This window comes from Cynocephalus volans, chromosome 7, assembly GCF_027409185.1.
Source record: "Cynocephalus volans isolate mCynVol1 chromosome 7, mCynVol1.pri, whole genome shotgun sequence".
NCBI lineage: Eukaryota > Metazoa > Chordata > Mammalia > Dermoptera > Cynocephalidae > Cynocephalus > Cynocephalus volans.
In genome coordinates this window covers 158,949,789-159,021,877 of record NC_084466.1, presented here as the reverse complement: position 1 = coordinate 159,021,877, position 72,089 = coordinate 158,949,789, and the positions used below count along the sequence as shown (strand labels likewise).

Below are 72,089 nucleotides of genomic sequence, written 5' to 3'. Positions count from 1 at the left end.
TGGCTTGGCCTGTTACAGAATACTCTAGATTTGACTTTCCTTTATGCCCATGTTAGTGCTCAAAAGCTCAAAAACACAGGAAAGCAAGACATTGGGGCTGATTTGAGCCCATGTTCCGTGGGTTCCTCCTGGGCACTGACATTCTGCCAAACTCATATATAAGTATAATTTAGCTATGTCCTATTTACTGGGGAGATGGGGGGTCTCACTAGCTTCCCCAACGGTGCTTCAGGAAACACTGGGACCAGGACCTGAAGTCCTGTCCGGGAGGGCCAATGGGGAGTTTTGGGGGTCTGGGGGGCTTCCTGGACTTTCTTGGAAGCAAAAGATCTCCACCCCATGCTGTGAACTGATTGTGTTTTAGAGTGTGTGTGTGTGTGTGTGTGTGTGTGTGTGTGTGTGTGTGTGTGTGTGTGTGTGTGTGTGTGTGTGTGTGTGGTGTAGTTATTTTGCTGGGTAACAACAGCTAACATTTACTGCTCCTAAACAAGTATTTTAGCCATGAACTTTTGAAGATATATTGTTCATTCCTGTGGCTGAGTGTCATTCACCAGGCACAGTGCCCAGTACCACGGAACACAAAGACCCTACAATGGAGAGGAATACCTCAGCAGAGGTGAAGACTGAAAAAATCTCCACCAGATGGGGTCTTTGTAAACCCCAGCAAGAGAAGCTGAGAAACACCAAGGGGCACTGGGAGGGAAAGAATTGAAAAGGCATTTTTAGTAGGTAAAGCATGGCATTAAAAAGTGGTGTTATTCAAGTAAAATCGCCAACATTTCCTTTCTTTTAAGAGGGACTCTTAAATTCCAATTATTCCACCCCCAAAGACCAGTTGAGAATTACTCCAACTGGAGGGAATTAATATCCTTAGGAATTTCGCTGTTGCAAGATTAATGGAGCCCCCCTGCTGAGAAACAGTAAAACTGTAAGTACAGTAGATTTGCACCTGAAGGATACATATTTTAATTTCTGTTCTCAAGCTGCGATAACATCTTCTCCAGCTACTGTGAAAGCATAAATGAGCACCCACATGTCTGCTGAGAATTTGCTAACAGAGCTCCCCAGGAGGAGCCCTGTGTCCAACACAGCCCAGTGGGGCACTGGCCCCCGCATGCTGCCAGCTTGGGCTTGGGTCACACAGTGAGCAAGGGCAGTGACCACGGCGTGGGTACAGGGCATGGAAGGGCCAGAAGAAAAGTGCCACCTCTCAAACCCCTAATTGGCTGGAACCAGGTTGACCTAGCCCACAGCAGAATCCCTAGATGTATTCTCCTGCCAATCCCCATCCCACTTCCCAGCCCTGGCACCCACCTTGGCACTACCCTCTCCGAGGGACAACTGGTGGGCACTGAGAATGGGGGAAGCCAGGAGCTTCTTGGTCCCCCCCCCATCCCTTCAGAGCTCTACAAGGAATCTCATCCCTCTGTCCATCAGCTTTTCTGGCCCAAAGAATGGGCCTCAGGAAGGGTGTCTTACAAAACCATGTTGAGATAAACTGGACACTGGGTCCAATCAAACAACCAGCCTCTTCCTTCTTCTTAGCCCAGGGGCCACCCTGGCAATTGAGACCCTCCTCCTGTCACCTGATAACCAAGGACCAGTCTGGAATATGAAAGTGGGAATGGGTTTTGAGGTTTCCTCTCTCAACCCCAAGGAGTCCAGAACTTGATCTGGGAATGTGTCAGTCAGTTTTCTGTGTTGCCTTCCTTACCAGGGACTGCTTTTATTGGAAGAACTCTATGTATATACTTGCCATAAAGGTTGTTTATGCTGTCATAGCTAGATTTTTATTGGTTGTATTTTTGCTGCACTTGGTTGAAAAATAATTATCTTCAAAGAAAAGAAGAATTACATATCCAGTAAACTAAACAAGACTCGCTGTTTATTAGGGACCTCCGACAGCTCCTCAAACGGGAAAAAAGATTTCCATGCAGTGAATGGACAATTTATGTGCAAGTTTATTTGTAAAACAGATTTCAAAACATACTTCATCTTGGCTCTGCCAACAAATATGCATTCTGCTTCTTTTCAGGAGTATATGTTATCCGATGGTTTCACTTTAATCCGGTTTCTCCTAAGAAGATAAGACTATCTGGATAAATATGTACCCACTAACCGAATCTAGTCTTGGGCTGAATGTTGTGGGGCTGCTATACAGAAAAAAAAAAAAAAAAAAAAAAAAAAAAAGGTGATCACATCCCATAGGTATTCTCTAGAAGAAATGCATTTGTACGAAATGTAGTTCATGAATCTTAACCCAATAGCCGCAGTCTCCAAAAATTACTTAAAGTAATTTTAAAACACGTATTTAATTGTTTACAATTTATCAGAAAAAAAAAACACTAATCTTGGGAGTGAAGTGCCTGTTTTCCATCCCCTGTACAAATTCCAATCTCCCCTCTTCCACCGAGGACCAGACGGCGAGTTGGGCACGCGGTGCAGAGCCAATTTCCAGGCTGTAGGTGGCATCAGCTGCCTCTTCAGGCTAGAGGCCTTTGTTGAGTGGCTTCTTTATTCAACCTAGAGAGGCCACAATTGGGAATTAACCCCAACTGATACTGTATTCTGTAGAGGCTCTGCAATGTACCAGAAACATGTGCTTTTCCCTGACCTGCAAACTTTTAACTCACTCTCCTGCCCTTTTCATTTCATTTGGCTGTGTATTTGAGATCTATAAAATTTACCAAGTCTGTACTGTTCATATGAAAACATGCTAGTATTGGGGGGTATGGGGGAAGAACTCTCTGCACATTTTCACATGCATTCTTATTTACCCAAAGGTCCCGTTCCTGCTATGATCACCCCAGACACATATTCAATGACACTTTGTTGGTTATTGAGTATATGGTGTAATCACCATATGTGTTCGATGCAGCTGCATAGTCTCTCCTTTGTGAGTCAAAATGTTTCACATGTAAACACTGCTGCGTGTGTGTGCATGTGCGTATTTATTCTCCAAGTCCATTTGGAGTTAATTTTCTGCTTTTATTTGTAATTCTTGTTTCATATCTAAGAAACTAAGGACACAGATGAGCTTCCTATCACAGACAAGACTGCTTGTAAAATCAGAAATAATTCCTGAGAGACCTGAGAAGTCCTAACCAGTTAGCTCCTCCAGGCTGTGTGGCTGCACAAACTCACATCTCAGCCAGGATCCTCCGTGCACTGGGCCCTCTCCATGCTGCCTCCTCTGAGCGTATGGACCCCTGTTCTGCTGACCTGGTTGTTCTCTTACTGGCTGCTTGTGCACGAGGTGTCACCTCACAGAGTGACCTCTGGAGTGGCCCGCAGGCAACAGGCACAGTTGGCCCCTCCTACCTGTGGAAGGAATTCAAGGTAGAGGACTGAAAAACATGGAGAACACACACATGCAACTCAAAGGCACGGCTGGGTGATGCACAGCTGCTAGTTCTGAGATAGGAGATGCTCGTTTTCCCCGGGTTCATGTTACAGGACACACCTCTGGGTTTCAAGCCATTCCCCAAGGTCTCAGGCCCCTCCTCTAGGCTCTCCCTAGAGGAGAGTTACTGTGCCTGGTTGGACCTATTGTCAGCACCAACTTGGGGAGATTGAGACTCGGGTCTGGCTTATAGAAATCCGGTGTCTGGGCATGCTCAGTAGAATAGAAAGGGGTTGTATTACCATGATAGCAGAGCATGCTCAGTAAAGTGGAGTTTATATTCATTCTAGCATGAACATGTACGTATTAGATAGCAAAACCATAAAAGATGTATCCCAGCAGGATGTTTCTGAAAGTGTTGCTTACTTTCCTGAAGCCAGCCTGCACTTCGCCTGAGGTGTGTATTTATTTCTTTTGTATCAAACTTACTTTCAGCAAACAGCTAGCTGCTAACTCACTCTCTTGAGCCAGCCTGCCCTCTGTACGGAACTTTAAATGTGTATTTCTTACCTTTGTGTTAAACTCTGTGCAGGCCCTGCTCAGTCTTGGAGCTAGGCAGTACTGTTTCTGTGAAATCTGTATCTCTTATTCATTACATTAAACCTGTTCTCACTTTCTTCTTTGCCTCTGCTCTTGAATTCCTTCCTGAGGCAGAGTCAGGAACCTGGTAAGAGGATGAGGTGGGTTGAGACTGGCTATCAAGCCTCCCAGACCCTCTCCTCCAGGACCAGTTCTGTGGCCAAAGAACAGAGTCCATAGCAGGTTCTCTACCACGTGACAGAGGCCATCCCGATCTGAAAGCTAATCAGTTGAAGTTTAGTTAAATCAATGACTGCCATAGTCTCACACCTGCCATGATTCCTCAAATGCCTGGCACACCTACACTGGCTTCCTCCTCATTCTGTCTACCCTCTAAAATAGAACAGTGACGTTTTCCCCCAGGTGCAGGAAAAAGGAAAACCGACTATTTTTTTTCATCATCTAAATGTGTATTTTTGCATCCTTTCCAGAGTTGTCCAGCCCGGGGCTGTGTGAATGTCGGCCCACCATAAACAAAGCCCCTGCATGAGTCTGGCAGGCAGGACGGGGCAGGAGGGCATGGTTCCTGCAGCACCCCTCCTCAGTTAACTCTGGGAGCCTCCATGCCAGCGTGTCGGCAGCTGCTCTAAACGAATGAAGCTCAGCAGCAATTTCAGAAGGGTGGTGAAATAATAAAATAACCCTGGATGATGTGAGCAGATTTGGATTTGCTTCAAACTCTGAAAGGACTCACAGCTCAGATGGTCTCCAGACTGGATCAGCCACCTCGGGTTTAAATGGCTGGGAAGATTTTTCTGTAAAACGAGTACTGACTTTAAATTGCTTCTTCTAGAGCAAAACAAAGAGGAAAAAAAAAAAAAAAAGGAAAAAAGCAAACCACCCATTTTTAAAGGATGCATAGGCCCCTATCGCCTGATAGTTTGTATAAATAAATAAATGGATCCGTACGTAATGTCCTCATGATAAGGTAGCTAACTGCATGACAGTAAAGCAAAAAACTTGGTGGTGACCTCAGTGCTAGCCTACTTTTGAGTTAGTATCAATTACTAGTTTACTCATTTGAAATAGGCCTTATTTTAATCTCATTTAGACATTTTGATGCCAACATTACCAACTTTCCAACAATAACACACATTCTTTTTTCAGATCACATTTCTTGAATAACAGGAGATACAGGAAGAAAGTCACCTTTCTATGATAAAGGACAGATGGGTAGCCTTTTCCTCCACAGGTCTGCAGGAGAGAGCTACCTAAGCTGCATCTGGCAGACTTGCAGAGACCCCACGGTGATGGCTCTGTCTGCCACTGAGCCCACAGAAGTCAGGGTTCGAGCAAGCAGCTGCTCTGAGGGCTGGGTGGTGAAGGCAAAGATTCCCCCCACCTCCCGCCTTGGGGGTCTTCAGTAGCCTGCTACCCTCCTCCTCACCCTCCACGTGGGAAGCCCTAGTGGCCCCATCTTCTAAACTGCTGTCTTTTTTTCCCGTTGTTCCACCTTCTTCCCAGGCTGGTGAGGACCAAAACAGACCATGTCTGGTTGAAATCTTTATTTTCTGGTTTCCACACATTCTGCATCACTGCATCACAGCGACAAGTGACTGGCCCCCCCTCGTGAGGAAGCGCTCCACAAACATATTCCTGGCCACCCAGTTTTCTCTCCTCTTGAGTCATGCCATCATATTATTCCTTACCCAGGACTGAGTTATTATTGGCCATAACTGTGTTTACCCCACAGAACTATGTCCTCTTATGATGGGATATAAATATCAAATAACAGTGTTCTGGAATACCTGGTCACTAACACAGCTGGGTGACGTGAAATTGCAAACAAATCCCAAGCCCTAATCCTATCCATAAATGAAAGGTTCTGTTTTAAGGCACGGCTATAAAAACCAACACCATTTAGCAAACCTTTCTTTGGAAGGGGTTTGCCTCTTATTTAGCAGAGGCTGTAGTATGTGAGTTTGCATGCCTTTGATTTTGTTTTATAATTTCAAATAGTCAGAAAATATGGCATTCACTGGCAACCAATTTATTTTGATTGATAAAAAGGGGTTAATAAAAACTTCCTTAGAAATAAAAAGAAGGTGAATAATAATATATCTTTCATGGTGCCTTCTTTCGGCTCTGCATAGAGAGAGCAAGCTTTTTTACTTTTCCCCAATAAGTCTTCTCCCCTTATTTTCTACATTGAGTGAGTCATTTATAATCCTTATTATTTCTAACCCACACACTAATGCAGCATCAGTCATATTTCCACATGCTGGGGTTTTTTCTTCTTACTATGTTGTAAGAGCTGAGAGGCTCATATAATTTACATGAAAGTACGTGTCAAAAATGGATTATCAAACATAACCAATGTGACTTCATACACTTGAAAATAAAAAAATTTAGGATGAAATGTAAAACAACATGCTAAAATTTCAATTTATTGTTGAAACAAAGCATAACTACACTGGTATATGCCATTTAACAAACATTACTGAGCTATTAGAAGGGTAGGTTAGAATGAGAGACAATTAATACTTTCCATTCAAACACAAAGCTATTGATTTCGGAAGGCACATTTCTGGTTTATTAGTATTTTTATTTATCTACAGCGCCTACAAAGAAAATGCAAAATGACAGTCTATAAATCCTTGCCTTCTGTATGCAGCAACTGTTGACAGTTGTAGTATGGGTTGGATTTGGCACATACATTATACAAAATCACATAAATCTCTAATTTGTATTGGTCATAAATTCTTTCAATGTTAAATAATTATCTAGTTTTGGTCATCCCTAAAGAGCACATTTACAATATAGGAAAATAACTTGGGAAACTGACTTAGACCACAAAGGTCTGCAAGTAGAGATATTATTTTGAAAGTGGAAACACAGTGGGTTATTTTATTTTTTGCCTCAATGAAGTATTCTTGGATTATTACAAGGATTCCATTTAGAAAAATCTTATGCTGAGTCTTGCCATAAAATAAAATATAGACTAAGCTTGAATGACATTGGAACAAAACCATGATGCTCACCAAAACAAGCATGTGGCCAACCTTCTGGGGAGAAAGGCATCCTTCAGTCTAATCTTCTGGGTTGAGGACAACCTGCCCTGTCCACAGCAAGAGGAGAGAGCTAAAGACAGAGCATAAAGACGAGGACCAGAGGCGGCAAAGCTTGGGTATCCTGTGCACAATCCTGACCGGCTACTCTTTAGTACCACTTTGACATGAGCGTATACATGTCAGATGTGATCATGAAGCCATGAAGTGGCCCATCGGTGGCTTGTGCATTCTCATGGTTGTGTCGTCACAACCCCAGTTAACATCCCCAGTGTGTTGGCTCTATCACAGCCTTGTTAGCCAACAGCAGTCACACAGAGAACAGGAGGGAAGGGTCACTCACTCTTGGAGGCCCCTGCAAGTCTTGGCTCGAGCAGAAACTGCACAGCTAACTGCGGAACTCACCTGCCAGCCTGGTGCTGAGCGCCCACTCTGGGCCTGCTGTGCTGCGTGCTGGGACACAGGGACACATGCACCCAGAAGTCTAGATGGGAAAACATGGACAACACACCAGAAGGGGATAGATTCTCTGGAGGGTCAGGAGCCAGGAGCCATCAGAGGAGCAAACTTGAGCTGTGCAGGGAAGTCCTCTGGGAGAGCCGGACATGGGCTGGACCTCGAGCGATGGGGAGAATGGGGAAGGCAGAAGAGCAAGTGGTAGAGATGCCATGGGAGGAAGAAGCCTGGAGTGCAGAGGGTCTGAGGGGCAAGTGGGGGCCAGTGAGGGAGGGCTGGGCAGGCAGCAGCCTGCCTGATTCCTAGGGAGGCCAAGGCTCTTCACTGCACATGGCCATGCACCAGCCAGTTCAAATGCCAAGGGAGGTTCAGGATAAAGAACACGTGTGTGAGTCTCACTTCCAGAAAGCCACTTGCCAGCCCCCACTTCCCAGCCTGGAAACTTCTGCTGTGAAATTAAGGCCCTCAGGGTAACAGACGGAGCTGTTGCTGTCTTCCTTTGTTTTTTTAATCTAACTCACCTTGTTTTGGGAAGACCTGCAGCTTCATAAGGAGGCTTTACACAGGAAGCTAAAGGCGCAGAGCAGCAAAGGGCAGGAAATCCAGACACTGTTGTCTAAATTCAGGTCTGCAGCTCTGGGCACACTGGGTAACACCTCTGAGCCTCAGTTTCTTTATCTGACCATGAAGATAGCCCTGCAGCGTTACTTTGAAGATTGAATGAAATCAAGGATGCCAAATTGACTAGTGAAGCCTCTAGTTGGGACAACTGAGTGCCTACTGCCTGCCTGGCTCTGGACAGTCAAGAACAGCATGTGGGTGCGTGTGCGCACGCGTGTGTGTGTGCATGTGTGTGTCTGTGTACAGAACATCAAACCACCGCACAGTGATGAATGTCATGGAGAACTGAAACTGGGGTGGCTGCTTCAGATTGGACAGTCGGACACGGTTCCTCTGGGGAGAGGACATTTCAGTCAAAATCTGAAAAACAGGAAGCAAACTGAGTGCAGTTTAGGAGAAGCATTTCCAGGCAAAGATGATGACTACTACTGTTAATCACAATAGCTAAAGAAACTGTGAATTTTAAAGATTAAAAATAACCATATACTAGTGCCCAAGGATGTGCTGGGAATTTTTTAATATGGAGGGAAGGGAAGGAGCATTTATTAAACACCTACTATCTCCCAGGCTCTGTGCTAGTCTTTACCTGTAACCTTTTATCCCAACGAGACAAGCAGAGGTAGCGATTTTTGAAATAGGTCATTAAAGCTTGAGAGGGGGAAGGTAAGTGGAAAATAGAAGTAACAGCTTTGCAGCAGTTGAGTCAAAACCGCTACTCATACCCCACAGATGTGTACAATCAATTATATTTCAATAAATTAAAAAATCAGTAATTTATTTAACTGTTTTTAAAAAAAATAAAGACTGTTACTCAGCCCCTTTCCCATAACACAGGCACACAGACTTCTGTGGGCAAGGCTGAGCTGAGTTAGTAAAGGAAATCAGCAGCAGCCTTTTGAAGCCCTGACTTCTCTGGAAGGCAGGTGGCAGGAGCAGGCTGTGTTATTCCCATTTTACAGATGAGGGAACTGTGGCTAAAAAATGAACACGCGCCCCAGCACGCAACACCAGTTAAATACTGGAGCCATAAGCAAATCGAACCTCTCGCAAACTTCCTGGACTTTTTTGTGCTCCAGTGCGCCGTTGGAGACAGTGCTCACCACCCCACAGACAGCATCTCACTTAAAACTCAAAGCATCCCATTGAAGTAAGTACCATTATTATCACCTCAATTTTATTCGCCAAGGAGGGGGAGGCGACTTAGAGGTTAAAGCAGCTTGCCCAGGTGCTGGCAATCAGCAGAGTGGGATTGGAACTCAAGTCTCCTTCCTCCTGAGGGCCACTTCCCATGCAGGTAAGTGTGCAAGATGACAGTGGTACAAGGAGGAATAACTTCTATTTGAACAGTTAATGTATTTTTTGTTGTGGTGGTGGTAAGATATTCAGAACACAACATTTGCATCTTATCTACTTTTAGGTGTACAATTCAGTAGTGTTAAGTACATTCACAACGTTGGGCAACTATCACCGCATCCATCACCAGAACCTTTTCATCTTCCCAGACTGAAACTCTGTCTCCATTAAACACTGACTCCCCTCTCTCCTCGTCCCAGCCCTTGGCAACTGCCATTCTACTCTCTGCTTCTGTGAATTTGACTACTTTAGGTACCTCACACAGGTGGAATCATAGGGTATTTGACTTGTTGTGAATGGCTCCTTTCACTCAGCATTTATGACTTCAAGGTCCATCCATTTGTGGCACGTGTCAGCATTTCCTTCCTTTTTAAGGGTGAGTAATAGTCCATCGTGTGCATGGACCACATTGTGTGTATCTGTTGATCCACTGACGGACACTTGAGCTGCTTCTACCTTTGAGCTGTTGTAAATAATCCTACTAAGAACACAGATGTGCAAACATCTGCTCAAATCCCTGCTTTCAATTATTTTTTGTATATACCCAGAAGTGGAATTGCTGAATGGTATAGGAATTTTATTTTTAATCTTCTGAGGAAAAACCACACTGTTTTCAATAGCGCTACAGCATTTCACATTTCCACCAGAGTGCACAAAGGGTTCAGTCTCTCCACATCCTAGCCAACACTTGCTATTTTTCTTTTCTTTTGATAATAGCCATTTTTATGTGTGTCAAGTGACATCTCAATGTGGTTTTGATTGCATTTCCCTAGTGAATAATGATGTTGACCATCTTATGTTACTTACTGGTCATTTGTATATCTTCTTTGGAAAAATGCCTATTCCAGTTCTCTATTTTTTAATCGTTATTTTTTTGTTGAGTTTGTCGACCTACATAACAGACAGCAGCTCAAAGAGGGCATTGCAATAGGAATATGTGTGCCATAGTAAATTATGTGTGTATTCAGGGAGGTAAAAAAAAGTCAAAGGTTTTTAAAGGAAAAATGATGGAGAGTTACATAATTGCGTTGAGATAATTATCCTTTGCTACAAGGCTCAAAAACAAGGGGCGCCAGCACGAGGTTGAACAGGCACGTAGTTGCTGGGCAGAGGTTCTCGCAGAGGCATTTTTTGTGTAAGGTTGCAATGGCCTTTGTGCAAGGGCATTTGTGCATGAGACCCCTCTCTTCGTGGCCTTCCCCTGCTCCATTTATCAGGGTTTTCTGTTTGTTTGTTTGAACACAAGTGGCTCCATTTTGGTTCTGACAACTTTCACAAGTTGTAGGCATTCTTTATGCATTCTGGATATTAACTCATTATCAGATACATGATTTGCAAATATTTCTTCCATCTCATGGGTTGCCTTTTCACTGTGTATTAAGTGTCCTTTGATGTATGAAATTTTAAATTTTGATGTAGTCCAATTTATTTTTTTCCTTTGTTGACTGTGCTTTTGGTGTATGAAAGAATCCAATGTCATAAAGCTTTTCCCACATCTTCTTCTAATAGTTAATGTATTTACTAACATATTAAATTTATGAGCACTTTAAGCCATCATTTTACAGATGTTATATATTATTTTTAAAGTTTTTTTAAAATTTTAAGATACTGAGAATTTAGATAAATAGATGCATGTCTTGCTGTTAGGACCCAGGTGACTGATGTTTGGTAAGCAGTGTGCTGAGCTAAACTGCATACTTCTATATATACCTATTGCTGTTTCTAGTTCCTGGGCTAAGCTTCTTTCCCCAATACTGAACGGTTAGCTCGAGCATCTGTTAAAGAAAAGGCAGCAGGCCCAAAATGGAGTCACTCATGCTAAGTTTCCATGCCACCAAACTGAAGCCCAAGTTGTTTACTTGTATGATCTGACCTTCTGAGAAATCAGGAAAGAGATGATAGCCTACTTCCATTAAGCTAAAAATATTTTGTTTACACCCCTATATGGAAAGTAATCACAAAACGACCAATCTGCCATTTGTTTTTGTCCCGGCTCTCCTGTTTTTTCTTCTATAATTCTCTCACTCTGTCTAGCCCATCAGCGTTCCTTCCTATTTTGTAGACTAAATGGTGCCAGGTTCATGAATTGCTAATAAAAGCCAATCAGATCTTTGAAACTAAGTTTGTTAAAATTTTGTTCTTTGACATATCTGAAAAGCAGCTATAAATATACAAAGACCAGTGATACTGTAACTGGATAACAAAGCAAGTTATCTGATCGATATTACAAGACAAAGTGTTTTTAAAGTAGAGGTAGTGATACAGGTCTACAATTATACTTTATTTTCAATTCTAAAATGCAAAAAGTTCTAACAATCATTAGTTTTTCCTCAAGTTTGTAGCAAACTCATTTGAACTGATATGAGACTGATTATAACCTTTCTACTAACACGTCCCACTTGGGGTGAATATTTGTGAATATTCACACATTTCTGCTGCAGAAATTCTGTTTCATTATAGGGTGCTGTCTCAGATCCCGCTGGAGGTGTTTCATAAGTATAGTATATATAACGCCCTCTAAAATTTAAAAAATTCTTAACTCCCCAAACACACCTGGCCCCAGGGATTTTTGATCCGGGACTGTGAACCCAGATATGACAGCATTAGTTCTAGGAATACTAGCAGCAGCAATATACCGCTTATTGAGGACTTGTTTGGTGTCGGCCATTGATCTAAGTACTTTATATGTAAATACCCCATTTAATATCCACAATACCTTACGCATCATCATTTTTATCTTTTATAAATGAGAAAACTGAGGTAGATTAGCTTCTTTATTTGCTGCAGATCATATAGCAAGTTACCCAACTAGAGCTTCATGCATTTGACCATAAAGGTCAAGAAAAGGGCTTTAGAACAAAGGATGTCCTCAACTGCTGCAGAACGGTAAACTCACAGTGACCCTAACAGAGACACGACAATAAGTCTGCAGCGGGTTGGTTCAGAAGCTCGTGCAGTTCCTCCCTTCAGCTAGGAGTCCCGCAACCTGCCCTCATGGTGACAAGGAGGCTGCAGCAGCTCCTGGAAGCTCACGCGGGGTAACAGCAGCCCAGAAGAGAAGAGAAGGCAGCCCCCACCCGTCCGTCTCCCTTCTCAGCACGAGGTAAAGTCTTTCCCGGAATTCTGCCCCACAGACCTCCTTTACCTTTCACTGGCAAAAACCAGGTCCCATGCCCATCGTCAGCCAACACCGGCAGAGGACTGGCCTCGTTTTAATTCATTTAAAAAGGGCCCCGGGTCTGGGCTCTCCGGTGCAGGGGGCTCGCTGGTGGCGCAGGAGCCGGTTAGGCAGCTGCAGCAATCCCGGGCCTCGTTTCCCCGAGGAGACCAGGGTGCGGCGGTGGTCGGCACGGCGACGGCCGGGAGACTGCACCTCCAGCCCGGCCGCCCAAGCCCCGGCTTCCCCTTCTGCATAGCCGGGGGGGCCGGAAGCTCGGCGCCTGCAACCTCGATGGGCCCTCCGGGCTGCAGAAAAGTGGTGCTTCTAGGGCCTCCCAACAAGAACCCACCGATAGCAGCAATCGCGTACCGCGCAGGACCGGGCTTCAGAATCCCGGGCCTAGCAGCTCGCCGCAGCCTCCGGACCGGTGCCGCTCCCACCCGGAAGCGACGGGGGCACCCCGGGACTACAACTCCCAGAGGCCCCCTACGGCCTCGCCGAAGCTTATTGGCCCACTGTCCTATCTATCAGACAGGAAAACGGGGTCCGCGACCAATCACCAGAGAGAAGAGGCGGGCGCTCCTCCAACTGGTCCGAGTGTCCTCTTCCAAGGTCGGTGGGATCCGTAAAGAATCGGTTCTCTGAAGCCCCAAGGCTGCTTCTGGGGACGGAGAACCAGCAAATCGAACCCTCCTTGCGAAACAATGATATGGGGCAGACGGACAAGTCCAAGCCGCCCCTCTACCCACAAAAGACTCTGGCCTCTGCTACTCCTGCCTGCGGCACTCGCCTTAGCGGATTCACGCGCTTCTTGCGGCGCCCCGCCCCTCCCGCCTCCTCATTGGCTCCCCGGGGCCACGTGCGAAGAGGGCGTGGCGCGTAGGCGGGGCAATGGGACCCGGCCTGCGGGTGGGCATGAGAGGCCAGGCGGATTGTGGTCTGAAGCCGCATGGACAGCCTGGCACTGGGCCGGTGGCGACGGCAGAGGCCGGAGGAGCTGCAGGCTCCGCCGGACGCGGTGAGCTCCCGGGGCCTGCGCGTTAGAAGCAGGAAGGTGGACGCCCTTGGGCGGGCCTCCACCGAGTCTCGTGTCTTCCGGCGCGCTCCTGCCCCTGAAGAGGCGCCAGTGGAGCCGCCCGCGCGCTTGTGCGGAGCGGGGCCTGCGCGGCGGGGCGGGGCCTGCGCGCCGCGACACCGCCCCTCCCCCGCCCTCCGTTTGCGCGCCTGCGCAGTGGTGGGGAGCACGGGCACCTCCCAATCCCGACTCTCAAGGGGACCCGGGTACCTGAAATGTACGCGCGGACTCCCTGCCGGATCCGGGATACTCCGTGTGTAGATCATGGGGTCTGCTGTCTGTGCTTTGCTGTTCTCGAGTGCCCGGTTCACTGAGCGCCCCCCACGTGCCAGGCACTGGGCGGGTGTCGGGGGACCGGCCCCTGGCTGCAGACACGCTCAGCAAATGAGCCGGCTGGTGAGCGAGTTAGTGCTGCTTGGGTTGAGTGCGTTAGCTGAAGAGAGCAGGGAGAGGTGAGGTGATAACGGGGGCACCTACTCTGGATGCGGCGTGGCTTGCAGGATGACTGCGGGAGGCAGACAGGAGAGGAGGAAAGAGCCGAGCATCTTAGGGGAGCTAGAAGAGGTCTTGTAGGGTTGCAGCAGGGAGACAGCCTCTTAGCAGAACAGAGTCGTCTTCCACCCCTGCCTGCAAGTTGGCTAGTTCTTACTCGGCTTCGTGCATCTTGTGGATCCTTGCTAAGAGCAGCAACGAGCAGCCAACATGCTCAACATTTGCTTTTTAAAATTCTCTAGGTGCTCACGTCCCAGACTAGGAAATTAAACAGCAGAGTGACATGATCTTGTTGACGTTTTAAGAGTTTACTTTGGCTTTGCTCTGTGGAGAATGAAAGAGGTGGTGGTCAGAGTGAAGGCAGGAAGGCAAGGCTGGAGGCCGCAGTAGTATGTCATCAGACGAGAGGTGACAGAGGCTCCACAGAGAGGGCGGTGGGATGGTGACAGTAGAGACTGTATATTTTGTTTTGTATTGATTAATTGATTTGGTGGCTGGCCAGTACAGGGATCAAACCCTGGACCTTGGTGTTACCAGCGCTATGCTCTAACCAACTGCGCTAGCCAGCTAGCCCTTGCTATACATTTTTAGAGGGAGAACTGACAGGCCTTGCTGATGGAGTGTGTGAGGCTGGGCAATGTGGAGGAAGAAGTCCAGGATGACCCCCGGGTTGTGACTTGAGCACCTGGGAGAGCAGTGCTGCTGCTGATTGAGAGCAGATGGTTGGTGTGGAAATGTGGGAGAAAATGAAGGGGTCCTGTTAGGCCACATGGAGTTTTCTGTGTCTTTGAGACATTTAGTGGACATGTGATTGACCTGTGGATTTCATGACAACCTTTTATTATCCCCCATTACATACTACTTCGCCATATGAGGAAGCTGAGGTCAGAGAGGTTCATCAGCAGGCCTAAGGATAAACAGCTAGTGTGTAGGGTAACTAGGTCATGAGCCCCTGCCATCTGGCTATGCAGTCTGTGCTCTTAACTGCTGAACTCTACAGTTTCCCATGTGGGACTTGTGGAACTAAACACGAGTCTTCACAATGAAGTCCTAAGTTGGCCATCATAAAATGGTGAAAAGTGTGATGCCCTGGGCTGTCAGGGACTGGGAGCCAGAGGTCATTATTAATCAGAGAGAACAGGGAAGGCTTGATGGGGGAAAACTTGAATGGTCTATCGATTGGAATTGCTGAAATTAAGTGCCAAGCTTGAGGTTGCAATAATACTTCGTGACTGTTACCAAAGAATAATGAGTTGGGTATCTTATTGCTATGGTGTGTATTGCCTCTTAATTTGATAAAGTTCTTATTTATATTGTATTGTGTCCTAGTCTTTGATCTAATAATCCAGATTAAGTTTAATAAAGTATCCAAGTTCTTCTTTCAAGTTTTCTGTCCTCTCTCTCTGCTTCTCTCTGTCTGTCTGTCTCTCTCTCACACACACATCTCCAGAACGTGGTTACTGAGGAACATAACTAGTTTTCTGCTTGTGTTCAAAGCTGAGGGGCTCTATAGTCCATGAGCATAACCACCAGCAGGGTTTTAGAAAACACAGCAGCAGAGCCAGAGTCAAGCACCTCTCTTGCCATGCTGGGCATCCTGGTCACTGTAAGTTTCCTTGTGGTAAGAGCTACTGTGGTAATACATGTAGCAGTTACGTATCACTACTGTTTGTTGCTTCCATTGGGTAGACGTTTTCTGGGCACCTCTTGTGTCCCAAGCACTGTTGTAGGCACTGGAGATGTGATGAAGACAGGATGAGTGAAGGCCTTAGTAGGTTCACCTGCCACTCGTGATTAGGTTCTCTCCACACCTCCTATGCTTGACTCTTTCCACAGTGCCCCCTTGGCCACCATGCTCTCCACACGAACGTGTTTAAAAATTTAAGTGCCTTCTCAGAACACCTAAAGTCATATCCCTTCAGCCTTTCATCTGTGCTTAGACTCTCCTCCCAAAAGAGCTCAGTGAAAAGCAATACCTGAGATGCCTAGGCTGGAAAATTGAATTGATATCTTTTCTGGTTTCATATGGGTTCATCCAAGATTGCTTTTTCTAGCTTTTGAATAAAAAGCTAGGGATAAGTGACTATTTCCTCTCTTGTAATTCCTTTCCATTCTTTGACACTGTCCTTTATAAATAGAATATAAGGGTGCATTGATTCATTGGCCATTACAGGTTTTTTGCTTATCATTTTTGTTTCTTTTTGCTTACATTTTAATACCATTACTGGGGTATAATTGGCATATAACAAACTGCACATATTTAAAGTGTACAATTTGGACTTTTGGGTATTATAAATCATGCTGCTATGAACATTCATGAACAAAGTTTTGTATGGACATATAAGTTTTCATTTCTCTTGGGGATATGCCCAGATTTGGAATTTCTGGGTATCATATGGTAACTCTGTGTTTCATCATTTGATGGACTGCCGACTTGGGGCACGAAGCGGCCGCACAATTTTACATTCCCACGAGCTGTGTGTGAAGATCCCAGCTTCTCCACATCCTCACCAGCACTTATGTGTCTTTTTAATTATAGCCATTCTAAATGGGTTGGAAGTGTTACCTCACTGTGGTTTTGATTTACATTTCCTGGATAACTAATGATGTTGAACATCTTTCTGTGCGTTTCTTGGCCATTTATATGTCTTCTTTGGAGAAGTGTCTATCATATCCTTTGCCCATTTTTAAATTGAGTTATTTATCTTTTTATTGTTCAATTTAATAGTCCTTTATATATTCTAGATACAAGTCTCTTATTGAATATATGATTTGCAAAAGTTTTTTCCCATTCTGTACCCCAGTGTTTTAAGAGTCTTATAGTCTTAGCTCTTACATTTAGATCTGCATTCCATTTTAGTTAATTTTTGAATGTGTTGTGGGGTAGAGTTCTGACCACATTCTTTTGCATGTGGATATTCACTTTTCCCAGCATCATTTGTTAAAAAAAACTATTCTTTCTCCTCATTAATTGCCTTGGCAACCTTGTTGAAAATCAATCCACTGTAAATGTGAGATTTTTTTTCCCCAGACTCAATTCTATTCCATTGACCCATATGTCTGTCTTTATGTTAGCGCCACACTCTCTTGAGTGCTGTAGCTTTGTGGTAAGTGTTGAGATCTGGAAATGTGAGTCCTCCAACTTTGTTCTTTTTCTAGATTGTTTTAGCTGTCTGGGTCTCTTGAATTTCCATATGAATTTTAGACAGCTTGTTAATTCTGCACAGAAGTCAGCTGGAATTTTGAGAAGGATCGTGTTGAATCTGTAGATTAACGTGGTGAGCAGTACCACCTTAACAATGTTAAGTCTTCTGATCTGTGAACATGGAATATCTTTCCAAGGTTCATTGATTTTTTTTTTCTCTATTGCTTTTCTACTTAGTATCTTATTAATTTTTACTCAGCTGTTTATTATTATTTTTCTTCTATTTACTTCGGGTTCAATTCTTTTTTTTTTTTCCTATTTTTTCTACTATTAGAAGATAAAAGCTGAGGTAATTGGTTTGAGATCTTTCATCTTTTCTAATGTAGGCATTTAGCATTATAAATTTCCTTCTAAGTACTGCTTTACTACAGATTTTAATGTTTAGTTTTCATTTTTTTCAGTTCAAAATACTTTATAATTTTTCGTTTGATTTTTTTTTCTTTGATGCATTGATTATTTAGAAGTGTATTTAGTTTCCAAATATTTGGAGATTTTCTAGAAATCTTTCTGTTACTCCTTTCTAATTTAATTCCACTGTGATCAGAGAACATGCATTGTATGACTTGAATCCTTTTAAGTTTATCAAGACTTCTTTTATGGCTGCAGATATGGTCAATCTTGGGAAATGTATATTCTGCTGTTGAGAGGGGAGTTCTATAAATGTCAATTAAATCAGGTTGGGTGATGGTTTGGTTTAAATATTCTGTATTCTTAGTGATTTTCTTCATGTTCTATCAATTTTTCTGAGAAGGTATTGAAACCTACAAACATAATTGTGGGTTTGTCTATTTCTTCTTGCATTTCTATCAGTTTTTATCATGTATTTCAAAGCTCTGTTATTAGGTACATAAACATTGATGAATTTTATGTCCTCTTGATAAATTGACTTTTTTATCATGATGAAATCACCTTTTATATCCCTAGTAATATTCTTTACTCTCAACTCTACTTGGTCTAGTATTAATATAGCAACTCCAGCTTTCTTTTGATTAATATTAGTATTGCATATTTTTTTGTATCCTTCTATTTTTAATCTGTGTGTGTGAAGGTACTTCAAAAAGTTCATGGTACAATTCATATTATCATTTAATTCTATTTTCCGTGAACTTTTTGAAGTACCTTTCTATCTTTATATTTAAAGTAAGTTTCTTATAGACAGATTATAATTGAGTCTTGATTTTTTTTTAAAAAATTTTATTCAATCTGACAATCTCTACCTTTGCATTGGGGTGTTTATCCTCTTTAATGTGGCTATTGATATAGTTAAGTTAAAAGCTCTCATCTTGCTTTTGTTTTCTACTTGTCCTGTTTGTTCTGTGCTTACTTTTCCTGCTTTTACTCCCTTATTTTGGTTTAATGGGATATTTTGGATTCCATGTTATTTTCTTTGTTGGCTTATTAGCTGTAGCTTTGTTTGCTTTATTATTCAGAATGTATGTCTTTAACTTATGCAGTCCATCTTTAGCTAATATTACACCACTTCACATATAATGAACCTTCCATTTCTTCCCTCTCAACTTGTGTGCTATTGTAATCCTACATTTTACTTTGACATATGATGTAGACCCCATACTATATTATTATTTCTGTTTAAAAAGTCAATCATCTTTTAAAGAGGTTTCAGTAACAACAAAAAAAAAAAACATACTGCAATTTATTCTCTTGTGTGGGTCCATATTTCCATTTGCTATCAATTTTTTTTTTCTGTCTGAAGGAATTTCTTTAACATTTCTTATAGGACAGGTCTGGTGGTGATACATTTTTTCAACTTTTGTATGTCTGAAAAAGTCTTTATTTCACACTCATTTTTGAAAGATATTTCCACTGAGTATGTGATTCTAAAGTGATACTTTTTTTCCTTTCACTAGTACAAAGATGTTCCTCTACTGTCTTGCTAGGATTGTTTCCGATGAGAAATCTGCAGTCACTTTATCCTTGTTCCTCAGTGTATGATGTGTCTTTTGTCTCTGGTTATTTTTAAAGTTTTCTCTTTATCAGTGGTTTTGAGCTTTTGATCTCATCATGTGCTTTGGTATAGTTTTCTTCATGATTTTGTGCTTGTGGTAATTGAGATTCTTGGATTTGTGAGTGTATAATTTTCATCAGATTTTTAGCCATTACTGTTTTTTCCATCAGGCCATTTTTTGCCGTTATATTTTCAAGTATTTTTTCTGTCCCCCTTTCTTCCTCTCCTTCCAGAACTCCAATTACACATCTATTAAGCTTCTTGAAATCATCCTACAGTTCTTTGATACTAAGTCCATTTTTAAAAATCTCTTTTCTTTTTGATTTCTGATCGTTTCCATTGCTGTACATGCAAGTTCACTAATCTTTTCTTCCGCAGTGTCTAATCTGCCATTAATTACATCCAGTGAATTTTTTTATCTCAGACGTTATAGCATTTGATTTGGATTTTTTTTTTTTTTTTTTTTTTTTTTTTTAAAGATGACCAGTAAGGGGATCTTAACCCTTGACTTGGTGTTGTGAGCACCACGCTCAGCCAGTGAGCGCACCGGCCATCCGTATATGGGATCCGAACCCGGGGCCTTGGTGTTCTCAGCACCACACTCTCCCGAGTGAGCCACGGGCCGGCCCTTGATTTGGATTTTTTAAAAGAAGTATCTACCATGTCTCCATTTAACTTTTGAACATATGCAGTTATAATAATGCTTTTGATGTCCTTCTCTGCTAATTCTAACATTTTTGTCAGTTCTGGACCAGTTTTGATGGACTGTTCTCTTCATTGTGGATCATGTCTCCTGCTTGTTTGCAGGCCTAGTGATTTTTGACTGGATGTCAGACATTGTAAGTTTTACCTTATTGGGTGCTGGACATTTTTGGATTCCTATAAATATGCTTGAGCTTTGTTCGGGGACACATATAAGTTCCTTGGAAATAGTTTGAGTCCTGTGTCTTGCTTTTAAGACTTATTAGGTGGGACTGGAGTATAGCTCAGTTTAGAGCTAATTACTCCTCACTCCTAGGGTAGGAGCCTTCTGTATACCTTATGCTCCATGAATTGTGAGGTTTTCCAGTTTCATGGTAGGGTCAGGCAGTATTCCTAGCCATGTGTAGGCATCAAGCACTTTCATTTCTAGTCCATTCAGGTGGTTCTTTCCCTGACCTTGGGTAATTTCCTCATGTACATGTGCTGATTTTCAGCTGAATATGTGCAGATCTTCATATTTCTCTATGTAGCTGTCTTCTCTCCAGCACTCTGTCCTGTGAACTCTTGCCACTGTGGCTTCCCCAGGCTCTCAGAGTGTGTTCTCAACTCTGGAGTCCACCAGGCTCCACCTGGGTTCCATCTCCTGGGCCACAGCCTCGAAACTCTCAAGGCAAGAGATAGGGCAGTGGTGGGGCTCACCTCATTTGTGTGACTGTCTTAGGGATGACCACTCTTTGTTACTTGCCACTCAGTGTCTTGAAATCCATTATTTTATTTATTTTGTTCATTTTGGTTGTTTCATGTGGGAGGGAAAATCCTGTTGCTCCAGTTTGGCCTATAGAGGAGACTGACAATACAGTTTGCCTCCAAGTTTAAAGGAAGATGAAACACACAGACATGCATATATACCCAATAAAGTTAAGTTTGAGAGACTCCTTAAAAAGTTCAAGAATATAAATTTTTAACGCTTCCTACTGTTTCAATTTGCAATATTTTTAAGACTGTCTTAGAACAAAGTTCTCGTAGGCTGTGCCCTGCAGTAGCAACTTTACTGGCAATAATGTGAATATTCCTGTGCAAAGTTTAGCTTGTCCGCTGGCAGTGTGACTCGGTTTAGCTATGCTGTCATCTCCCCTCTGTGGATCCTTCTGCAGGCCTGGCAGCAGTCTTGTGCACTGTCCACTGGAGACATGTTTTTTCTTTAGTTTATACCCACACCCAGGCCAGACCTTCTTCAGTCCAGAGATGAACAAGCTTGAGCCTTTATACGGGCAGGTTATTCTGAGTTTCAATCTGGAATGTTTTTGACACAACTATGGAAACTTAGAGGTGAGTAAACCGTGAAGTTCCAATCTGTCATTTTCACTAGTTCTTGATATTATGAATGGCTGCCCCCAAAATAGGGGGCTGAGGATATTTTATACCCACTCTGCTCTGTGGTTGTTTTAGACCTACCTTTGCTAACACCTGGAAAATTGTCCCGTAAAGCTAGTACTGCTTGTCAGCAAAACCACTTTTAGATATTGATGGCTTTAACTCCATTCACGTAACCCCGAGAGGCCTAACTTAAAAGTAAGAAGATTCAGAGTTAAATTTGCTTGTTTCACCCTGTTGGATGCAGGTTTTATAGCTCATCTGCGGAGTGTGATCCCTGCTGTGAGAACCTAATGAATACTAGCCGAGGCTGGTCAGCCACAAAGCCCCTTATTTTGCCTTTCTGTGGCCACTCTCCATTCTAAATGATTGTAACCCACTCCTCAGGAAACAGTTATTTAATTCTCACCTATTTTTTTTAAATTTTAGAAATAATCTGTTGAGCTACTTTATTCTGTTTTTTCCACCTAGTTTAATTACATTCAGCCATTCTCCCATCTAGAAATCTGATTAATAATAATTCATCTTTGGTTACAACCTGAATACAGGTGTTCACCGTGACAGCTGCACATGCCCTCCATCGTTTCTAGTTTTTGGCAGCTTTCTTTACCTGTGACACAGAAGAGTCAAAATGAGGGGAGAGTCAGCAAGGAGGTGGTGTCTGTGGCAGGGGTCCCTCTTTCAGTGTCTCTTGTGTTCAGCAGCAGCCCTGGGAGGGCTGTGATGTGGCTCTTCCTTCTTCAGTTACCAAGTGCGCAGAATCCAGCCGGGCACGTGGTAGCCACCCAGAAGATACTTACCGGTTGACTGACACGTGAGAGTATGTGCATGTTTAACTGAAGAGAAATGCAGGGAGGGTTACACAGATGTATAAAATTGTTGGCATCTTGAAAGCATCTCTTATTTAGGTCAAATTGTAATTCAGTTGGGGAACCTGTCAGTGTGTCACGATTACCCTTCATTATCATGACTTAGTGCACATCTGCTTAGATTTCTCTCGCCGTTATCTTCAAGACCACATTGTTTAGGTTTAGTAAATGTATAGCCGTGCAGCCATCACTGCCCAGTTTTAGGACATTCCCATGTCTTTAGGAAGATCTCCTGTGGCATCTGCGTCACTCCGTCCCCACCTGGCTCCAGGTGATCTCCAGTCCACTTTTTTTCTCTATGAGTTGAAAGAGTTTTTATATATTCTGGATATAAGTTTATTATCATAATATGATATATAAACATCTTCTCCAAGAATGTAGCTTGTCTTTTCCCTTTCTTTTCTTTTTTGTTTGTTGTCTTTTTTTGGCAGCTGGCCGGTACGGGGATCTGCACCCATGACCTTGGTGTTGTAAGGCTGTTCTCCAACTGAGCTAACCAGCCAGCCTGTTTTCACTTTTTTAATGGTGTCATTTGAAGCCCCCAAATTTTGAATATTGATGAAATCCAGCTTTTCAATTTGTTTCTTTCATGGATCATGCTCTTGGTGTTGTATCTGAAAAATCTTTGCTTATCCCAAGATCACAAAGATTTTTTTTCCTATGTTCTCCTCTAAAAATTGTAGACTTATAGTTTTTATCTTTAGGTCTCTGATCCATTTTGAGTTAATTTTGTGTGTGTAATGTGTGGTAAGGGGCTGAATTTATCTTTTTACGTATGGACATCACTTCTTATAAAGACTGTTCTTCTCCATTGATTTTCTTGACACCCTTGTCAAACATCAGTTGACCATAATATAAGAGTTTATTTCTGCACTGTCAGTTCTGTCCCACTGATCTATATATTTATCCTGATGCCAGTACCACAGTCTTCGCTATTGTAGCTGTATATTGTTTATATTAAGTTTTGAAATCTTTTCCATGCATCATCTTGTTTCTAGTGCTTCCTCAGTTGTATTTTTCAGATTTGTCTCTAACTAGACTGAAAGCACACTGAAGACACAGCTCTGTCATTTAAAATAACCAGTCTTCATTTTGGCTAAGTTTTTTGGACTTCATTTTCCTCATTTACAAAACAGAAATAAAACTCCCTACCCTTTCATGGTCACAGGATTATTGTGAGGCTCAAGTGAAATGACGAAGGTGGAAACACCGTAAACTGTAGTTCTTTATAAATGCAAGGAACGTTATCAGGCTACCTGCTGTGCGTAAGCATCTGTAACTGCTGTCCTTAATTTCCTTAATTTTAACCAGGAGTATAACTTAGGTTTATAGTGTACTTGGTAAATCTTGCAAGCCTAAAGTTAGTCCTCAGCAAGTCCAATGTGTGCATTTATGTCTTCATTTATTAGAAGCGAAAGAGTGGGGGGGGCGGTTCTTTAATCTTTCCCATTATCTCCTTGAGATAACTAGCTCTCCTAGGATGACGCTGGCTCTCTTACTTACCCTTGGCTTGCTCGTCTCATAGCTTGCCTTCTCTTTGCCAAGCTGGACTCGGTCGAGAGTGTGTATTGAAAGCTCATACACAGTAAGTTGAGGATTCTTTTAAAAAAAGGTCACAGTTGAATAAGGCATGCAGCAGGATGTTAAGTTCTGTTTGGTGAAAGCCCCGGTATGCCCTGGTAGTACAGGAGTTGAGTGTGAGAATCCTAACTTCTGGCCCTCTCTTCAGTTGATGTACTGCTAGATGTCAGTGTGTTGTAGAAAGCAAACTTCCCAAGTGTGCAAGGTCATTTTCCAAATGGGAATGTCATCAGGAAGGATCTTTGCTTGATGGAAACCATGCTTTCTTTCTAAATGGCAGTCTGTGGGGCCTTCTTAATCCTGCTGTATCCATCATTACCTGTTCTGGATTCAGACTGATGGGCATTCATATCAGCTACTCCAGCAAAAGCAAACTTTCTTTCTTACAGTAGAATTAAAACTAAACTAAACTAAACTAGAAAAACCTCACTCAGCAAACTGTTTTTGGTAACTAGGACTCAATTAACCAGTATTATGTATTTACACAAATGATCTTCAGAATAAAGGCCATTAGTCACTAAAAATTCTCAAAACACCTTCAAAATGAAAAATTAGATTATTTTATTTTATATTTATTTTTGTATGAAATATATTTTCTTGTGGGCTTACCATTAATTGCATTACTGAGTTCTAATGATTTACATTGGTATTGTAATTTATAGCACATATACTTAACTCATGCCAACACATGTGATAACATGTGTAGTATATAAGTTTAATCCAGGGTGTTTGGTTTTTAAGGATGGCCATGTCCAGGGTAGCAGAGCTGGTGCTTGGGCACTGCTCACCAGGATCCCTGTCCTTTGGCCCAGCCGTGTGCGCCCACGTGCATCAGGGAAACATCTGCAGTCTATTTTCTACAAGGGCTGGCTCTTATCAGCATGGAAGCCCAAGGCTTCGAATCTCATTTCTGGCAAGTTGCTAAGTCTTTAAGCCCCCGTCCCTCCCAAACAACTCATTAAGCTCACTTGGGCCCATCACTTCCAATAAAGGAAAAAGTTTACGTCAGCAGCGGGGTGATCCCGCTCAGCAGGGCGAGGAGCTGGCCTTCCTGAGACCTGCACCAGCTTTGCTTGTTTCCATCATTGAGGCAATATGATACATATTCTATATTTTAATTTATGCATCTTGTGAAACACCTCTTTCTCCACCATGCTCCCATGTCAGCTATTCTCTGGTGCGGATGCTGTTCGCTCGATCCACTTCAATCACTAAGTAACGGGGTGTTTGTGTATACTCAGGATTTTAATTTTGTGTGTACAGTGCAAATGTCTTTTTAGTTTGGTGGTAAATCTTCATCTGCCTTTATGAAGGCTGACAGCCCCTCTAAGGAAGGGAGTAAAAGAGAATGAACCATTTAACACAAGTGGTCCCAGAGTTAGATACTGCTGCAGTGGTCATTTTTCTTTGGTCCCAGCCTATCCGTGATAACTGGACTGTTTGCCAAGTGAGTGTACAGATCAATATCATATGTCTTCAGCTCTCAATAATCCACAGTAAATAACAGAAAATATGAATAATTTAATCCATTCTGCTGGCTGAGGGCCACCAAGCACATAATCCCCACATTCCCTAGAAGATCCCAGCCCTCTACCTACCTTGGTGTCAGAGTGTGGCCTCCCCTCTCTCCTGCCACAGGCTGTGGCAATCCTGACCTCTCAGCCACCTGAGCCTCTTTAAGAATGACAGCTCATGACCACAGGTAATCACAAGTCTGCTGACTGTAGACATAGAAATGGTTTAGAATATAGTTCCAGAAGTGTTTTATATTTCATCCAGAAAGTATAGGTTCTAGTTCAAACTCAGCCATACCTCTTGCTTTCATTTTTAGTAAGTCCAGTGTTACCGAGAGAAGAGCAAGGGAAATAGTGTTATTGCTATTAACTGACTACGTTGTTACTAATGGGGGAGATTGAACAATATCTTTAAACTGATGTGGGTAATATTTCCACTTTTCCCGTTTAACCCAGCTTATTGAAAGTTGACAGTGAGCCAATTTTAGCATAATACTTTTTGCAGTATAAAGATTGAGTGGATCCTAGATGACTGGAGGTCTAGGGCCTTGGTCTTACCTTCTTCAAAATTTCATCTAACTTAGATGAAGACACAGAAGGCTGCTTTATTCGCAAAAGCCCTGAAGATGATTGATATGATTAATATATGGCATCATAAGGATTGAATATATTTTGATATGCTAGAATATGACATAGAAATGAAATTTAGCTAGCATACATTGGAAAGCCTACAGTTCGATTAATAGAAGAACAAGATGACGACAGTGATGACTTAATGAGCCCCAGGAATGGGAGTGTTGGCTCATGTGGAGAAGCCGGGAGAGCCGTGGGAGAGGTGAACTTGGCACGGACCCACCGTGTGATGTGGTTGCTGAGACAGTTGAACCAGCACAGGTTTCTTCTTTGGAAATTCAGTGGCCACATCATGGCAAGTGGTGATTCCACTCTACTCTGTGGTGCTTACATGGTGTTTTAGTCCGTTTTGTGTTGCTATAACAGAAATACCTGAGACTGGGTAATTTATAAACAACAGAGGTTTATTTGGCTTACAATTCTGGGCCAGCTGCATCTGGCACAGGCCTCAGGCTGCTTCTACTCATGGCAGAAAGTGGCAGGCAGCCGGCGGGTACAAGCAGATCACATGGCGAGAGGAAGCGAGAGAGAGAGAGAGATTGGAGGTGCCAGGGTCCTATAAACAAGCAGCTCTCGTGGGAATTAATAGAGCGAGAACTCACTTATTACTCCCCCGACCTAGGGAGAGCATTAATCCACTCATGAGGGATCAGCCCCCATGACTCAATCAGTTTCCAACACTGCCACATTGGGGATCAAATTTCCATATGAGTTTTGGAGGGGACAGCACATCCAAACCCCATCACATAGCATTGGAAATATTTTCCATGGTTTGTTAAGTGGGATATTGGCAATTTAGGAACACCCTGCAGAAGGGGGTGTAGGATAGGAAGAGTCTGAAAAACATCTCTGAGATGGAATAGTAAGAGAGACTGGGGACATTTGTCTCATTCATAGGGGGCTATGTTGATTTTATGTTGCTCAAGAGGGAAAAATTAGAATCAGTGGGTTGAGACTGTGAGAAAGCAGTTTGGTTTAAATCAGTATTTCTAGACGTGTGGTATATATACCACTGGGGGTACAAAAGGTTTTTTTTTTCATCATAATAAACTTTTTTTAAAAAAATGGTTTTATACTTACAGAAAGGTTACAATAATATTATGTAGAGAGTTCATTTACACCTTTCACCTAAATATGCTAATAATAATCATAGTAACAATTAGCAAGCCGTGAAGTTAATATTAGTGCAGTACTGTTAGCTAAACTAGAGACTTTATTCCAATTTTACCACTTTTTCCACCAATATCATTTTTCTGTTGCAGTGTCTAATCCAGGATTCCACAGTGCATTTAGTTATGTTTCCTTAGTCTCTTCCAATCTGTGACACTTTGTCAGACTTTTAGTGCCTTGCCACTTTTAATGAGTATTATTCAGTTATTTTGTTGTCCAGTGTTTGCTCCTGACTAGAAAGGTCACGCGTTTTGGCATGAACACCGCGGAAGCGATGTCAAGCCTTCTCCTGCGTTATGTTGAGGGTGTGCCTGTTGTCAGCAGGTCTTGTTACTGCTTATGTTGACCTTGTCACTTGATTAAGGTGGTTTTACCCACAGTAAAGTTACAATTTTTCTCTTTATAATCAGGACAAATCTTGGAAAGATACTTTGAGACCATGCAAATATCCAGTTTCTCCTTAAACTTTTGCCTGGTGATTTTAGCATCGATCGGTAAATCTTGCCTGAAATAATTTCACTGCAGTGTTTACTTAATGGTGATTTTGTATTTACCTTTCCTTTTACATTTATTGATTGGCATTCGTCTGTAATGAAATTCTGTCTCTTTCCCATTCATTTATTCAGTTATTTTTGTTATATGTAGACTCATGGGTATTTACTTTATTCTATAGATTAAAATCTAGTGCTATCATTACTTATTTTATTGCTTAAATTGTTTCACCTTTGGCTGTTAGGAGGTCCTTCAGGATGGAGTCTATGTCCTTTTAACATGCCCTCATCCTTTTACAAGAACTTCCTAATTTTTTGGTCCCCAAAATATTTCAGGCTCATCTTGTATTTTCATTCCTCCATCCCTGAATCAACTACGTCCCATGGAGCCTGAATTCCTCTTCTGGAAGAATGGCATTTAGAAACCAGTATCTAGGTGCCAGGTGTAATCTTGCTACAAGGATGCTGTTGTTCTCAGTAGACACAGGCAGGAAATATATATATTAGTGTATACACACATGTCCACACACACATCTCTATTTATTTCTATATCTCTTTGTGGATATGTGTTAAAGATTATGTGTGTATACTAATACTTCCAATTCCAAGCCAGCACTGCTGGGTTCATGGTAGCCTCCCCTCTTTATTTGTAGCTTATTTTTTTAATAGTGAGAAACTTGTCTTATTATTTACAGTATTTTTACTTATTTATTCATTGCCAACAGAGTAGTTTCAAAATTGCTAACCCTGTAAACAGATATACTAACTAATAGATCTGCAACATAACCAGCGCCACTTCAGACAAGCCCAAGTACAAAGTGGTGCTGCCCACCTCCTCCCCTCCCTGCTTCCCTTTAGGAGAAGCCTCTGACTCAAACAGAAACCCCTTTTGCTTCTGCAAGGACACAGTTCTCCACCCCAATCCACATTAGCATAATGAATCTCCTTGATGGTATCAGCCAGCCCTTGGCACACTATATAAGCTCTACTACCCCCACACCTGGTGCTGTCCCCTTTTCAGGGCAGCCCTGGGCTGCCTGCCACTCTGAGCACAGCCTGTCAGATTTTCTTCCTTTAATAAAGCTTGAATGGTACCTGGCATCTCGGCTCACTTTCTTTCATTATGGTGCCGAAACCCAGGAAGGGTTTTGGCCGACGTTGTGGACGATCCCCTCTCTCTTCGGGTGATTGGCCCTCGGCCGCCCTTCCCGGACCTGCTGAAACTGGATGCCTTGGGAACTCTACTTTTGCCATTTCAGACCAACGCATCCAACACCTGCCTCAATTCAGGGTGAGTCAGTGGGTCTGTCCTGCCTACTTATTTTTTTTTTTTTTTTTTGTCTTTTTCGTGACTGGTACTCAGCCAGTGAGTGCACCGGCCATTCCTATATAGGATCTGAACCCGCGGCGGGAGCATTGCCGCGCTCCCAGCGCCGCACTCTCCCGAGTGCGCCACGGGCTCAGCCCTGTCCTGCCTACTTCTATGGTTCCCCTGACTACTCTCTACGACTCAGGTCTCTGTGAAGCCCAGGTGCCTGGCTGAGGGAACTCTTCTTGTGCCCCCAGCTGTTAGAGGACTAACACCACTCCTCCAGCCAGTTGGTGGCTTTTCTCTCGAAAAGAAGGTGGGCACCAAAGGGGACGCCCTTTGCTGGCACACTTATTCTACCAGGATTGACTGCCCTTTCTCACTCTCTAAATGGGATCCCCACAATCCAAACCTCGATGCTCTATGCCCTTGGGCTGTCTCCTGGCCAATTTCTTGGTCTCCAGGGAGACATTAAACCTAAATGTCTCATATTCTACTGTACTCCTCACTCTAGCCTCTGGGCTGTCTCCTGGCCAATTTCTCGGCCTCCAGGGAGACATTAAAGCTCAAACACCTTATTACAATGTATCCCAGTGGCCACAAGATGGCACTCGATTTAGACACTCACTGAAATGGCAAAAGCTGTAGAGATTCCTTGTTCAGGCCTTTTCCTATCTCTGAACGTGTTCTTCTCTCTGTCAAAACTGTCCTGTGTCTCAAATTCTCCTAGCTTATGGTCAACCTCCCCTTCCAGACTTGGATCAATCTTCTGATCCGTCAGCCCTCCTCATTTCTCTCTCTTCCCCGCACCTGGCCTCCAGATGCTCATCCTCAGCTCAACCCCTCCCCTTCTCCCCCTTCGTCAGGTAACAGCCCAGCCTCTGCTCTGGCTTTTCATAATCCTTCCGTGAAGTGGCTGGAATGGAAGGAATTGTCCAAGTCCATGTACAGGGTGCAGGTCTGGATGGCAGCTCAGGTACATGCTCAAAATAGTAGGTGGCCTGTGGGAGCCGTTCCTGTTCCTTGAACAGACCCAAATTGGAACTACCAGGCTGGCCACCGGGATCGAGATCTCCAGGATAACATGATCACACACCTACTTCATGGCCTCCAAAAGGCTACTCACAAATCAGTTGATTATGACAAGCTTAGAGAAATCACACAGAGATCCACTGAAAATCCCAATGTATAAATCAAAGCTCCCCTGCAGGCATGGCCCTCTTACACTCCCATTGCATTACCCAATCAGCCCCTGATATTCAAAAAAACTATAAAAGAGATTAGGCCAAATACCAACTCCTGGCTAATGCCATCCGTGGCTCCCATACTCCAAAGCTGGCTGCCTCTAGGGGCAAGCCACCTGGAAACTGTTTCAAAGGCAGTCAACCAGGCCATTCAGCATGGGCCTGTTGTCCCTGTCCTCACTACAAACGGCCAGGTCACTGGGGGATTGACTGTGCCACTCGCCAGAGAGGAAGTGGCCCAGTCCCCAACCTACAGCGTTTGGCTTCATGGCCATCCCTACTGTAGCTTCTCAGGTTTGCCCAGGAGGAGGACAATGCCCAGGGCCTGAGGCCCCTATGGAGATCACCATGTGTGAGCCCACGGTAAGGAACCTCATAGCAGGTAAACTGATCTCTTTTGTCATTGATACAGGGGCCATTTACTTTATCCTTCCTAAGTATGCAGGACCAACAACCCCATCCTCTATCACAATAATAGGGGTCATGGGATCAGAATACCACCCACGGATCACTCAAGCCCTTTCCTGCACCCTACATCACACCCAATTCACACACAAATTCCCCTTACTGGAACAGGACATCCTTTTCAAATTCAAAGCTACCCTTGACCCTAAACACTTTAATTCCAGCTGCAATACTCCTGTTACAGGCCACACCCAGACCTGGCCCCTGAGGCTTCCACCTTCCCCTCCCCTCCAGACAAGGTCAATACCTAGTATGGGATGCTTCTTCTCCCTCCACTGCTATGCACCATTCCCCTATCCTTGTTAAACTGCGGAATGCCTCTTTGTTCCCCGATGTCACACAGTGCCCTGTATATAGGACCAAGTGCACCACGGGCTCGGCCCTCGACTTTCAGTACATCCATCCTTCCAGTTATAAAGCCTAATGGCTCATACCGTTTAGTACAGGACTAATCCTGACACGCACCATTTCGAACAACTGACTGGGACAGTACTGCCTCAGAGGTTTTGGGATAGCCCCCACTTTCCGTCCAGGCCTTAGCTCAAGACTTATCTGAACTTCCCCCAACCTCTAGCACTTTAATACAATATGTGGGTGACCTCCTCCTTTGTAGCCCCTCCTATGAGGATTCACAGGCCCACACTGTTGCCTCCTTAATTGCTTGGCCTCCAGGGGCTATTGAGTATCCCACAGCAAGGCCCAAATTTCTTCTCCTTCAGTTCAAGTGTCTAATTTCTGAACTCCCTACTCCTATCACAAAGGGTGAAATCCTTTCTCTCTTGGGGCTTGCAGGGCATCTTCATCTATGGATTCCTAACTTTGGCATGCTAGCAAAGCCACTTTATGGGGCAGCCAAGGGGATCCTGACATTCCTTTAGATCCCACAAAGCCCATTCGTTCTCCCTTCCAGTGATTAAAAGCCGCTCTCCTCGCAGCCCCAGCTCTATCCCTCCCAAACCGATCTCATCCTTTTATCCTATACGTCACCAAAACCCAAAGATTGGCAGTCAGAGTTTTGGGACAAAAGGTAGGAGATATTGTCTCCCTGGTTACATACCTGTTTAAACAACTAGACACCACAGCTCAAGAATGGGCCCCTGTTTATGGGCCTTGGTGGTAGCCCTTTTAACCTAAGAAAGCTCTAAACTAACTTTTAAACAACAAACAGTCAAGACCTTCTCAGCCATAAGGCCAAGTCAATTCTCTCCCTTTCTCACCTACAACTTATTCACCTTAACTTCATTGAAAACTCCCAGTTCTCCTTAAACCTCTCTCTCCCTTATATTTAGCCACTCTCATCCCAAAACACTCATGACCCTTAGAACACAATTGCATGGAGGCTTTAGACTTCTTTCTCAATCCCTTTCTACGCATCTCCCTGCATCCTATTACGCGGTTCATAGATGGGGGTGCCACCTCCACGCCCACCCCCCGGGCAGGTTATGCCACAGTAAATCTAACACAAGCTATTGAGGCTACACAACTCCCAAAGGAGGTTGGGGTTATACACTGCAGAGGACCCCAAACCTCCAGTGACCCCACAGCCCAGGGAAACAAACTGGATCTAACTGCAAAACAGGCTGCTCAACCATCGGCTCCCACTCTTCCTCTCCTGCTCAGGTCCTTCTCATGGCCCCTACACCCTTATCCCAATACACACCCCACAAAATACAACACCTTCAACAGCTGGGGGCACAGAGAAAGGACAACTGGTATACTCTCTCCGTTTGCTATGTCCTTCCTACTACACAAGCTGAGCAAATCCTTTTAGATTTCCATAATTCAGTTCATATAGGCTATGAACTCCTACTATGCTATCTTCAGCCTTTATATTACTCTCCCCACAAAAGGACACACTATCTTCTAGCCTTAGTAGATACTTTTCAGGTTGGTTTGAGGCTTGTCCCTGCACTTCACAGGATGCTACAGCAGTAACACATGCTCTCACCTCAGAAATCATCCCTCGTTTTGGCCTCCCCACCAGTCACTCACTCGCCTACGGGCTGCCCCCGCAAGCCCACAGGCCTCAGCTCTTTTGAGCTTGTGTATGGCAGACCCTTCACTCTCACACCTCTCCCTTCCAGCTCATCGCCTTTAGGCCAGTATCTCCCTACTCTTTCGCTCATTAGGGATCTTAAGGAACAGGCCAATGTTCTATTACCTCATCCTTTCCCCACTGCCCCCTCAGACTTTAAACTAAGCCCAGGACAGCAACTGTATATTAAAACCCAAATCCCAAAGCCACTCTCGCCATGTTGGGAAGGGCCTTATACAATACTTCTCACCACCTCCACGGCAGTAAAAGTACTAAGAAAGGCCCCTTGGTATCACTTACCTTGGTAAAACTAGCACCAAAAATCTGTGAACGCCAAGCAGAGGTGTCCCTCTGCTCAACCTCCAACCCAACATCTCCTCACACTTCATCCATTTTAGGACCCACAAAACTGAAAATCTCCAGGACCTGCACTCTTCCCCCAATCCCAGAAGCAGGATGGTCTTTCCCCTGGTGATTATCCTCTCACTCTTGTAGGCCCGCTTCACGTCCTTCACACAAGAGCTACTATTATAGTATCTGTTCTAGTACTTGCTACGGGATTGGCAGCAGCTGCCCCGAAAGATTGTAACATTATAGGAAGATTTCTCCTGGCACTCTTTTACCTTCTGTCAATAGGATGCTTCTTAGCAATGTCATCGTGGCAATGTGCCCTTTAAATTCTTTGGGCTCCCTAACCCTTCGCATCCTTCCCGTGTGTTTCCTCCTATCTCAGTGCTCCCCCTTACCTGGAACATGGAGGTTCCAGGTCCGCAGGGATGATGCGGTCCTCAGTGAATCAGACTGGTCCCCGAGCGACTCATCTGGCTCCAACTTCACAAGAAACTGTTTGTGGTCACCCCCTTCCCTGTTGATGCAGCCCGTAACGTTTCCACAAACATCACTTCACTTTCCTCTAATCTACCTCAGTGGGGACTGTTGGCGTTGTGCAGGGCCTGCCCACACTCTGCCTTACTAGTACCACCAAATGCTACCACCACTTACCCGCTCCTCATCCATGCCCTAAAACCAGAATATATTTCCTTTGTAAAACTACATTATCCTATTGTCTGCCCCCCAAACACGATTTCTTGCATATCCTTTTGGCTCATCCCTGATTATCACCCTCCAGACAGATGGAGAGATGGAGACGGGACTAGGACTAACTTTGCCCTCCCTCTCAGGAACTGCCCCTCGCTCCCGTAGGGCACTAATTGTACCTTATAATTGGAGCAGGGATCCTTCCTGCAACTGGAACTGGCATAGCAGGACCTGCTACTTCCTCTCAATTCTATCAAAAACTCTCAGAAGAACTAAGTATGGATAGCATCTCCTCTCTCCAGCGACAGCTCACCTCACTCGCGACAGTCACTTTACAGAACTGTTGGGCCCTTTATTTTACTTATAGCTGAGAAGGAAGGCACCTGCCTCTTCTTGGGGGAGAAATGCTGTTATTACACAAATGAGGCCAGGGTGATCCAAAACAACTTGATCCATTTCACTGAACCCTTGAATACACTGGCTTATGCCCCTATTAGGACCCCTAACTGTGCCTCATCCTACTTTTTGGCCCCTGTCTCTTTTGGTGTTTGTCTAATTTCCTGCAGGAATGTATGCAGGCTTTCACCAACCAAAAGGTTGCCAAATTGTTCCTGCGAGGAGGATATCAGCCCCTCAGAATCAGTGACCCTTTCCAGGAGGAATACAGCCTCCCCACAAAAAACCAGTACCCTACCACCTAATTGTTTTACCTGCCAACATAAATCTTCTATTTTTTCCATATCTTCACTCATCTCCAGCAGGAAGTAGCTTTAGAAGAATGAGACCTCTGCTCTTTTTCCCTTTTTCCTATACTTAAAAGGCAGGAATAATAGATCTGCAACATCACCAGCGCCACTTTAGACAAGCCCAAGTACAAAGTGGCGCCGCTCACCTCCTCCCCTCCCTGCTTCCCTTTACGAGAAGCCTCCTGACTTAAACAGAAACCCCTTTTGCTTCCGCAAGGATGCAGTTCTCCACCCCAATCCACATTAGCATAATGAGCCTCCTTGATGGTATCAGCCAGCCCTTGGCACACTATATAAGCTCTACCATCTGCATGCCTGGTGCTGTCCCCTTTTCAGGGCAGCCCTGGGCTGCCTGCTACTTTGAACACAGCCCAGCAGGTTTTCTTCCTTTAATAAAGCTTGAACGGTACCTGGCATCTCGGCTCACTTTCTTTCATTAACTAGAATACAGTGTTAGCATACAGTTCTTTTTGTCTTCAGCCTTAGAGTTTCTGGCCAAAACAGAGCTTTCCACAGTTCCTCAGGGTGGTGCTGTCTGCACTGTGGCTGTTACTCACCTGCAGTGTGGCTGGGTTCACTTGTTACCCTTTGTATTCCATTTAGGTCCTTTGCCCCTGATAGCCTGGTTGATTTAAACTTTTTACTTATTTTTTGGTGGGTATATGAAACATGACTATGGTACTGAGATACAGAGATGAATGTTCCTTCTTCATACCTGTTCCCATGCCCCACTGTTTCCCCTTTCTCACTCACTCTCTGCAGGAAAGTGATCTCTTTAATTTCTAATATGCCTTTCCTGTGTCTTTTTTGCACAAATGATCAGACACATGTACATTTTCTTATGTCCTTTCTTACATGAAGGATAGCATGTTATAGATACGCTTTTGCACTGTTTTTTCACTTAACAGTATATTCTAGAAATCACTCCAGATCAGTCCATAGGAATCTTCCTCCTTCTTTTTACAGCTGCATAGTACTCCATCACTTGGACTGAACCCTAGTTTATCCAACCACTCTCCTATGTAGGGGCATTTAGAGTCTTTCCAATGTGTTGCAGTTTAAATGATGCTGCAGTTAATAACCTTGTGCAAATTTTTTTTTTCCACATTGTTGAAGGTGTACCTTTAGGGTATATTCCTAGAGGTGCAATTGCTGGGTTACAAAATGTGTACAAAGCTTTCTTTGGTGTTGCCATATTTCCCTGTAGGATGTGCATTCCCCCCAGCTGTGTAGGGGATGCCTGGTTTCCTGCAGCCTCACTGACAGGGGCTGCATCACACTTTTAAATTTTTGCCAGCCTGATAGCTGAAATAGATAGCTTTATGTTGTCTTAATTTGCATTTCTCCAAATATTAGGGAGTTTGAACATTTTTTCATGTTTGAGGACCACTTTAATAACAGTTTTGTAAACTGTTTATGCCATGTTCTCATTTTTCTTTCAGGCTTTTGGTCCTTTGTCCCTCAGTTTTTATGAATGCTTCATATAGTAGGGTTTAATAGCTCTTTCTGTGGTGTGTGTTGCAAATGTTTTCTTCCAATTTGTCAGTTGTCTTTTGACGTTGTTTAGGGTTTCTGTTTTGCTTTGTTTTGCCCTGAAGAAGTTTTTATTTTTATGTAGTCAAATTTATCAATCTTTGTTTTATAGACTCTGGGTTTTGAGTCATAGAAAATCTTTTTAAACTCCACCAAGATTAGAGAAGAATTCACCCATGTTTTCTTCTAGGAATTTTATTGTTCTTTATAATTAGGTATTTTAAAATGAGATATTTTACATTTAGATCCCTGATCCATTTGGTTTATTTATTTATTTATTAAAAACAATTTTTTTTTTTTTTGGTAGATGGCCAATATGGGGATTGAACCCTGGACATTTTTGTTACCAGCACCACACTCTGAGTAACTGGCCTAGTTTATTTTTTAATGTGGTATGAGATACAGATCTACATTTTTTTCTTTTTCCAAATGGCTATGCAGTTGTCCCAGAAACATATTAAAAAGTTCATCTTTATCTCAGAGATTTGAGATGCCAGATTTCCATATTTGGGTTTATTTCTGGACTTTTTAATTCTGTCCCATCAGACTGTTTGTCTATTTATGCACCTGGACCACTCTATTTAATTATAGGGTCTTTATGGTATACACTATTTTAATGTTCAGAAATTGTTCTTTTTTTTTTCTAGGGTTTTCCTGGCTATTCTTACATGCTAGATTTTCCATGTCACTTTTAGTATCAATTCGTGTAACTCTATAAATAGTTTGTTGGGATTATTACTGGGATTACGTTGAATTTACAAATTAATTTAAGGGGAATCCTTACCTTTATAATGTCAAGTCATCATGTCCAAGAATGGGCATATCTTTTCACTCGTTCATGTATACTTTTATGTCTTTCAAGGATGTCTTAAATTCTCTTTGTATAGGTTTTGTGCAGTTCTTGTTAAATTTAATCCTAAATATTTAATCTTTGTTGCAATTATTTTATTTTTTGTGGCTGCATGGTAGGAGGATCCAAACTGTTGCAATTATTCTAAGTGGGGTTTTCTGTAACTGCTTATTGTTTTGTATTTGAAAGCTATTGATTTCTGTATGTTAATTTTGTATCAGTGTATTGCGTTAATGTTTGAGTTAGTTTTATCATTGATTCTCTGGAGGTTTCCAGATATATATTATATCATCTGCAAATAAAAACAGTTTTACTACTTTACCCCTTCTTAAGCCTCTAAGTGAGTTCTCTTCTCATTACATTGGGTAATTGTCGGACCTTAAAAACTAACGCCACCTTAAGTGACATTACAAGCGGTGCCATTATGGGCCCACAAGGGCGTATTAAGGTGGCATCCTAAGGCAGCGCAGGGAGGAAGTAGGGTGGGAGGGTCTGCGGGAACCTTGCCTTAGCCCTTATTGGCCAAATATGCGCTTCTGCGCTCGTGAACACTGCGTGATTGCAATAGCTAGGCATTGAGACAGGATGCATGCTCTCGTAACCTTTAAGCTAATTGGAGGATATAAAAACCTCCCTTCCCCATTTGCCTTTAAAAGCAAGTGCTTGTGTGATAATAAACGGAACTGCTCGACAGAACCCCCGCAGCATCTGAGTGTCCTTTAACGGGCTGGTTGGGGCTGGCAGCTGTGCTCACCTCTCTTCACGGCTCTCTTCCCCGGTCTCCTCCCAATGGGGACCAGAGGGAAAGAGGAATCCGGGCAATTCGCTCGCCCACCAAAGGAGAGACTGATAATGGAGGCTAGGGCTGTTCAGTTTGGCTGGCGGCAGACCCAACAGGTAATGCCTCTAGTACAATGTTGAATAGAAGAGAAGACGTGAGCATCTTTACCTTGTTCCTGGTCTTACTGGAAATGCTGCTAATGTTTCCCCATTTAATAAGATCCTGACTTTAGGATTAAGGTGTGTGTATTTTATCATGTTTAAGAATATGATAAAATACACACACCTCAATTCTTGTTTTCCTTCATTTTTATCATAGATGGGTTTTAAATTTTGTCAGAGGGTTTTTCATTTTCTATGGAGGTAATCACATTATGTGTTCCTTTACATTTATTAACATGGTGGATGATATTAGTGGATTTCCTAATATTGAACCCATCTTTCATTTCTGGAAAAAGTCCTACTTGGTCATGTCATGTGGTTTTCTTATTGTGGTGTTGGGTTTTGTTCCTTAATATTTAATATTTTTTTCAGTGATATTCATGAGTGATAATGGTCTGTAGTTTTCTTTCCTTATTCTCTTTTTCTGGTTTATCAGTGTGACATTTGCTTTATAAAGGAGTTAGCAAGTTTTTCTTCCTTCTCAATGCTCCAGAATTATTTACATAGAGCAGTGGGACTATCTGATCTTTGAAGGTTTGGTAGAATTCCCCTGTGAAATCATCTGGTCCTGGTGCTTCTTTGGGACAGTTGCTTCTGTGGAAATCAAATGTTTAAGTTTTCTAGCTTTAATGGAGTCAGTTTTGGTAGTATGAATTTCCTTAGGAAGTTTTCCATTTCATCTACATTTTCAAATTTATTTGCATAAAGGTCTGCAAAGTAGTCCATTATGATTTATAAAATTTCTTCTGTTTCATTGGTTATTTCCCTTGTGTCATTTCTTATTTTCTGTATTTGTGCTTTCTCCCCCTTTTTTTGGTTAACTTATTAGCTAGTGGTTTGTCTATTTTGTTAATTTTATCCCCCAAAACCAGGATTTAATTGATTCATTACATCTGTTTTTCTATTCTCTACCTCATTAATTTCAGGTTTTCCCTTAATTATTTCCTCCCTTGTGATTTCTTTTGGTTAACTCTTCTTTTTTTAGTTTTTAGGAGCTGAAGATCATTAATTTATTAATTTTTATTCTTTCATTTTTATTGATAAAAGTGTTGGGGCAATGGATTTTTCTCCGATTACTGGAAATGAATTTTGAATGCATTCAATAGATTCTGATATGTAGTGTTGTCATTGTAATGATTTTTTTACAATTCTGTAGTTTGTACTTCCTCTTTTATGAATGAATTGATAATGGGGTTTTACATTTCTAGGTATAAGTGCTTTTCCATATTTTGTTTTTGTTAATAATTGATGGTTTTATTGCATTATGATCAGAAAGTATTGTTTGCAATATTTCTACCTTATGGAAATTATTGATGTTTTCTTCAGTGTGATCAGTTGTTGTGAATGTGCTGTAGGTTCTTTAGAAGAATGTATATTCTCTATTATCAGGGTACAGAGTTCAAGATAGAGCCATAAGTTCTACCTTGATTGACTATGTTGTTTATATTTTCTGTCTCCTTACTTTTTTGTACATTTGATCTGCCTTGTACTAAGAATAACGTATTATGTTTATTATGGTATGTTCTCCTATTATTAGTATGTTTCTAACTATGTCTCATCTCCTGTAGTCTTCTTTGGTGGTTGTATTATTTGGTTCAAAGACTTTCATGAGCTTTATGTTTTCACTGTGAACTGTGGCTTTTAGCATTGAAAATTGTCCTTTGTTGTGTTTTTAACACTTTGGGACCTGAATTCTATGTGGTCTACTCTTGCTCTCTTTTTGTTTTCATTTGCTTGGCATACTTTTGTCCACCCTTTTTATTTTTAGCCTTTCAGAATCTCTTTATTTTAGGTGTGTCTCTTATATACAGTGTATAGTTGGGTCTCGTTCTACATAAGCCAAATTAAAAATCTTTTTTTGCAATTAGTGAGTTAAGCCCATTCATCTTTATTGACATGACTGATTTGTTTGCTTGAAGTTCTTTTATAATATTTTATAATTGTGTATATTTTGTTATATTTGCTGTTTATGAGGTATGTACAAGTATCCTTTGCTCTTTTACTGAGATGTTTTATTTTGAATTTAGAAAGATATTTATTATCTAGTAGTTATTTATATCTAAACCTATATAATGTCCTTAGTACCCTGTTTTATTATTTAACCCTTTACTGTCTGATTTCTCAGGTTTTTTCAGTATCATTTAATATTCACCTATTGCTTATACAATAATAAGAATTTTCTTCTTTTCCTTTTCCCTTCTCCCATTTCTTAGTTGCATTATTGTTAGTTTGTCACAGTATATAATATTTGTACTTTAGCCTTTCAGGCTAATCCCACCTTTGTTTTAGTCTTAGGAATATATCTAAATACTTCTAAATGCTTACCATAAGTTCTTTTGCTGGAATTTTCCCAGTCATTACTTGGTGCTTTAGTCTGTTTTCTGTTGCTTATAACAGAATACCTGTAACTGGATAATTTATAAATAAATGAAATTTATTTCTTGCAGTTTTAGAGGCTAGGAAGTCCACAGTCCAGGGGGTGCATCTGGTGAGGGCCTTCTTCTGGGTGAAAACTCTTTATGGGGTCCCATGGCAATGCAGTCAGTGTATTACATGGAGAGAATTTCATGACCAAGAGTTAACATGCTCACTTGCTCTCCTTACACAGCCATCAGAATCACTCCCTGATAACCCGTTAAACCACTAACCCATTACTCCATGAACAGATTAATCCATTCACGAGGGGGCAGTCCTCATGATTCGGTCACCTCTTAAAGGCCCCACCTTTCAGTACCATAATCGGATTTCCCACCTTCTCAACACTGTTGCAACGGCAATCAAGTTTCAGTGAGTTTTGGAGGGACATTCAATCCACAGCACTTGGTTAGGCAAAGCTTACCCTTCCACAGAATTCTCAAGAAGGGCTGATGGGTATAGAATTTCCTAAAATTCTTGTATGTTGAAAATTGTTTTTCTATAGCCTTGATATTTGAAGGAGAACTTGGCTGAATTTGAAAATCTTGGTTCATACTTCCTTTTATTGAGTTTTTTAAAATGTTGCTTGATTGTTGTCTTACTTATGTGTTGGTTTTGAAAAGTCTGATGCCAGTCTAATTCCTTTGCCTTTATAAATTCATCGATCTCCGTGCCCAGAGGCCTTGAGGACGTTATCTTTGTCTTTGAAATCTAATGGTTTTTTCAGAATGTGAATGTGACTCAGAGTAGATCATTCTGGGTTTGTTTCCCAGGCCCCTGGTGAGCCATTCCATTTTACCATTCGGTTCTCTTTCTATTTCTGGAAAGTTCTCCCTGATTATAGCTGTAGCTTTGCTGCATCATTTTGTTTTCTTCTTCCAGGAACTCTGTCTGTATGAACGTTATTTCTCATTTGGCTGTCTTCCATTCCCATTGCTTTCTTTCTTACCCTTTTTTACTTCTTTCTTTAGGTCATTTTCATTGTCTTAGTTGTGTTTTTGTTTTTCTTCATGCCATTTATTAATTTTTATTTGAATCTTTCTCCCTTGGGCATCTTACAATTTCTTGTTCATTTCTGAGATAATTTTGTCTTTTTCTTCCATTGCCTTCTTGAGTTCATTCAACTGTCTTTTCCTTTCTCCCTGTTTTTTTTTTAAATTTTTAAATTTCTGATTCAAGGTGGTTTCTCATATCCTTGAGTGTTTGGTATGTTTCATTATGTTTGTAGTGTGGAATTAAACGATTTTGTTTTGGTTCATGGTTGTTTCTGGAGGAAATCTTTATGATATGGGGTGTTTTTAAAAGATTCCTGGTCTAAGGGCACCTTCTCTTGTTAATGTAGCAGAGTCTAGGCGCTGCAGTAGTTTGTTTTGGTTTGGGTGACTGAAGGGGACGGGATGAGTCCTCTGGTATTATGACCCTTTTTGCCTTGTAGGGAGGGACCCTAAATGTCCCTCTTTTTCTTTTTCTACCTTCACCAACCAGTTGCCACAGAGTACTTCTCCCTTTTCTTTTTTGCCTTTTTTCTTTCTGAAAAATTCTGAGTTTTGAAGAATGCACTTTAAATTGTTTCTGTCCATTTAAATTGCACAGACTCTGAAGTCTCTTCCCTGTAGTCTGTGCTCTGATGTGCTTTAGCTCTTTTACAGTTTATTCACCTTTGCAATGGACTTTCTGAGAGTCATTTCAGATCAGTGCTGGCCCCTCTTCTGTGTCCCTTCCAGTTCTCTGGCAGATGTGGGCCGGGAGCATGAGTGGGATCTCACACTGGGAGTTGGGACGTTTCTCTTTTTACTAGAGTTGTTATCAAGGGTTGTCATTCTGTTTTTAAGTTATGCCAAGGTTGTGGTTTGATATAGAATTTACTTTTCCCTCTCGTTGTTTCCTGTCCTTTGGTAAAGAGCTATAGAGAGGTAAGGGAACTGTGCAGCCACTATTGTCTTCAGCTACCTGTAAGTCTAGAAATTATTTTAAGTGGTTTTAAGTGATTGAGAGTTCAACATTTTTTAAAAAATATGTTTTAAGGTTTGTTAGAGAACAGTAAAACTAGCACTCTAAATTTATGATATAAGGTTTCTACATTTAATAAATCCATTGAGTGAAAAGAAGTCTATTTAGAAAATATTAAATAAATAATAATACAGATAATAAGAAAATTTGGCAAAAATCACGATGGTGGTTTGCAAGTGACTGAAGAAGTTGGGGGAGATGCCAGGTATCAAGAAGTGTTTTCTGACATGGGAGCTGTCCGGCATCGGAGCCTTATGGGCTGGCTGCTGGGTTTCCCAGCGGGATTGCTGGCCCTGGGCTGAGGGTGGACTCAATAGCTGTCCACAAAGGTCCTCCTACCTCTGGAACTCTTTGTCAGTCAACACATTGTTACCCTAAAAATATGCAAAATCCTAGGATTTGGGGACTGAATGCTGATTTTCTTTAGCATTAGAGGATTACTTTTATAATTATCTTCTTTAGTTCATGTGGGAACAAAAACCAAACACTAACTTTCCCAAAGGTTATCAGTTATGGACTGTGTGTGCAACTTTTGAAGTAAATAAAAGTAATTTGGTCTTCAGTGCCGGTAAGACAGAGAATTATTCACAAGTGAATTATTCATATTGTATTAAGAAGGTTGTAACTTGATACTAAGCAAAATGTGTTGAAGCATATAACTAGTGTCTTGAACAAAATTTATAGGTCTCGTTCATTTTTAATACCAATAAACCAGTCACAATAGTTTATTATGAGAGTTTCAGCCAAAATTGTTTAAAATGACTATTTTAAATCTATAAAGCTAAGTAAATATCAGACAATGGTAGAAATAATGAGGTTAAATGTAATTGATGGTTGTTATTCTGAAAAGATAGTTTAAAGTCATCTCCTCAAATGTCCTATAAAGTTTTCCAGCTCCGCAGGGGTCTGTATTTGCAGCTGAAGTTTTCTGAAAGCAAATTCAATTAGAGTGTTGTGTGCTTTATGAGGCCGTCTAAAGTGAAATTTTGTTTGTTTCAGAAGCGGGCATGCAGGAGATTAGAAACAAGTGAGCAGGAGTGTGTCTGCCCCCTGGTGAAGGTGTGTGCCCCAGGGCCCTGGAGTCCAGAGGACCAGGGGCCCCAACACACAGGCTGCTCCCCTGCACCAAGGCCAGAAAGTAGCCAGGGGAGGCCCAGTGCGGGGGTATGTTCTTCTTTCCACCAAACCAGTTGCAAAGCCATTTAAATATTTTAATGAAAATGTAAATAATCATTGTCATGATACATCTGCCACTGTGATTTGTTAAATAGATTCCTCGGAATGGTGGAAGGAACTCTGCCCAGCCTTGCCCGAGATGTGTTGCGGGGGAGTCCGTAAGTGCATTAACCTTTTTGCTGTGACATAAAAGATAGAGTTCTTCTTAAATATTAGATCCATAAAACAAAGTTAATGAAAACTGCAGTTACATTTCTGAGGAATGAGGGACGTAAATAAAAAGGCGAAGATTGATTTAAGCTTTTCTTAGCATTCTGTTGGGGTGCAAACTCATTTGTTTTCAGCCTCAGATTGGCAATAGAAATTCTAGGTGCATTTCAAATTCTTTCTAAAAAGCAGGATTTAGGGAAGGGACAGGCCACACAATTTGGTTAAAATAGAGAATCACTTACGGGCATCTTGGAGAAAAGACCTAACCTTCTCATTTAATTATCCAAATAGGAATCAGTGTTGTTTTTTTCTTTTCTCTGTTTAAGCTTTTCTTGCATGTTTCCATAAACTTCATATAAATCACAGATTTCAGAAGGAAACAGTGTTCACGCCATTAATTCAATGTAAGGGGAAGTCAAAATCTGCTGGAGTCAAATTCTCAGTCTCCTTTATTGGGCAGAATATCATAAAGTATATATTAGCATAATAATACCTTTGTTATTAATTTTGAACTGACACCAAGAACAAGTTAATATGTCTTTGATAACCTCAATAATTCTTGGTTTTTTTATTTTAAATTTGAAATCTTAATATTGCAATAAAATAGTGTGTGTGTGGAGGGGGGGGTGTTTATGAGCTTGTTCCCTAGAGATTTTTACAGAAACGTATTGCTCTGTTTTTGATAAGCAAAAGATTGAGTTAATAAGCTATAGAGATCTTGAGTGGACACATTGCTGTCTACTGTGTTTTACACTGATAGGCGCTGATTTTGTTTTAAACAAAGAACTAAAACAGTAACAGCCATCACCCAAGTGAACCTCTGATTATCTGAAGTCATTGGACAAATATGAAAACAAAGTTTACTGTAAAGATCCTCCATGAAGGTGTACTCTGCTACTTTTTGTACTCTATGTTTAGAAAAATTTTCATGAGTTACATTTCATTGTATTGTGTAATTCTGATTAATGATAAACTAAAGGTCCAGCAATTTGCGTTTAGTATATTTAGATTGATTCATATAGCTGCCAAATACACCCTGCAATGCAAATAAATAATAGTTACTTTGAGCAATATGACCCCATTATGGTTAAATTACATATTTGCTGGTGACTGACTAGTACCCTTCCTTGTTCCCACCCCATTTCCTTGGAATGTGTCTTTCAAATCCCCCGTCTGTTGGAGGCAAACATTTGGAATGTGGTGCGGATTCCTAATGCTCTGAGAGGTTGTGTTCTGGCATGAATGGCTTAAAGAAAAAAAATAATATTTAGCTCAAGCAACTGATTGGATCATTTTGGCTAATGTTCTGTTTGAACAACAGTACCTATTTGATGAGGGTTTTTCCTTTGTAATTCCCTAAGCTTGCCTGTTATGTTTCATAGGAAATGAATCTATGAGCAGAAAACCTACATTGATATGTAAATAATCATTTTTTGTTAATGTTCAATATTCTTTTCATCTAAATTTCAGAAACTGACTTTAAAAAATCAGTTTTCTTTTATTTGTAGTTATTCTCAATAAAATTTCACCCAGGCTTGGGCGTTTTAATATTTACACTCACTATTTCTAAAAGTCTTATGTAAATAAAGCTTGAAATGTGAATTTGAAAAGTCACACCTCATGATATTTGAACAGACTGTAGTTGCATATATCTTCTTTTTCTAATAATATGGCTAGTTTCTCTCCTAAGCTTTTAAAATAATAAGACTCTTACTATTTTTGTGTTCTAAAACATCAAAAGGTTCAGTGTTAAATAAAAAGCAAATAGTATTTTTAGAAATACAAGATCCCAGGGAGTAGTGCTTAGCAATAAATCACCGATGGGCAACAGTTCCAAATTTCAGAAGACTTTATTAAACTCACAGTTCCATTCACAAGTGCGCGCCCACTTACACATGAGTGTGCCCCTCTCTTGGTGCATAATTCCCATCGGTGACTCAGAATGGCTCCCTTGGATCAAAGAGAGGCAAAGGTTACATCGGTGGGCTTTTGGGTGAAATTCCTAATGGGAATCAAGCATGTGGTTCTCAGGGTTGTTGGTGGCTTTTCCATAGGCATGGTTTGCATCCTGATTCTCTGATGTATTTCTGACCTCAATAGGATATCAGCTGATTTGATCAGTTCTGCTCTGAATTCTCAGCATAGCTGTCTCAGCTTGAAGCCAAGTCTTGCTCTCCTGTTCCTAGGCTGTTCCTTATCTTCGTCATTGAGTTGTTCCTGACATGTGCAAGGACCTTTTCTGTAGACCTTCTCAAACTTATTTTCCAAGTCTGCATTTTGGTCTCTTTTCTGTTGTATCCGTTCTAGCTCAGGAGTCACTGACATGGTTTATTACGGTAATCACTGTTACAGTTCAATCCATGGTGCACATTATTGTTTAGAAATATCTCCTTTTAGCCCAGCATCACCCACTTGTGTTACTGACAATTGGGATGACTGGGTGGGGGACCCGGTATTATGGCATTTCAGGTGTCCACTCCTGCCCAGGGATAGGCTGCTTGGTCTCCCTATCGTGCACTGCTCAGTGCTGCAAGCCAGTAGCAGTGCAGTGACTGCCATCACTAGGAGACTTCCCTTCCTCACACAAATGGCCACGATCTTCACCTTTTTATTTACATCCTCATTCCTCAGAAATGTGACTACAGTTTTGATCAACTTCCAACACTCATGCAATCGAATCCTGTGTTAAATTCCCTCTGTTTGAAATACTTAGATTGGTTTCTTTTTTCTGATGGGACCTGACCTGGGCTAAACAGCTAATGAATGGACACATTCTCCTGGAAAAATAAAAAGATTGCTATTTTAAATGGTGGCCTCTGGGTAAGTCACACGGTGGTGCTTCCATTTAAGAACACAGCCAGGCCCTTTTTTTGCTGCCCATCACTGATGGTCCTTTGCTTTTCTCTTATCTGGGGCTATTGGGTTTTATTGTTCAAACTGCTAGTGAGTTGCTACTTAAAAGCTGACATGCAGGAAACATGATACTGCTTGCTATGGAGCTCCCTCCCCAGGCTGATTTTGCATAACAACCCATTCATTAGCATTATCAAACTTTTTTTTTCATTTGAGGGCAAATACTAAGGGAACAGTCTTTTTTTTTTTTTTTTTTTTTTTGTCTCTTTTTGTGACCGGTACTCAGCCAGTGAGTGCACTGGCCATTCCTATATAGGATCCGAACCTGCGGCGGGAGCCGTCGCTGCGCTCCCAGCGCTGCACGCTCCCGAGTGCGCCATGGGGTTGGCCCGGGAATAGTCTTAATAAGCCTCTATATTATCATTCACTTTTTGACTTTGAAATCCCCTGCCTAAAAAAAGAAAAAAATAAAGAAAAAGATATCCATTGCCTAACAACGGGGGTGTGGGAGTGTGCACATGTGCGTGCACTCCTGTATGGGGTGTGGGTGTGCATGTACTTGTGTGTGTGTGCACACTCATCTGTGTGATGTTTGTGGTATGTGTACATGTGCTCATGTTTATGTGCACACCTGTGTGTGTGGTGTATTTGTTTGTGGAGTGCAGTGTGTGTGTGGGTGTGTGTGTGTGCAGTGTATGTGTGCACGCATAGAGAATGCGTGTGGTGGGTGGTGTGTGCATGCGGGTGCGGAGTGTGTGTGTGATGTGTGTGTCTGGAGAGAGGCAGGCAGTGGGAGAGTAGAGGGAGAGGTCAGGGGAAGGGAGGCGTTGGGTTCCGACCTGCTGTTTTGGTTCATTTTTCCCCTGCAGGGACAGCAGGAGGAGCCAAAGTATGATTATTCTAAGTGGATACATTTTTTTCTTTGTGTTTCCTGTATTTTTAAAGGAGTGACCTTTAAAATACTTGTGTTTATTTTGTTTACGTATCTGTAAATTGTTGGTAAGTGCTTCCTGCATCTGGATCATCTATAAAAACTGCAGTGAAACAGGAGCCCCTTTTGGTGCCTGCGGTGCCAACAGAGAAACCCTGCCTGTCCTGCTTCATATGTTGGGTCTGAGTGTTCAGGAGGGACAGAGGCTGAGGATGGAAATGTAGCATTGTGACACAGATGAAGAAAGATCAGTGTCCTATTTCAGCAACAGCTATTTCTTGTCAGCCCCTAATACTTACGTCCTAAGAAGAGAAAACACAATCATGGAAGGATCAACAGGAATTTCATTGATCATTCTGTAAGAATCAGATTGTGCTCCACGCATTTTCCCCCAGGTGTGTCAAGGATCCTAGAGTTCCGTTGGTCTAACCCTGTCAATTTACACATAAGAAGAATGAGGTCTGCAGGGGTTAAGTGACTGACCTGCATGCACCGTGGTTGATTGGGACAGGGATCTGAGTGCCCTTCTTGGAATCTCTTTCTCTGCTCCTCTTGGCTGGTCTGGGTTTGCAGTCAGCATGCCCACGTCACTGCTCACCCTGGTGGTGCAGTGACCAGCTCCAACAGCCTCTGACAAGTATAGCAGTGATGCCGTGGGTCTTGGTGGACTTCATTCCCAGACACGATGAGAGGTTCTTGGCAAGACACAGGGCTGATTTATTCAAGCTGAGAGAGAACAAGCTGGCCAAGGGAAGAATTTGGCTGTGTCACTGTAGCCAAATATGAATCCCAAAATAGATGAGTCTGAACAGAGCACTGACAAAACCTTCAGATTCAGCTTCTGACAGTATCTGAAGGTAACTTTTCTCTGGAACATGGATACCAGAAGACTACTTTAAATTTTTTTTAAAAAACGGTTTTATTTAGATCATTTGCAGATTCTGAAGGAGCTGAGGGGCTTCAGATGACTAGAAGAAAAAGACAAAAAATTCAGATTTAGACTTGCTACAAACATGTTAGACTAAGCAAATGAAGATGTGCCCCCTTATGCTGCAAGCAGAGATGCAGGGTAAACGCTAATAAAAAAGTAAATACATAGTTAATCATACAGTAAGCAAAGAGAAAAAACAAAACCAGCACAGTGGGTACAAACACAGTCCTTAGTGGCCTTTGCTAGGTCTTGGCCTTCGTTAGCTTTGTTGGTCCTAGGATGGACCTAGGGACTGGGGACTAGAATTCTAATGTCCAGAGATAGATGTGACTTTGCCCTAACAGGGTTGTGGGAGCTAGAATTTGGACCCTGGCATAAACTTCAAAGCCTTGAATATCTGACTATATCAAAAGGAGATTAGAAAATAAGGTAACAGGCCATGCATGAATGTGGGTTCCAAGTTTATTCTATCTTAATAGTACAGAAACCAAAAGTCAAAGTATTAACACAGAAATAGATCCAGATCACTGAAGTCCTTAAGACCTTGGGTAGGCAAATGCAGAATTATCCTGTATACATGCTTCCACCATCCAGCACATACAGGATTCAGGGATAGAACAACACACCTACTGAGGATGAGATCACAGTAAAAATATAAGCCATATAAACAAATCTACTACCATGAGGGGAGTCAGAAAATGTAAGAAGCAGGAAAATCCAAATCTCCAAGAATCTGGAATAATAAAAGAATCTGAAGTTCACTGTAAAGTATTTTAAATTTTAAAAAATGATTAAAGGAGAAATAGAGCCATAATGAAATAAGACAGCATGAAAATGAAGTGGAGGGTTAAAAAAAAAAAAAGTGAATATGCTCATTGAAGTTTTTTTTTTTTTTAAATCATTCATCAGACACAGTTAAAGACAGAATTAGTAAATTAGAGGATAGATATAGGGAAATTACCCTGAACATAGTAAAAGAGATAAAAAGATGGAAAGTATGAAAGTGTGATTAGGAATCATAGAAGAATGAGAAGGTACATTAAGAAATCCAGAGGGAAGGAATTTAGAGAATGTTAGAAATATTTGAAAAGATAATGGCTGAGAATTTTCCAGAATTGAAGAAAAGCATGTGTAGCCAAATAATTTTGAAGTAAAACAAGGTGAGGGAGATCATTTATCAGATATCAAGATACATTACGAAGTTGTAATAACTAAGACAGTGTGTTACTGGCCCAGTGATAGACAGGTAGGCCAGTGAAATAAAATTGAGATCTTCAAATATGAATATACAGTTTGATGGAATTACAAGTCAGTTGGGAATAACAAGGTACTCTCTAAATTGTACTAGGATAATTCACTATCCATATGTGAGGAAAAATAAAATAAAATCTACCTCACATGAAAATCAGTTCTAGGAGATTGGGGGACGGTTATAGAACCTAACCGCCCCTGTATTAGTCTGTTTCTCTTGCTTATAACAAAATACATGGAACTGGGTAATTTATAAGAAAATGAAATTTATTGTTATAGTTTCAGAGGTTGGAAGTCCAAAGTCCAGAGAACACATCTGGTAAAAGCTTTCTTTGGTGGTGACTTCAGTGACAGCAGGGTATCACATTTCAAAGATGGTGGAGCAGAGAGAAACTAAACTCCTCATTCACTCTTTTTTTAAAGCCCTTGGAACCATGCCATGACCACCATTTTTTATCTATTCACTACAGTGTCGTGGTCCTACAAACTGATCACCTCTTCAGGGCTCTACCTTTCAATTACCATAATAGGATTTCCCACCCTCCCAACAGTCATAGTGGGGACTGAGTTTCTAATACATAAAACTCAAGGTACACAATTCAAGCTTCACTGAGTTTGGGGGGGACATTCAGTCCATAGCAGCACCCCCCCAAAAAAAAACCCTTTAATATTTTCAGTAGAAAATATAAAATATGACTACATATATTAAGACATGTTGCATATCAAAATTTCCCCACCATTGTTTAAGAAGAATTCATAAAGCAGAGGAGACAATTGTGATGCACAAAAAGGTAGGATGAGTGTTGTGAATGAATACAGAAATCAGTGTCCAGTGGATAAGTGGGCAAAGTATACGAACTAGCAGTTCTGAAAAGAGGAAAGCCAAATAGCCAATAAATATAAATGGATATTTAATCTCAACAGAAATGTAAGGGCTTGCTAATTAAATTTGATGAAATTTGCCAAAATAAAGATATGTGGTGCTGTAAGCGGGTGAGGATGTGGGGTATTCCCAATGACCTAGGAGATACAGTCCTAGGTCCATACCCTAATAGATGCCCAAGGAAATATATGAGGGATCTTCAAAAAGTTCATGGATAGATTCATATTATATTTTAATTCCATTTTTCTGTGAACTTTTTAAAGTACTGTCATATATAGAATATTTGTTGTAGCAGTGTTTGCATGGGAAAAAGCTAGGAACAACCTAAATGTTTATTAATAAGAGAATGGATAAATGCCTTAGGGTATATTTATCCTATGAAATATATTCATAGACAGCAGTGAAAATAGATGAACTAGAAAGGGCATTACAGAAAAATGTGTATAGAATGAATCCAGTTAGATAACGATTTTAAGCATGGAAAACATTGGTCCATATCTATTAAAAGAATAAACACATTTGTGAGAATGATAAACAAGTTCCAGATAATGAGGTTATTTCTACTGAGAGACTAAGGACTCAGTATGCAGAGGGTGTTTTGATGATATCTTTAATGTTTTATTTCTTAAGTTATATGATGGTTCATGAGTGTTTGTATATTGTTGTATGCACTTTTGTCTGTATGCCCAAAGAATCATGGTAAGTCTTGGGCATGATATATCTACACCCAGATACATCATGGTGAAATTGTAGGACATCAAAGACAAAGAGAAAAATCTGAAGAGCTTCTAGAGAGAGATGACTGATTATCGATGAAGGAATGGTAATTTAAGTGACAACAGAACTCCCATTAGTAGCAATAGACACCAGAAGACCTTGGAATAACACCTTTGAAATGCTAAGGGAACTGTACCTGTGTGGGCGTGTGGCCAGGCTACACTAGGCCTAGAGGTGGGATAGCCAGTGCAGTGGGGTTGCTCTCCCCCACCCGAGAAAACCCAGATATTGAAATTGAGTTCATAATAGAGAACATAAGCAGACCAATAACTATGGAAGAAACTGGGAAGGTTATCAAAAGCTACCACCCCAAGTATTTGACAGGTTTAAAAAACCCTGTACATGAAAGAACACATGGATGATTTAACATTAGAAAAGTGGATAAATTGTCTGCTCAAAGGAAAAACAAATGATCATCTTAATAGATGCAGAAACAGCATGCATCTATTAAGATCCGAATCCCATTTATGACAAAAACTCAGCAAACTAGAAATATCTTGGTAAAAGTTAAGGAACATGATACTTAATGGAAGTATTTCTAATGTCAAAGAGAAAAAGGCAAGGATGCTTGCTATCACCACTTCTGAGTGTTTTAGGGTGTCTAGCACAATGAGACAAGGAAAGGAAAAGGAAAGAAACAATGGGCATAAGAATTGGAAAGGAAAAAATCCGAATTGTTATTTCCAAACGATGTAATTATCTACATGGACTATTCAAGAAAATTTACAGATAAACTATTAGAACTAATATGAGGGTACTTCAAAAAGTTCATGGAAAAATAGAATTAAAAGATAGTAGGAATGTCCCATGAACTTTTTGAAGTACTCATATTCAGCAAGGTTGTTGAATATGACATGAACATGCAAAAACAGATAGACTCCTATTCACTGGTAATAATCTGAAAAAAAAAAAAAATCCCATTCACGTTATTTCATCATATGGTTATGGGTTACTGTGAAGTGTCCTTTGATTTTGTCCTGAAGGACTCTTGTCATATTTCTTATAGGGAAGTCAATTAGCAATGGATCTTCTGTTTTTGTTTATCTGGAGATAATTAATTTCTATATCATTTTTGGAGGATAGTTTTGTTGGATATAGAATTCTTGGTTGACAGTCAGCACTTTGAATATGTCATCTTTCTGCCTTCTGATATCCATGACTTCTGATGAGAAATCAGCTGTTAATATTATTGAGGATCCACCTGGGGTCCTAGTCAAGGGGATGAGGGCCGCAGCCCCTTCTGCCCAGAAGCAGGCAAGTGAGCACGCCTGGCGGCCTGAGCAAAGAGCCAAGGGCCACAGCCCTTTCCACCCAGTAGTGGACAAGAGAGTATAACCAGGATCCTAAGCAAGGAGCCAAGGGCAGTGCCCCTGCCTGAAAGCAGGCAAGAGAGCACACTGAAAACACCACTTCTGCATAGGTGGCCCATATGGGGCCACAGCCATGGCTGCCAAAAAAACAGCTTGACACAGCAGTAGCCACAGCCACCATGCAGGTGACCCGCCAGACACTCAACTGCACTGACACAAGGAAAGTCACCAGTGGAGACCAGAAAAAGAAGACTTCTCTCTCCCAAAAGTCCACTGCAGAGTAATAGAAGAAGCATCTGCTCTACTAGGTGACCTGACATCAGTGTGGAGGAACTAGAAATATGAAAACACAAGAGAATATGACACCACCAAAAAAAAAAAAAAAAAAAATGCAGTAATTCTCAAATACCAGATCTTGTATAGCAGGAAACCTTTGAAATGACAAAACAAATTCCAAGCAACAATCTTAAGGAAACTCACCATGATACGAGAAGACTCAGTTAGACAACATAATGAAACATGAAAAAAAAAAAAAATCCAGTATATAAAGGATGAAATTTATAAAGAGATTAATACCTCAAATGTAGCAGAACTCTTGGAACTGAAAGATTCACTCAATGAAATAAAAAGCACAACCAATAGCTTAAGTAGCAGGCTAGAACAAGCAGATCTTGAAGCTAGTCTCTTCAAAATTACCCAGGGAGGCAAAAAAAAAAAAAAAAAAGGAAAAATAATTTTAAAAATAATAAAATCTTAAGAGAGCTAACAGACAACCTTAAGCATACAAACATTTGAATGATTGGTGTTCCAGAAGTGGAGGAGAAAGGCATAGAAAACCGATTCACCAAAATTATAACAGAAAACTTCCCAGGTATAGGGAGAGGCATGGACCTTCAGGTCCAGGAGGCTCAGAGATCCCCAAACAGATTCAACCGAAAAAGATCCTCTCCAAGATGCAGTATAGTCAAACTGGCAAAGCTCAAAGACAGAATCTTAAAAGAAGAAAGAGAAAATAGTCAAGTCACTTATAAGGGAGCCCTTATCAGACTAACAGCAGACTTCTCAACAGAAACTCTACAGGTGAGAAAAAAATGGGACAATAAATTCAAAATACTCAAAGAAAAAACAGCCAGCCAAGAATACTATACCCAGCAAGGCTATCCTTCAGAAATGAGGGGAAAATAGTGTGTTTTCTAGACAAACAAAAGTTGCAGGAGTTCACTACCACACAACCAGCCGTACAAGAAATCTTCAAGGAAGTCTTGTGTCTGGAATCTGAAAAATGATAATCACTACCACGAATATATGAGAAAGAACAAAACCCACTGGTAGAACAAAAATGCAAATGAGAAAGAGAAAGAAACTAAATCTTAAAACCACAAAAAGCCATAGTAACAATGTAATAATGCTCCTGCTTTATTTCGGATTTTAGTAATTTCAGTCTTCTCTCTTTTTTCTTAATCAGTCTGGATAAAGGCTTGCAAATTTTTTGATCTTTTTAAGGAATCAACTTTTGGTTTTGTTGATTTTCTCTATTATTTTTTAATTCCCTATTTCATATATTTCTGTTGTAATCTGTTATTTCCTACTATTTGCTTTTGGTTTAGTTTGCTCTACTTTTTCTATTTTCATAAGTTAGAAATTTACATTACTGATTTGAGATTTTTCTTATTTTTATTATAGATATTTACAAGTATAAATTTTCCTCTAAGCACTGCAATAAAAAGAAAAGACAAATTATCTCTGAATTTCCACCTGTATCTCTAACACTTTTTACTTTCCTCATATGTTTCTATTACATTATGTTTAGTAGAAGCCAATTTAAAATAGTTGTATTTATTTTGAGAAGTTTTTTTTTATTATTAAATTTTGAGGTAGGAAAGTTGAAAAAATATATACATTTTTATTGTATTTTTTCTCCAAAATTTTTTTTTTCTTTCACCAGTGTTTTGTACTCTTGTACTTCTTTTGTTAATTTTATTCTTAAGTATTTTGTTTTTTAATGCTATGATAAATGGAATTGTTTTCTTCATTTCATTTCAGATTACTCATTGCTAATGCATAGAAATACAGCTGACTTTTGTATATTGAAAAAAGAAAACAAAACAAAAATATTATTGAGGATCACTTGTACATCATATGTCACTTCTCCCTTTCTGTTTTCGAGATTCTTGGGTTTTAAATAATTTTATTATGATGTGTCTAGGGGTGGATCTCTTTGGGTTATCCTAGCTGGAGGTCATTAACTTCTTGGATATATAAATTAATGTTTTTCATCAAATTGGGGGTGCTTTTGGCCATTATTTCTTCAAATATTATTTCTGTCCCTTTATCTCTCTCCATTCCATCTGAGACTCCTATTTATGTGTATGTTGGTAGATTTAATGGTGTTCCACCAGTCTCTGAGGTTCTGTTCATTTTTCTTCACTCTTTTTCTTTCTGTTCCTCAAACTGGATCATCTCAGTTGACTTCAGGTTCATTGACTCTGTCTTTGGCCTGCCTGATCTGCTGTTGAGCCCCTTTGGTGAAATTTTTGTTATTATGCTTCTCAACTCTAGAAATTCTTTTTAATTTATATATATATATATATATATATATATATAATTTCTTTTTATTGATAGTCTCTATTTGATGAGACAACATTCTCCTACTTTCCTTTGGTTTTTAATCGTGGTTTCCTTTAGTTATTCATACACATTTTAAATAAATGATTTAAAGTCTTTGTCTAGTAAGTCCTGTTTACCCCTCCAGATCTCCTTTCCTCCTTTCTCTGCATTCCGCCCAGGAGGCCAACCTAATGTCCACATTAGTGGGGCACCTGGGCTGTCTAGCTTCCCTTTGAGTTTAACCCCTGGGGGGATGTGGGGAAGGTAGCAGGAAATTGAAGAGATATTGGAGAGGGACACTTGGCTGTGTTCATTGGCCAGTGTCACTGTACCACTCAAGGAGCCAGCAATATATAACACATTCTTGTCTCAGGTTCTCGTAGCTGCTTCCTCCCCTTATCCCTTCAGTTTAGCTCCTGTACTGTCTGTTGTGGCTCCCTTCTACAGATTTGTGACTGTCCCTTTGTGATAACTCCTTTGTGAATTCTCCCATTTGCACATCCCATCTCTTTCCTGTTGGGAGTCTAACTGATCCAGAAGGATGCACATGGCTTCAGAGTAGTGATTGCCTCCAGGAGGAAGGGAGGAGGATGAGGCGAGTGTATAACATGGTGAATCTGCATGGGGCAACACAGGTGTTGTAAGAATATTTCATTATTCAAAGACTCATGCCAATGAAACAAGGATGATTGTCTTAGAAGTCCAAGGTTTTATTGCAGGCCTTCAAAGAATTCTGTTGATAAAGGACACTGTTTTATGGCAGTAAAGATGATATGCTGTTAAGGAAATAATGAAAATGATTCCTCAGGCAAGTGGCAATGGCAGGAACCACAGACACCTCTAAGCCAGAGCAGCAGTCTCACAGTTGCTCAGGGAGAAGAAGAGAGCTGGCCACAAAGCCAGGGTTCTGCATATGAGTGAAAAATGATTTTATCAGGGAAGGAGAATGGCATGTGGCAGAGTTTCTTTCCTCCAATAGGCATGAGTTGAATTGTAACTAGATTTACCATAGATGAAGGTGTCATCCTAGGTATTTAATGTGATGACACCACGTGGAGCGAGATGTGTACCTGTTGGCCCTGTCCTTGCTGGCCCCTCAAACAGATGAGGGAGAGCCCAGGGAGGGGGGTTTTAAAAAGTGAAGTGGGAAGTTTCCAAAGGGTTTGTGAATTGTGGCAAGCACCCTGCAAGGACATCATCACAGTGGGCGAGCTGAAAGAAATGCTAAAGCTGTGCACAGAGACATGCCCCCCAAGGAGACTGGAAGGAGATGCTCAGCAGGGACACAGCTGGAAGCAGCCAAACCTGAGTCCCTTTGATCCCAATAATGGGAGCAAATAAGAACTCCCTCTTCAAAACATATCTTTCTCTTGCTTGGTGGAAGAATTTTGGAATCGTGTTTTATGAAAAGTGGTGTATTATTTTCCACTATTGCTTATTAGATCACTTTTCAAGCCTAACTGAGCAGGAAGCAAGGCATTTTAGTTTTCCACAGTAAGAATTAGTGTCAAGGCACAGTTAACCATTCTCTTTGCTCTTGATTTTATCAAGTCACAGACTCAGTGCCCAACATTCCTCATCGGGTGTGCCTGTAGTGGCCGGTGGCCATCATCTGTGGATCCCAGCATCTGCGGAGTTCAGACCTCCCAGTCACCCTTGTCTGGATCAGGGATGGTATCAGGCTCCTCTTTGGGTGTTACTCGGGGCCATGTACTTTGAGAGAGACAATGACAAACTGGGATGTGTTGAGCAGAGTGAACAGGATGATGTGGGGACCTGAGATTCTCTCAGGGACAGGAGCATTGGTTGAAAGAAAGGTTTAGATGCGCAGTTTCTAAAGGTCCTTTTGTATCTGATTCTAGATCTCAGTCCTCATGTTGATTTAGCTGTTTTTGTCCCCAAGTCTTATCTGTACTGTCTTCAACATGTCTTCCAAATATACACCCCTCCTTTGTTTGTATGGGCCTTGTGGTGATGAGAAGCATGATGAAATTAAAAGCATTGTCCCTGACTTATTTCACTGAATGTAATTTTTTCTAAGTCCATATGTGTTGCTGTGAATGGTAATATTTCATCTTTATAGCAGAGTAGTATTCCATTGTGTAGATATACCACATTTTCCATATCCACTCATCTGATGATGGACATTTGGGCTGGTTCCATGTCTTGGATATTGTAAATAGCACTGCAATAAACATGGGAGAACAGGTATACCTTCGGCATGATGATTTCCATTCCTCTGGGTATATTCCCAGCAGTGGGATAGCTGGGTCAAATGGTAGAACTATCTGTAATTGTTTGAGGAACCTCCAAACCATTTTCTGTGAAGGCTGCACCATTTTGCAGTTCCACCAACAGTGTATGAGAGTTCCTTTTTCTCCACAACCTCGCCAGCATTTATCATTCTGTCTTTTGGATATTAGCCATCCTGACTGGAGTGAGATGGTATCTCACCACATGTTCTCACTTATTTGTAAGAGCTAAAAATAAATAAATAAATACACAAACAAATGGGGTGTGGGGGGGGAAGACACAACAATCACAACAATTCCTTGAACTTGTTAAGACAAATGAACAGATATGATGTTGATGGGTGGGAGGGGGGAGAGGGAGGGAGCAGGGAGGAGTCGGTAAAGGGACACGAACATCAACTACATTGTATATTGATAAAATAAAAAATAAAATAAAAAATTAATAAAACCTGTGGGAAACAGGTAAAAGGATACCCGAGGAAAACTCAAGGAGTGGAATTAATTTGTTGGAGATAAAATGATGAAATCATGGAAAAATAAAAATGTCATTATTTAAAAAAAAAAAAAAAAAAGCATCGTCCCCCCTCTGCCTCCCCAGTCCCACTGTCTGTCCCCTGAGAGAGGTCCTCCCCATCCCGCTGCCTCGGCCACAGCACACAGTGAGCCGCTCCAGCTGGGCTGACCCGTGCCGCAGTGCACTGGCCTCGCCACAGAGGGGCTTCCTGGAAATGGCACGTGCTCTCCCTGCCTTTTGGAGGTTTCCTGTACGTTAAACCACTACAGACCTTGAGAATGGCAGTAAAGGAACTTGTTTCCAAACGTCCTTTTGTAAAGGAATGCCCACTACAAATGTAATTCTGAGCGTATTGCAGGAATTGCAGCCTGTTAAGCAGATTCAGCACCTGTGATCGTTGTCATGGTCCTCGGGGCCCTTCGCAGTCTCAGCCCTCCCTCCAGACAGCTTGCCCTGCCCTGCCCTCACATTCCACACCCCAGCTGCTGTCATCACAGGCTTCTCTGGTCTGGAACACTGTCAACTCGTGCTGTTCCCGCTGCCTGGGATGCCCCCACCTCACAAGGTTCTCTTGCCCCTCATGGCCCCCGAGATGCCTCTCCTGATGCAAAGCCTTCTCTAGCCCCCCATCAGGTAGAATCTCGCTTCCCCTTCCCTGGCTCCCAGAGCGTTTGGTTCTGATCGCAAGTGAGCCACTGGTGTGAGATTTGCACGCTGCTGTCTGCAGGCCTCTCCAGGCAAGTCCTGAGTCTCTCCTGTCAGGTCCCCATGGCTCAGGGCAGCTCCCGCCTGCCACGGAACAGGAACGCCCTCATGGATTGGGCTGCTTTCTTCCCCCCTCCGCCTTACCCACCTGCCCTTCCTGGGCCTTAGCCAGCCCAGGGGGCACGTTGCTGGCATGGTACAGTCCATACAAGACAGGGTACTTTACCTGTCTCTGCCCAGGGGCCAGGGAGCCTCCCTGCCACATGCTGGCTTACGTGGCCTAGTATGACAGAGACTCCTGGATGCTGGTGAGACCTCATTGCACAGTGGACAGCGTCTGGCCAACTGTCCATCCCCAGTCATCTGGTTCTCCCAATTGCTTCTGCAGTGAAGGTGAGGAGAGAAGAGGCCTGTTCCAGGAGACTGGGGAGGGCAGACGGGGCCCAGGTGGGGATCACTGTGAACCTGGGTTACGTCCAGGTGAGAGGAGCCCGCCACCTTCCTGATTCAATATTTAGACATCATCTTTTAAAATGTTATTTTATGAATATATAAATGATATTTTCATTCTCTTTTCCCCCCTCATAGTACCATAGGAAAGAAGGGAAATAACATTTATTGAGAACATTCTCTGTACCAGGCACTATTGAAAATGATTTAAAGACCTCAATTATAGTATCATATGTTAAGATATCTATAAATATGTACTCATCTCAGAAAATATGACATTGTTTACAAGTGTTGGCCTAGTTATTTTAAATGCAGGGCTTTGTGTTGGTGTATAAGCTAACGTATATTAATTTGGCCAAGATGAACTAATTCACAGTGTAATTATCGTTACAGGGGCATTTTAACCACACTGAGAATTGTTAGAAGATGCAAGCTTGAAAAAGGAAGATCCCAGTTTTGGTTTTGAACCTACTTCGGGACAGAAAATGTGAATCTCCTACAGATGGGGGCCCCTGTTCAGACAGCAGCTGGGGTTCTCCGCAGCGGGTTGCTTGTTTCCTAACTCAGGTAATCCCACCCACCGCGAAAGCCCAGAGAATCCACGTCACATCCGAAGAGACTCCACATCGTGACTTGCTGCAGCCCCCTTTCAAATGTACCTTGCTCAAGAGGAAGATCCATTGCAGCACTTAAAAGTTAAAACAGTTCTGTTCCACACTTCCCATGAGGTTCGGGAACACTGTGGCTTCTGGGATCGCACCCGGGTGTGGCCCCACTCTTGCACTTCCCAGCTGTTCTGTGGATGTATCCAGGGCTGCTTATGTGCTCTTTTTAATTAGGAGCCTTATTTTTATATTTGAAATGCTCTATAATCCTGAAGTGAATTTGACTAAATGCTAGTATCCAGTCTGTGTAATTCTCCAGCTGAGGTTATCAGAGAGAAGGACCCCTTTTATATTCAAATGGAAATTGCTGATTTTCTCGGGTTTTCGGTGTATCATCTGACTGGAGAGTGGTGGTATTTTCTCTGGGTTTGAAGGCTTCCTGAGATGTCCTGTTCACATGATAAACAAGGTCCTGAAGAAACCACTGTATTAGAGAATAGTCTCAAGTTCTTTAACCTTCCACAGCCAGAGGGGGTGAGAGCCCCTCAGACACTCCATGTCTCCATCATGCTGTTCATAGGGACCATCCTCCCTGCCAGGGGCCGTCCTCATCACTCGTTTGGAAGAGCCCAGTCCATAAATGAGCGTGGTGTGCGGTCATGGGGCAATTCCACATGGACAGATGGAGCAGAGGAAGGCAGGACATTGAAAGGAACGAGGCCAGTGCCAGTCGTTGGACGCGGCACTGTTAACCCTGGGTAAGATCCCAGAGCTGTGACCAGCTTAGGAAGTGCCAACCAAGCCGAGAAGGCCAAGGCTGTGAGACAGGGAGAAGGTATTTTGAAGAGCTTTATTTTATACACATCTTGATTTTTATAGAAAAAATGAAGTCTTAGATTCGTAACATCTTACATGTGTGAACTCTTCCTTTTTCCCCGAATTCCGAAGTGGAGAGAGGAGGTGCGCCCACACCGACAGGGAGGCATTGTGCTAGAGGAGTTGGCACACGCACCGCCAGCTGCTTACACGCAGGGGGTACACCTGGGTAGGGAACGGCCCATGCACCATCCTGCCTGTGGAACACGCCCTGCTTAGCTATTCTGCTTTCATTCCTCATGACCCTCGTGAGTCACTTCACCCCTTTAGCCTCTGCCCCGTGTGTGCAGTGGGGACGGGCCCTCAGGGTGTGGTGTTGGCGTTAGGTAGGACAGTACAGGGAGACCGTGGGCAGCTCTTCGGAGTCAGCACCCCACCCACCACTGCTTAGCCTCCGACCCAGAGCAGGTCTCTTCTGAAAAACCAATAGGTCACCAACCGTTGTACCAGTGTGAAGGTGACAAAAGCTGTCCAGAACTTGGGGACCAGCAGTTTCATCACAAGTGCCTTGACTTCGTAGATTGTGAAGAGGATACTGGATGTTGGAATAGCTTTTCAGGGGCACCTGAAAGATGTGGCGTCACCATCTTCTCAGCATTTTCAGTCGGCTCAGTTCAGGTCATAAAACAACGCTCTGCAGTTCCAGACCTCCAGACCACCTCTCCTGGACTCTGTCCATACCTCCGAGCCCATGCCAGTGTGGCCTTGACTCAGCAGGGCTCTCACCCATGGCTGTGCCGTCCCCAAGTGTCCCCAGCCCGCCCACACCTGACTGCCTGCCAGAGTAACCTTTGGCAGGCACGTAACCTTTGGCCCCACCTCTATAAGGTGGCAGAACGCTCCAGTTTGGAACAGGCCGGCACCTTGACAGCTCTTCCTGAAGCAACATGAAGTCCGCCCTCTTTGAGCAGGCTGTTTGTAATGTGCGCAGGTGGGTGGAGAGAAGACCCTGCCCCTTGAAAGGGGGTCAGGGGTTGGTGTGAAGGGCAGGAGGTTGGCCATGCGGCCCGCTGGGACCACCTGAGGAGCCTGCCCCCGCCAGTGGCTCAGCTCTCCTCACACACAGCATCCCCCTGCCAAATTAATTTGTCAGCACCGCAGGTACTAAAACAGATTAGCTAATAGGCAAAACCTGCACAGATCCCACTAAACTGGGCTTTGGCACACCCGTGAGGAGCACGAAATGGGATTATCCCTTTAAAGTGCTTCGTCTTTGTTTTCCTGTCAAAAGAGGAGGAAAAAGACACTTTCTTACACCCTGAGGAAACAGACCAGGCATTTGTGTATTTCCATTAGATACATTTTCTATTTGTTTAATTATAATCTGTTATTTTTGTGTGTGTGCATGTGTGTAGGAGCTAAACATATCAAAACATACCTTTAATAATTTCACACAAGAAATTTATAGCAGTTTCTAAACACATAAATTATAAAACTCTTATTTCAGAAAATTCAAAAACATGGTAAATGGTTAACAAAGATATGTTAACATCATTTGAAATGGTTTTCCTCCTTTTAAAATATGGCTTATTTCCAAATTTGTTTTTAAAACATTAAAACATCAACATCCATAGTCATGATAGAGTGAATTTTGAATTATAGATAAGTAAAAAATGAAAATAAGTCATCCATAAACCCATAACTGAAAAGTAATATTAACATTTTGATGTATATATCCTTAACAAAACTTTGTCCACATGAACGTATATACCTGTAGACATACACTTTTAATGTTAGCGTCATGCACATCTTTTCATGTCGGTAAGTGTGTGTGAGAGTTTCATCTTGAGTGGCCCTGCAGTATTCCATCAAATGGGGGCACCACAGTGCATTTGCCCAGTCCCTTCACAACGAGCATTTAGATTGCATTTATTTATCTACTTACTTGCTAGAACAAAAATGGCTGTATAAATATCCTTGTGCACATTTTCATGAAGTTTTGCAATTTTATTCAAAGAGAACATTCTAGAAGTTGAACAGCTGGGTACATTCTAGTTTTCTGCCCTCTGCAAAGGTGGCATCAAGTGCCCGTGTCTCTTCACCTTTACCAATATTAGACAGAACCAATTTTTTTTTTTTTTTTTTTTTTTTTAGCTTGGGGCATCTTGAACACACACTAAAGCAGGCAGAGCCAACAGTGCAGGGAACATACAGGGACAAGGATCACTCCTCCAGCTCCAGCAATGGCAGCCCACACTGGTCCTCCCAACCCATCCCCCGCCCATGGGAAGCAAATACCAGACATAATGTCACCTCATCTGTAATGATTTTAATGTGTCTCTCCCAAAGAGACATTTAAAAAGCACAACCGTAATACAATTGTCACTCCTAATAAAATTTACAGTAATTCCTTATATCATGAAAACTCTAGTCTTTGACCAAAATCCTACATGCTTCATCAATTTTATAAATGATTGTTTTTGTTTTGTTTTTTACAATTTATTTGAATTGGGATCCAAATAAAGCCCACATGTTGTAACTAAATGATACGTTTCTCAGTCTCTTTCAATCAAGAGGTCCCTCCCCATCTCTTTTACACCTTTGCAATGTATTTTTCAAGAAACCAGTTTACAGAGGTTGTGTCAAGATTTTGCTAATTGCGTTTCCCTCGTGTTTTACCCCCTTCTCTGAACTCCGTATTTCCCATAAGTTGCAAGTTGATCCAGAAGCCTGAGCAGATTCCATTTTGACTTTTTGGCAAGACTTCTTTTTTGATCCCTGCCAGTGTGATCTCGGCCACTGGCTTTGTGGTTTTAATTTGCATGTCATAATTCACATTTCTGACACACTTACTGTGCATGGTGTGACTTCCCATCATAGCCCATTTTTCTGTCGGCTTGTGTGTCTTTTCATTACTTATTTTTAAGAGTTCTTTATATGTTAAGGCATGTAAGTCTTTTTCTCTCATATGTCACAGATATTTTTTCCACTTTATAATTCTTCACTTCCTTTTCAGTGATGCATCATCCTTTGCCACACAGAAGTTTTTCACTGTCATATCTGTCAGCCTCTTTTTTTTTCTGGTTTCTGGACTTATAGTCATTCAAGAAAGGCTTTAACTTCTCCAAGATTATACACATCATATGAACTGATTGTAAATTATACTCGTACATCTAAATTATTGCATGATTCTGATGGACTTTTTAAAATTTATTTTAGTTTCACATAACTTTCAGTGAACATATGAGAAAAGACTTTTGTCATATAGTCTGTTTTTCCTTTGTAATGGAGAATAGTGATAAAAAGAATAACGTAAAAGTCTTTAAATCTACCTATTCAAAATCATGTGTTGACCTCATTTATTTAAACTGTTGTCACTTGCCTTAAGTCCGAAAAATTTTTGACTGGACAGCAAACAATTGTTTCTAATTAAGGCGTATCTCCTTTAAAATAAACACTAGTAAATATAGACATATGCATTTCAGACCAAAAGAAAGAAAGTCCTTCCTGACTGACATTTAAAACTTTGCTCTGGCTACAACTTTTTGGGGGGTAAGAGGTGATATGTCTAACTTTATTTTTTCCCCCCAAATATTAACCAGTTATTCTAACCACATTTTTCTCCGCTGACTATCAATTCCACTTTTATCAAATACGGGATAGTTTCTGCACTTTTCCGTTCTCTGTTCATTCTCATCTGGCATCTGTAACGCTGTGTGTGTGTGTGCACGTGTGCACACGTGTGGCCTTTTTATTAGGATATAACACGGTTGCAGAAAAGTGAAGAAGCAAGTGCCTGGGTCTGGCGCACGTGTGGCAGGGGGCTGGTTCCCATCTCCCCTTGTGAGTTTCTTTGTCAAAATGTTCCTGAATTTTCTCACATGCTTGTTCTTCCAGGTCAACTTTAGGATCATTTTGTCAAATTTCAAAAATAAAAGCCACATAAACTATTGACTGAATTCATGCTGTATTTATTGATTCATTGCAGGATAAAGGGTAGCTTTGCAAAACTGAGACTTATCCAGAGGCACGGTACATTTTTCTCTGTTTTATTTTTTGTTTTGTTAGTATAGGTCCTGCACTTCAGGCTCAGTTCCAGTAGTCTTTTTTCCATTATATTTTTTGTTTATAACTGTTACACCAGATAATTTCCTGAAAACTTGCTGTTTGAAACTTACCAGTGCGTTTTCCTCCCTCACAAAGGTCAGGAAGCCGGTTTTGCTGAGCAGCACTGAATGTCAGACACCGTGCTGAGTACTTTACACACGTTATCGGATTTAACACTCAAAAAACCCTTTGAGAGAAGAATTACTTACATCGTACTAATAAGGATAGAGGCTTAGAGAGAACAAGTCACTTGTCCACAGTCAGACTGCTGGGGCCTAGCCCGGCCTCCCGGACTCCAGCTGCCTGCTCCAGACCCACGCTCTTTGCTTCTCCAACTGCACGTGGATCGTGTGGAGGGGGTTGGGGGATGGGAGAGCCTTGTTAAAATGCAGGCTCTTTAGGTCTGGGGTGGGCCCAGGTTTCTGCATTTTGAATAAGTTCCCAGGAGATGTCACAGACAGCACGCTGGATCCGGGGCTGTATAGCACACTGCCTGCCTACATCATTTAGGGTACAGTAAATGCAATGCTTTGTGGAGGTGCAGACTATTCCCTCCTTCTAGAGTGGAAAGCATTCTGTTTTCTGGAATAATGTGAACATTTTACTTTGCAGTCTAGGAGGCCCCTCAACTTGGCCCCAGTGCCTGAAGCGGTGACTTTTGTGGATGACAGGGGACTGGACACTGCTTGCCTGAGTCTCCTCTGGGGTTTGCTTACTAACTCTTGACCCTGTGCCTTGGTTTCCTCATCTGTAAAGAGAGAATAACCACAGTGCCCACGTCATAACTCACTGTGAGCAGTCAGTGATAGAATAACGTGTTGGAGATGCTTAGATGGAAGCCTGGCACTAGTAACCAGTTTATTACTGCATATACACACACAGGGCCTCTAGGCCCCTCCAGCCCACTGTCCAGGCCCTCAGGATGTTGGTGACAAAGGAACTAAAGCCAGGCCTCTGCCATCCACACGCTGACTCTGTTGTGATGCCCCCTCCCTGCAATCCCAGGCCCTGTCCTCTTGACCTGCTGCCTCTTGACTTTAGCTGGATGCTTGATTTTTGTGCAGATTGTAAAGGACCTGCAGAAACGTCTGGCCCCTCAGCTACTTACAAATATGTAAGCATATCTGGTGAGGACTTCCTGGCCATTGGTTTCACATGACTGTGCAGCCAGGTGTGTCTTCTGCAGCCTGGCAGGAAGGCAGGGCTGTCCTAGTGCAAGCTTGGAAGGACCCAAGCAGGGAGTGGGGAATATTTAGTGTTTAATGGGTGCAGAGTTCCAGCTACGGAAGATGAGAAAGTTCTGGAGATGGATGGTGGGGTTGGCTACACAGCATTGTGAACATGCTTAATACCACTGAAGTTTGCCTTGTTAAATGGTAAATTTTATGTTACGTGTATCTTACCATAATAAAAAATAAAAGCTTACAGTGGCTCAACCCTTCCCTTTCTCTGTGAGCAGTGGCATCGCTTTTTTCCCTCATTTCTCATTGACTGTGGATAATCCAAACACGAATTCTCATTCACCTCCATGAAGCGCCCGGTGTGTCCGCAGTAAACTCTCAGCACAGGCCGGCGGATGCAACGGAGCCCTGCGCGTGCGGTGGCTCTCAGGCGTGCTCCTCGTCCTGCTAACCACAGTCCTCCCGGGGCTCATCCGCTGGCACAGCTGAGGCTGCTGAAGCTTCGCAGGTTTGGGGAGCTTCCCTGGGCACAAGAGCTTGTGCAAGCTCAGGTCAGTAAGGGTTAAAGCACGTTTACTAAATATGCAGTGATTGTATGAGCCCCAAATCAGGACAAACAAGATTTTTTCCTGACATCTAAATTTACTTATGTGAAAATTATGACACAAAAGCCAAATTTAAATCATTTATTTATTCCATGACATCTATTAAAAAGAATAAAGTTATTTTTCAAATGCAACCATCAACCACAAATGTATGTACCAACTAAAATGACTTTTTAGGTCACGCTTTTGGTGAGGGCCATTTATTCATATTTCAGGAAAGCCAGTTCTATGATGATCCAAATTTTTAAATTTTTTCAAACATTCTTGACAAGCCTCTTAATAATGAATTTTAAGAAAACCTTTTTTTTGGTGGCTGGCTGGTATGAGGATCCAAAGCCTTGATTAGTATAGTTGAATTAGCAGAAGAAATTTTATCTCAGGTCATAAATGCCTTTTCCAGTCCCTAAAAGTTGTTGGTGATCAAAAAGGACCTGTGGCCATTTGTATGTCTTCTTTTTTTAATTTATTTACTTTCTTTTTTTATTGAATCATAATTGGTTATAAATATTTTTGGGATTCAATGTGGACACATGTTGATCAAGTCAATATTACTAGTGTGTGGTATTGTTACAAATCGTACTTATTCTTTATGCCCCTTGTCCAGTCTCTCTCCATCCCCCTCTCCCTCCCACCTCCCACCACTGACAACCCTAGATTCCTTCTCTCCTCCTGAAAGAGTCATGGTTACTCTCTGGATTCGTTGCCTACATGATCAGTCCAATCCTGAAAGGTGTGTTCAGGTCCCCCAATATTATTATAGAGCAGATGCTGCTTCTGTCACTCTGGAATGGGTTTTGTGGAGAGAGACATCCTCTTCTTTATCTCTGCTGGTGACTCTCCTGTGTCATTGCATTCAGGTGGCTGGCAGACCAGCTGTGTGCTGGTTGTGACATCTAGCCACTTTTGTGGCAGCTGTAATTACTGTGGTGGCTGTGGTGGGCCACCCACATGGAGGTAATGTTTTTGGCATGCTCCTTGGTGCTGGTGGTGTGCCTGGTTGTGGGGAGGCCCGGTCCCAGTCTCCATGCCTCAGGTTCCCTGGTGCCCCGAGGCACTGGTGGTGTGCCTGGGCTGGAACTAATTTTTTGTCCTTTGCTTACTTCTAAAACAGGGATGGGGGGGCGGGGCCGACCTTGTGGCTCATTTGGGAGAGTGTGGCGCTGGTAGTGCCAAGGCCACGAGTTTGGATCCTATATAGAGATGGCCGGTGCGCTCACTGGCTGAGCATGGCGCAGACCACACTGTGCCGAGGGTTGCAATCCCCTTACCAGTCAGGAAAAAACAAAAAACAGGGACTTCCTGTGGGAAGTACTTGAGCTGTGTGATTGAGCTAAATTGCTGCTTTGCTGCCATTTCCCTAGGGAAGACATTTTGTGTAGCTCAGGGTTCAATGGTTGGCCTTATAGGTACTTCCGGCTCTGATACTTGGTGCACCTGGGTTGTGTAGAAACTCTGATCTGGGCCTGAATCTTTTCATCAAACTGCATCCCATGCAATTCTGCACTCCCGGCCAGTCTCTTCTGAGTGGTCCTGCGCTGATTGTGGGGTGGTTCGGCTGTCCTTGCTGTGTCCCAGTGTTCTCCCGGTGGGCCCATCTCCCCCACTGCCCATGCTCCAAACACTTCCCATGGGACGGGCCCTGTGCTGGTCCCTTGCGTTGACTCACCAGTCTCTGAATGGTGGCTCCTTTGTTCAGCTGTTCTGGCTCCTTGCTCCTGCATGGGCCCACGGGAACCCTATTAGTGGTCTTGCTGTCCTGGGGGCCACCAAGACCCTCTTCTCCCCTGCCGCCTCCAAGCAATTCCATCTGAAGGGCACAGCTGCGGCTTCTGCCGGCTCCTCCTCCATGCACTCAGCAGCTCTGGCCCTAAAGTGGCCCAAAACACTCCAAGCAGTTTTTTCTTTCTCTCAACGTGGCTTCTCCCCTTCATGAACTATGTAGGTCTCTCCTCCTCTTCCCCTGAGTTCCAGCAGCCCCAGCTTGGCTCTTTCATATTTTGGAAATTAACCCCTTATCAGACATATGGTTTGCAAGTATTTTCTCCCATTCTGTTGGTGGCTTTTTCACTCTGTTGACTATTTCCTTTGCTGTGCAGAAGCTTTGCAGTTAGATGTAATCCCATTTGTCTGTTTTTAATTTTGTTGCCTGTGCTTTTGGCGTCATATCCATGCAATCATTACTAAGACTAATTTCATGAAGTTTCCCTCCTGTTTTCTTCTAGGCAGTCTTTAATTCATTTTGAGTGGATTCTTTAAATGGTGTAAAATAAGGGTCCAATTTTATTCTTTTGCATGTGATATCCAGTTTTCCCAATACCATTGTTGAAAAGACAGTCCTTTCCCCATTTTATATTCTTGGCACCTTTATTGAAGATCAGTTGACCATGTACACATAGATTTATTTCTGGGCACTCTATTCTGTTCCATTGGTCCATATGTCTGTCTTTATGCCAGTACCATGCTGTTTTTATCACTATAGCTTATAATATGTTTTAGAATCAGGAAGCGTGATGCCTCCAACAGGCAAATGAAAAGATGTTCAACATCACTAGTTATCAGGGAAATGCAAACCAAAAGCACAATGAGATGTCACCTCACATCTGTTAGGATGTCTATTATAAAAAAAAAAAAAAGAAAGAAAGAAAGAAAGAAAACAAGTGTTGGTGAGACTGCGGGGGAAATCAGAACTCTTGCACCCTGCTGGTGGGAATGAAAAATGATGCAGCCTTGAAGGAAAACAGTGTGGAAGGTTTTCAAAAAATTAAACGTATGATCCAGCAGTTCTGCCTCTGAGTGTATATCCAAAAGGGATTGCAATCAGGATCTTGAGGAGACATTAGCATTCCTGTGTTCCCTGCAGCATTATCCACAATAGCCAAGATGTGGGAACTATCTCAGTGTCCATCAGCAAATGAATGGATAAGGAAAATGTGGTGCATACATATGAGGGCACTTCAAAAAGTTCATGGAAAAATCTGTATTGTCTTTCAAGTCTATTTTTCCATGAGCTTTTTGAAGTACTTTTGTACTATGGAATATTGTTCAGCCTTCAAAAAGGAGGAATCTTGCCTTTGGCCATACCAGCCTGAATGTGCCTGATCTTGTCTGCACTTGGAAAAAGGAGGAATCTTGCCATATGCGACAACATGGATGAACTGGCAGACCCTAAAATAAGTGAAATAAGCCAGTCACAGGAAGACAAAGACTGCACGATCTCACAGAAGCAGAGAGTAGAACGATGGCCGCCAGGGGCTGGAGGGCGGGGACGTGGAGAGCTGAAAATCAACGAGTATAAAATTTCAGTTATGCAAGAGGAGGAAGTTCTAGAGATCTGCTGTGCCACATTGCAGATAGCAAAACCATACCATACACTTAAAACTCTGTTAGAGGGTAGGTCTCATTGTAAGTGTCCTTAACACAGTAAAATTAAAAAACAAAAAACACACTGACCTGTGATCTACTTGGAGGGAGGGGTCATGCTCACTCTAGTTCTTTCCATTTGGATTTAGATACTGCCGCTTCCCTGTGACAATCCTCCCATTCCGTGGTGGCCGCTGAAAGGCCAGCACTGTCTCCTCGTGTAGACGCTGGAGCAGCATCCTGGCAACAGAGTGGGAGGAGACTTTGACAAAGCCTCCTTGTCTTCCCAGATGGTTCCACTTAGGACGTGGTTTCACTGGCATCTGCAGTAATTGATAGGCGCACTCAGGATCCGCTGTCCAAAAGTTTAGGCTTTAGAGAGGTCCTTGCTGGCTGCTGTGCTCTTCCAATGCACACCAAATCCCACAGCTAGCTGGCTGCCCCGGAGTCTCACGTTCCACAGCAAACTCCTGAGACAAGTGGCCATAGTCCCGGGAGGCCCTTACATGCTCTGGATCTTATTCTGGAAAACACCACCACACACATAATGGCGAGAACTAGAAGGTCTGACTCAGTGGCCCAGAAAATCTTCCAAGTAACAGTTTCAATCTTAACAGATTAAGGAAATCCTGAAGCAGCCAAAGTATTATTTATGTTCTTTCATGCTCTCCATTAGTCTTAGAAAGTTTAGGTTTTAGCATAACCAAAACCCCAGCATTTTGTCATGGCCTCCACGTATTCCGTCTATGTACACAATCCACCTAAATGTGTAAGATTGTACCCAGATGTAGTATTTGTATTTGGTTGCAAATGTTTACTATGCAAATGTTCTCCACCAGTCTTTGACAGGAGTTAGCGGACAGGGTTTGGAAACCGTTCTTAGAACATGTATTTTTTTCTCCTCAAAGTTAATGCAAGAATTTTCAAATGTTCTGCTAATAATTTTATTTATCCTCTCAGCTGCTGAGGCTCACAAAAGAGCAAGGATGATTAGGTGGCCACTCATCTCACCACCGGCGTCCTCATCTAAGCTCTTAATTTAATCCTGTATTTTTATTAAAATAGCTCCTAATATTGGAAAAGGCAGCTTATATTCATGACTAGATAGGAATAGTGAAATTCTATGATAACAATATAAGGGGGTCCAGAGATGCAGTCATATAAAATCAAGGCGATATGATTGCGGGGCTGGCACATGCCAGAACCTCCATGCAGCCACAGGCGTCAGACTCGGCTCCACATCCCACTTGTCCTGGCAGTGTCAGCGGGGGCAGTAAATATCACTGGGGATGCCCCGGCATGTCGGGTGCTGTGGTTGGTCTCCCAGCTCCCACAGCAGCCTTCTCCAGAGATTGCCTGTGGTAGTTGGAACTGCCTGGTCCAGAGATGCCTGTGGTCACATCCCATGACTGGGTGGCCCAGAGCTGACAACCAACCAATGTGGGGTTCACAGACCCCCAAGACCCCCGCTCCTTCACTTCAAGGAGCTCAGACCCTGCAGAGCAGCAGATGTGGCCCGGGACAGAGTGCATTCTGCAGAGAAGCTGTTGTATACAGGCCAGGAACGCCTATGGCAGTGGCCTTGCCAGGTGGGGGTGGGGACAGGGAGATGAGACTAGCGGTGATTGAAGGAACTTCAGCTGCAACTGTCCTAATTTACTCATTAAAACAAAAGCAAAGGTGAATATGAGTGTTAATAGTTCATTCTGGGGAGAATGTGGGTGTTTATTTATTGCATTTTTCTATTTTTCGTCTGTTTCTCAACATGTTCTTTTGAAAATGAACCTTGAATAAGGAGCAAATTGGCTTAGCGGTGCGATCTCCAGTCTGTAGTCTCAGCCAACCCTGGATCTGTCCACACACCGTCCTATGTGCTTTGCCCAGGGTAGCTCAGGTAGCACCCCGTGCCCTCGGAGACAGGAAGTCCCCTGCTGACCACTAGCTGAGGTCGGCACTCCAGCCGGGACTGACCCCATGCCAAGGGGCTCCAAAGCTTATGTCCTGTGTGCAAGAATGTTTCGGTTGCTCTCTATATTTAAAACAATCTGTTAGAATAATTTCTTAAATAGAAGCTGAGAGCTAACTCATGTTTCTTTGATTTCTTCTCTGAAATTAATTCAGATGTCCCCATCTCATTTGAGGTAGAAAATGTCACACATAGATTTTCAAGTTTCTTTTAAAAAAATATATTGTAAAATCTTATGATTTAATTTCTTTTCTATTTTGCCTTTATTTTGTGACTAAAGTGATTTTTATATTTAAACATGGTTAACGTACTTCAGATGATGAAAAAGTCCGGTTCCGGTCACCTGCCATCCAGTCACAC

At 42.2% G+C, this 72,089-nt stretch overlaps 1 protein-coding gene across 1 annotated transcript; it reads left to right on the top strand.

Moving 5' to 3' along the window:
- The first annotated feature begins 13,474 nt into the window (after window positions 1-13,474).
- C7H10orf143 (chromosome 7 C10orf143 homolog) lies at window positions 13,475-60,191 on the top strand. Its single transcript, XM_063102981.1, has 4 exons — window positions 13,475-13,598; window positions 43,239-43,403; window positions 43,511-43,573; window positions 59,483-60,191. The coding sequence occupies exons 1-4, from the start codon at window positions 13,530-13,532 to the stop codon at window positions 59,510-59,512; spliced, it is 327 nt and encodes a 108-aa protein (XP_062959051.1). The 5' UTR covers window positions 13,475-13,529; the 3' UTR covers window positions 59,513-60,191.
- The last annotated feature ends 11,898 nt before the right edge of the window (window positions 60,192-72,089 follow it).

What these genes read in the sequence shown, in the direction of transcription:
- C7H10orf143 (XM_063102981.1), top strand. Translation starts at nt 13,530, where the DNA reads ATGGACAGCCTGGCACTGGGCCGGTGGCGACGGCAGAGGCCGGAGGAG. An exon ending in AGGGGAGGCCCAGTGCGGGG is followed by an intron (nt 43,404 to 43,510) that starts GTATGTTCTTCT and finishes TTTGTTAAATAG; the next exon opens with ATTCCTCGGAATGGTGGAAG. An exon ending in GATGTGTTGCGGGGGAGTCC is followed by an intron (nt 43,574 to 59,482) that starts GTAAGTGCATTA and finishes TTATCGTTACAG; the next exon opens with GGGCATTTTAACCACACTGA.